We start from the raw sequence: 71509 nt of genomic DNA, 5'->3' as shown, positions 1-71509 counted from the left end.
TTCTAGTGTCTCTTTTTATAAAATTATTTTATTTATTTATTATCGCAGAAAAAATGTCTCGGATTATATAAATCTGAAACCGATATTTCTATTCAACAACAAATTAATAATAATTATATATATATATATATATATATACAGTAAAAAATATATATAATAATAAAATATATATAATAAATAAAATATATATACAGTAAAAAATGGAGGTTTCCATTTAAGATTTTAAAGTTGACCTTCGCATGACCTTCAAATGATTTTCCAAGGTCAAATAATTGTCACCATCTTATGGCCTCCTTGAAACCACCCAACTTTTGTTTGAAACTTTTTTATGTCAGATTATTGTAAGTGCCTTAAAAATCGTGGCGACAGTTACGAGGACCACCCTGTATATCGGCGTATATATTAAACTTTAAACATTCCCAAACTCGGTCAGTAGTTACTATTCCCGAATAGCGTTTACATGCTAATATGCGCTTCCGAGCGATCGATCGACGCACAGCTTCCTCAGCAGTTGCGGCGTCGCCGAAGCACATTCGTAATGACAAGTTAAATTAATAAGCCTCGCACACAGTCAGAGAGAGCTCAGGTATTATTCAGTCGAACGGCGAGGAGACGTCATAACGCGATCGTAGGATCTCCTCCCTCGTCTCTCGTTAGCGGTACAGTTAACAGCGCGCAAACGAGGCGAACCACAATTTCGAAGCGTTACGATTTCCCTCTTCGAATCGAGCGGGTAAAAGGGCTGACGAGGAAATAGCTTGTACATAGCAAGCGCGAGTCCTTTTAGAGACCCGCTGCCGCAGGATAATCAGCCTAGGAGAGCGCTCGTCTATTAATTATTCGTGCAAATACATCTATTAGAGCACCTTTTCTGTACTGATGGATTCTGTGACACTATAAACAGCGTTTAATTTAATAGACTAAAAATATATAACGGAAATTTTATATTGTATAATTCTAACCGACCTCGAGAATAATTTTTTATTTTAAGATAAACATATTAAATCTATAAGAGGGAAGTTGTAATCAAAAAGTTTGCGCAATTGTGATTAAAAATTATTAATGGAAAATTTAATCATAATCACATGAATTTCATACATTTGTTTTAAATATTTTATTATTATATTACTTTTAAAAAGTCCTCTCCCCTCTCTGAATCTTACAAATATACAATTTCATGGATTTAATAAAAAATATGAAAACTTCTCGATAAAGAATGCATCTGGAAGATAAAATCTGAAACGGAAAATATTTTCTCATGAAAAAAAAGACATAATTCTTCAAATATTACAAAATTAAAATTTTATTCTCAGATGGCAAATACTAATATATAAAATCATAGCATTCAGAGATTTTGGTGATTATTATAACATCATTTTAATTTCGATTATATATAAGGAGATATAAAAGCTTAAGAATCATAGAGAAATATCTACAATTTTAAGCTATTATATTATTTCTGGAAATCGCAGACAATTTAAATAATAAAATAAATATTAGTCAAGATTGCTACTATTCTTAAATTTGAAACTATCAATGATAATCAGTTAGCAATTAGCAAATAAATGTATGTACTACTACATAAATCTGTATAAATCATGGCTGTGTAATTCATACATCTTCTTCTGGCTAAAACTATTATCGTTTTCAAACATTATATTATGATACAGTGAAAAAATAAAACGTAATAAATAAAAATTATTTGTAGTCTTTAATGACTGATCATAAATTCCATGAGTTTAGCAAATTTCTGAAACATAAATAAACAATTCTGTTTGTTAATGAAGAATATTATTTATAAATATTGTTGAATTTAATAAAGTCAGAAGTAGCAAATTGTAAAATCATGGCATTCAGAGAGGTTGGTGATAATTATAACATCATTTTACTTTAATTTTCATATATAGAAAATGATATAGAAAAATTAAAAATATTAAAATACCTTTATACAATTTTAAAATGCCACTTCACTTGGAAATCATGAACAAGCACAATCTAAACAATAAAACAAATATATTAGTTAAGAATGCTACTTTCCTACCTAAATTTCAAATTGATATCGATAATCAGTTAGCAAATATATACAAATCATGGCACTCATAGATCTTGGTGGATAAAATTCTATCATCATTTTCAAACAATATACTATTATATAGTTAAAAAAAATGAAATGTAATCAATAAAAATTACCTGTAGTCTTTGATGATTGATTAGAAATTCCATGAGTTTAGCAAATCACTGGAACATAAATAAACAATTCTGTGTTTGTTAATGAAAAATATTATTTATAAATATTATTGGATTTCAAAAAGTCAGAAGTAGCAAATTGTAAAATCATGGCATTCAGAGAGGTTGGTGATAATTATAACATCATTTTACTTTAATTTTCATATATAGAAAATGATATAGAAAAATTAAAAATATTAAAATACCTTTATACAATTTTAAAATGCCACTTCACTTGGAAATCATGAACAAGCACAATCTAAACAATAAAACAAATATATTAGTTAAGAATGCTACTTTCCTACCTAAATTTCAAATTGATATCGATAATCAGTTAGCAAATATATACAAATCATGGCACTCATAGATCTTGGTGGATAAAATTCTATCATCATTTTCAAACAATATACTATTATATAGTTAAAAAAAATGAAATGTAATCAATAAAAATTACCTGTAGTCTTTGATGATTGATTAGAAATTCCATGAGTTTAGCAAATCACTGGAACATAAATAAACAATTCTGTGTTTGTTAATGAAAAATATTATTTATAAATATTATTGGATTTCAAAAAGTCAGAAGTAGCAAATTGTAAAATCATGGCATTCAGAGAGGTTGGTGATAATTATAACATCATTTTACTTTAATTTTCATATATAGAAAATGATATAGAAAAATTAAAAATATTAAAATACCTTTATACAATTTTAAAATGCCACTTCACTTGGAAATCATGAACAAGCACAATCTAAACAATAAAACAAATATATTAGTTAATAATGCTACTTTCCTACCTAAATTTCAAATTGATATCGATAATCAGTTAGCAAATATATACAAATCATGGCACTCATAGATCTTGGTGGATAAAATTCTATCATCATTTTCAAACAATATACTATTATATGGTTAAATAAAATGAAATGTAATCAATAAAAATTACCTGTAGTCTTTGATGATTGATTAGAAATTCCATGAGTTTAGCAAATCACTGAAACATAAATAAACAATTCTGTGTTTGTTAATGAAAAATATTATTTATAAATATTATTGGATTTCAAAAAGTCAGAAGTAGCAAATTATAAAATCATGGCATTCAGAGAGGTTGGTGATAATTATAACATCATTTTACTTTAATTTTCATATATAGAAAATGATATAGAAAAATTAAAAATATTAAAATACCTTTATACAATTTTAAAATGCCACTTCACTTGGAAATCATGAACCAGCACAATCTAAACAATAAAACAAATATATTTGTTAAGAATGCTACTTTCCTACCTAAATTTCAAATTGATATCGATAATCAATTAGCAAATATATACAAATCATGGCACTCATAGATCTTGGTGGATAAAATTCTATCATCATTTTCAAACAATATATTATTATATCGTTAAAAAAAATGAAATCTAATCAATAAAAATTACCTGTAGTCTTTGACGATTAATCATAAATTCCATGAGTTCAGCAAATCTCTGAAACATAAATAAACAATTCTGTGTTTGTTAATGAAGAATATTATTTATAAATATTGGATTTCAAAAAGTCAGAAGTAGCAAATTGTAAAATTATGGCATTCAGAGAGGTTGGTAATAATTATAACATCATTTTACTTTAATTTTCATATATAGAAAATGATATAGAAAAATTAAAAATATTAAAATACCTTTATACAATTTTAAAATGCCACTTTACTTGGAAATCATGAACCAGCACAACCTAAACAATAAAACAAATATTTTAGTTAAGAATGCTACTTTCCTACCTAAATTTTAAATTGATATCGATAATCAGTTAGCAAATACTATACAAATCATGGCACTCATAGATCTTGGTGGATAAAATTCTATCATCATTTTCAAACAATATATTATTATATGGTTAAAGAAAATGAAATCTAATCAATAAAAATTACCTGTAGTCTTTGATCATAAATTCCATGAGTTTGGCAAATCTCTGAAACATAAATAAAAAATTCTGTGTTTGTTAATAAAGAACATTATTTATAAATGTTATGAATTTTATTAAGATGATTTTATAAAGTCAGAAGTAACAAATTGTAAAATCATGGCATTCAGAGATCTTGGTGATAATCATTTTATTTTAATTCTTATGTATAGGAAATGATATGGAAAAATAAAAAGAATTAAAATACCTTCATACAATTTTAAAATGCCATTTGACTTGTGAAATCGTGTATAGGCACAACCTAAAACCTAAACAATAAAATAAATATATTAGTTAAGAATGCTATTTTTCTACTTAAATTTTAAATTGATATTAATAATAATCAGTTAGCAAATACTATACAAATCATGGCATTCATAAATCTTGGTAGGTAAAATAATCTTGTCATTTAAAATATATATATATATCTCAAATAAAAGTTACCTAATAACTAATTCTCTTGTAGGCTAATTTCAATTACCAGGAATATGTTTTTCTTAACTCCAGTTATCTAAAAATTTAAAAAAAAATTAAATTTTATATAGAAGATATATAAATGTATCATAATAAATGACAATAAAAATATGACATAAAAAAAATTATTATAATTTAGTATTTTCTCCATTACACAAAATATATATAAAAGCTCACCTATATACAATATTGTTATTATATGACCAAAAACATATATTGTGGAAATATTGATTAAAAAATAACACCAGACATATTTGCAAAGTAAAGGTGCGCAAGGCAATTCATCCAAGCAAATAATATAATATATCAAAACAAGTAATTTCAAAAAGCTAGAGCACATTTACTTCACAAAAAATATGTCGTTCATAATAAATTATGTTAAAACATATATTTAATAAAGTATACAAATTAATCGGCCTTCTTAGTAATTCGTGTCTTTTTAGCAGGAAGGGGTTTCTGAGATTGTAACACAGCGCTAGCTCGTCGCAGTGCAGCCTACAAAACATCGTATTGATAATATTAATAATAAAATAGAATTACTTTAATATAAGACAATTAATTCACATACCTTAGTAAGATCTACACGATACTTATTTTTCGTTAGCAATGTCTTTAATTTATAAAGGGAACGACGAGCTCCCGCTTTCATTGTACTCCTGACAGTAGCTTTAGCAGGCTTGTTGACTGCCTTGGCTTTCTTATAGACAACTGTGAATCCCTTTTTGTCAGGAGTATCTACAATTCCCACACTCTTACGATGAATCAAACCAGAGTAGCGATAGCTGCTCTGATTTGTCAAGTTGTTGGATTCCTAAACAGTAATTAATCTAAATAATAATTTTATTAACAATTATTTTTGAAAATTGAAATTAATAATGTTTCTAAAACTACCCTAACAACATGCCTTCTCTGGAGGACATCCGGAGAATATTCAGAGGACATCCAGAGGATATTAAACATTCTCTGGATAACCTCTGGATAGTCTTTGGATGTCCTCTGGACATGTGTGCTGTTAGGGTAATAATGTTTGTAATACTTTGCGAGTTACAAACCGTAGAAAACGGCTTCTTGATATTACGCTTCTTAAGAAGGAAAGCATTGTTGTCGCGGATTATCATCCAATTCAAATGCGAAGACATTTTGGATTCCCTGTAACAATCACGATTATTACATGCATTTTTTAATTATAATTAGAGACATATTCTTATTCTCTTTATTAAAATTAGTTCTACATAAATTTTGCTGATTGCATGTATGCACTAACTGTAAAAAAATAATTGAAATGTCTGATAATTTAGAACAATCACAATTGCAAAATAAATATTCCGATACAGCAGATTATTAAGTAGAAATTATACGAACCACGTGCACCAACAAGAGGAAACGATCAGAAAGAAATTTTCAAGATGGCAGACGGCACAGAAGGAAGGAAGTCACCGATTATCTCATATGTAGAAAAAACTTCTGGCTCAAAACTTTTCTTCGATTCTAACGCCACCTGGCGCTCATGATGCAATACTTATGTCTCTAACAACGCAAATTTTAAAAAGATACAATTTATTTTTTATATCTTACAATTCTTACAAACATAATAATCAATTTTGTAACACATGTTTTTTGTAAAATATACCTTATATATTTTTAATTATATTTAATGTCAAGGTAATTACAAGTTTGTGATGACGCTTTTTAATTCTTGGGCGATGGACCCAGATCATTAAACTGATGCTTCATTATCAAATGGTAACTTAGAAAAAATCCTCGCTAAATCGCTTTTATCGTATTCATCTAATTTTCCTTGTTTTCCTTCGGGACAAATGTTCTGAAAGTCCTGCGGGATGAAAATCTCTGTCTCCGATATATATCTTTTATCGTCCTCGGAAAAACGTTGCAACTCGCACCATCGCATGGCCACATTCTTGCACGCGCATTTCCTAAACGCCAGACAATGAATGTGACGTAGCTTTTCGTACTTGATCCTCATGAATCCTAATTTGCTCAGCGTGTATCTCCAAGACTTCATCAGCCTTGCGTTCGCGCCGACGTGCTTCGAATCCGGACTTACGATTATCAGCAAGCCGCCAATTTTCAATACGTCGTACGCATTCCTACAGCAAATATATCTTTGCTTCGGACACGGCAGATATTCCAGTAACAGGGAAAATACCACGGCGTCAAACGAGTTCACGGATAGCTGATGAATCTCACGCGCATCCAGCGAGAGAATTTTCTCCCTTCCGATCGCAACGTTTAAAAAATCGCAGCGAAAAACTTCTTCTATTGCGGGAATTAGATCTATCGCAGTAACGTCAAATGTATCCTCGACACTTAGAGGATTGTAACAACTTCCTACGTCCAGTATCGATATTCTCCGCTCGTAAGACTTTACTAATTGATCTTCTATACGGATGTCTTTGCCTTCGGACGTACGATTCTCATCGTCCAATTTTTTTAGAGTCATTTTTGCATTTATGTCCCATTCTCTCTTATCGTATTTCTCTTTGCCACCATTGAGAAAATACTCCTTGCATTGGGTTTTTATCCATTCCATCCTGCAATACGTTCCATTTTTCCGGTTATTGTCCGCCCAATACGTAGTGGCCAATTTCCGCATAGACGTAGCGTAATTCTGAAATTACAGTAAGATACTATGTAAAATTTACTTCTCATATCGATCCACAAAATTTACGATTATCTAATAAATATTATAAAATTTAATTTTATATGCAGCGCACAAACGAACCTGCAAAACGTCATTTCGCGCTATATGGTGCTCCCACGCAATTGCGGCGCCATATTGATGACATTCGATGCGCAATGTAGCGTGAGTTTTCTTCACTATATCAGCTAAGCGTTTATGCTCCTCCGTCGCCATTAGAGCACTCAGGACATGACTTTCTTTTTCAATATCGTCCACGTATTTTAATGGCCAATATTTCACAACTGTTTCATCTGTTCAATTACACTTAATCAGATCATTAACTAGCAACAGATTCACATGTATCCATTATTCGAACCTGAGTGTAAATGTAGAAATTATCAAATGTCACATTCAACACACACATACATACTAGACTGTCCATCCGGAAAAATTATGCATGCGCATTGCGACATGGCAACGTATATCGCGCAAATAATGTTCGATATTTCGCAATGGCATTAAATATTTTGGTTATATGTAAAGTACTTTCTAAAACCGTTTGATAAACTGCGTGCAGTTTGCGTAGTTTCTCAACTATACAACTATATATACAGGGTATCCTAGAGAGCCTCTAGGAGAGAGAGGCGCCAATCAGCCTTTTCATGATTGGCTGGCATAATATATAACGTGTGTGAAGTTGGCCCCGCATTTTTTGAATTTTATATTTTCTTAATTGTGCTGCATTGTGCTACTTTGTGCTAATTGTGCTAATTTGTGCCGCAAACCGCAGTAACATAAAGCATTCAATAACATAAAGCATTTTCCAGAAAAAATGAAAAAACCAAATTTCTGCTAGCCCCCCCTTTCAAATTTTGAATTTTTATTAACTGTGCTGTATTCTGCTATGTTTGTGCTGATTTGTGCCACAAAAAAAACTCGATAACTCAAACAACAATAGAAATAATAACAACAAACAAATGCTCATTGGCCTCGCACTTTTTCGCTATTAAGCTCAAGTTTTTTTTCTAAATTGGTACCAATTTCTACTAATGGCGTTCCGCTTGCTGATTGGCTGACCGCTACGGGCCCGTTCCACTTAACAACCGCACGCTCACGTATCATTTTATCTTTGTTGTTCACCGAAAGTTAAACAAAGACAGATAATACTCGCAAGTGTTGGTCGTTAAGTGAACGCGTCCTATGTTGGCGGTTAGTTTGTATGTAGAGAGAGAGAATGAATCCTACGTGCAAATTAATCGTAACCGGCGTATCCCCATACAGCACCGAAAGATTGCAGAAACGTTGCATAGACTTTGCATTGAAACATTGTAATATTGCATGGAAATTGCGAAATGTTTCTGTAATGTTACTGCAAGTCTGCGGCAACTTAGAAATATTACGATATAATATTACAGTAATGTTACGGTGCAATGTATTTGTAATATTGAAATGCGTTGCTACAAATATGCAGAACCCTTAAAATTTGATAGATAAACTTTGAAAATATATAAAGACATCCAAGAGAAATAAGAAAAAAAGATTGTGAATTTACGCAATTACGAGTTTTTTCTTTCTTGGATGTCTTTATATATTCTTGAAGTTTATTTATTAAAATCTGAAATATCGTGTATATTAAAAAATTATTATCAAATTTTTGATTTTATTTAGGAATGGAAACTATTTAACAATTTCCTATTATCTAGTTAACATCGCTATTTTATATATAATTTACAAGTTTAAGAAAATAGTAGTGATTAAATAATTTCATTCATAAAAGTTAAAATTTTACTTATATAGATATTAGACTCTATTTTACATCTTAAATAGACAATTAACAAATAATTTTGACTTTTTTGGATATTTATGTATCCGATTACTGAACAATCAGTTCAATATCTGAATTCCCTGTGTTGGGATTGTATCGGATAAATTAAACTGATAAAAATAGTTATATCTTTAATCTTATTAGCCGCTCTTTGTGAGCTTTATGTAATCATCGTGATTGAAACTTAAATGCGGGATAGATAACGTAACGCGCGCCGCGTAGCGGTAAACAAACGAACTAGCGATTACCGAAAACTGTTTTTTGTAATGTTTTTGAAATGTTGCTGTAACATTCTCATAAAATATTACAGTTATATGTTCCAATAATGTCTCAACAATATTACATTGCAACTTGCAAGATTGTAATATTACTGCAATGTAATTGCAATGTTCTATGCTGTATGGGTCGTAAGTGAGAAAAAAGTATATTTGTAATATTATTTTCTAAAAAAAAACCATTTTGAATATCTCCGAGACATTTTTAAGACATTTTAGATTACACATGGACAACTGCGGGACCTACATGGCGATCATGGGAAGCATGAGGTAACGATGTCGCTTCTCTGATTATATCCCATACAGCACTGAAGCTTGCAAGAACATTGCTGCAACATTGTAATATTGCATATTGCAGTTTAATGTTGCAGAAATATTGCAAAGACATTATTTTACAATATAACTTTAGCAATGTTACAGCAATATTCCGAAAATATTACAAAAAAAGTATCCAATAACCGCTAGTTCATTCGTTTACCACTATGCGGTGCATGTTGCGCTATCTATTCCGCATTTAATTTTTAATCATGATGATTATATAAAGTTTACAAAGAGCGGCTAGTAAGATTAAAAAGATATAATAACTATTTTTGTTAATTTAAGTCGTATGATATGACCCTAATACAGGGGCTCAGACATTGGATTAAGAATTCTTTTAATAGTTTCTATTCTTATATAAAATCAAAAATTTGATAATAATTTTCTAATATGCAAGATACTTCAGATTTTAATAAATAAATTTTGAGATTATATAAAGACAAGAGAGATGTGAAAAAACTCGTTGTATGCGTAAATTCACCACAATCTTTTTGCATCCGGATATCTGAATATTTCGGATACAAAGAAATTGTGAATTTACACAATTGCAAATTGAGTTTTTTCTTATTTCTCTTAGATATTCTCTGTCACTGAAGGAAGTCGAATGTGTACTGAAAAATTTACATTTTATAATTTCGTTATTATTATAATACAGAAAAACTATATACACGCTAGATCCTGACTCTTATAGGCCTAATTTCTTATTATTTTTTTCATATGTTAAGGATATTATGTCGATAAATATACATAAAGCATTATTGCATATATATTATATTGCTATATATGTTACTACAATATTATATTGCAATATTTCTGTAGGCGGACATTTTACTGTTGCTGCAATATCATAACAACGTTGCAGCAACATTTTGCAATGTTTCTGCAATATTGCAATCTTGCAGAAAAATGTTGCTGCAATGTTATTGCAATCTTGCGGTGCTGTATGGGATAAGATTCTAGAATACAGTAAACTAAACAGAAAAATCCTGTATCATTTTTTTAATGCATATTTGTAACGCTTAAAAAAGGAGTTATTATTGAGTAAAGTCTGGTCAATCAGCGCCGACTTTTAGCACGTCAGTGAGCCGCCCGTATGTTAGTGTGCATCGCCGTAGCGACGGAGCGCTCACACACACTCAGGCGCGCGGCTAAAGGTCGACGCTGATTGGCTAGACTTTTTCAATAATACTTCCTTTATTAAGTGTTATAGAAAAAAATGTTAAGGGCATTCTACAATGACAGTTAGCAGTACAGAATGAGTTACTCCTCATAGAGTTGGTTTTAAGAGCAAATAGGAATTGTGTAACAGGTCCGCTTTTGCGAGCGCGTATGTTCGAGAAAGTAAGAGTTTTATAAATTATCCCAGTCAGCCAGGTCTGTTCTAACAGATATTGCCAAGTGCTTGCTACAAATTATTGACAGCAAAAAGGCTACAAATTTGGTACAAGAGTTGTTATTACCGATTAAGCTGGCAGATTGCCGGCAAGAATCAAGCAAAGCTTGCTAACATAACTACACAGCAAATTGGCGGCAGAAACCGAGCAAAGCTTGCTGACATGACTGACATCAGATTGTCGGCAAAAACTGAGCAGGATCTAGAGTGCGCAATCTGATGACAAATTGGCAGCAAAAACCGAACAAAATCTACAGCTTATTACAAAGTATTATAAAATAGTTCAGTCGCTTATCGCTATGCGGCGCGTTATTCATTATCTATACCCGTATTCAAATTCTTGTCATGAGTGTATATAAAGCCTACTAAATGCTAATAATATTATCATATATATATTTCTATCAGTTCAATTTTTGACATAATTCTTATACAGGAAATTCAGATATTGAATTGATTTTTGGCAAATCGGACAGATAATTGTTCGATTTTTACTTATTCAAACATTTCTGTCCAAAAAGATCTTTAATTTTATAAATTAAGTTATTTGAATTTACTTATATGTTTTAACATATTAATATATGATTTTATATAATGTCTAATTATCTAATGGTCATTTTATGATCAAAACTTATCATCATTTTGTTACTTAGGATTAAGGCTTTAAATCTATTTAAATATATATTTTTATATGAATGGCCAAAAGCTGCAGAATTTGTTCGGTTTTTGCCGACAATCTGCTATCAGATTGTCTTGCGCAGATCTTGGTCGATTTTTGCCATCAATTTGACGTCAAATCATGTCAAGCTTTGCTCGGTTTTTGCCGTCAATTTGCTGTCAGGTTATGTCAACAAGCTTTGTCACCAAAACACAAGCTTAATGCGGACACAGATGGCACTGGATTTGTTACCAAGTTTTGAGCAAATTTGATGCCAATTTGGCAACAATTTGTAATCAAATTGCTTACTGGGATATTATTAATTTTGCTTCTCGAACGTTCTAAAGCGAGACGTTACGTTCGAGGCTTTGTTTTCATTCTGTTTTTGTGGTTTCTTTGTATCGTTCGATTCTGACAAACACCTCGTTGTCGATAGCCGATTGGCTCTCGGAATCGAACGATCGAAATTCCGTTTTTTGTAGTACACGTATCGACCGAGACTATTGTACGTGGATCGGAAAGAAGGGCTTTTCGTTAAGATACTTCGTCGCAAGCCTTCACCGGGAGCACACCGAAAGTCTAATGCTCATATAGTTATAGTTAAAACGATAATTAGCGTGTCCGATTATATCTTGCTGTCGCGTGCGATTACCTAAGACGGTCCGGGAGTTGGTGTCGAAAGGAATAAACACTTTTCAACAAACTAAACCCGCTCAAATCATTTATGTCCTATCTCTCCGATCGGCAAAACAAATAAATTCTGTTAATGTGGACGTGTAATTCGAAGGCGCGGCTACAGCGTGGATGAGCACAATCGGAATCAGGGCTCGAGAAAAGGGTAAGACACACGGTAAACGATAGGTGTGATTTAGTCTATTTCTTTTGTCTCCTCCGGCGGTGGTCACAGTACAATGCGAAGCGAGTTTGTGACGGCTTACAGAGCACGGGTAAAAGAGCGCGAGAGATATTTAGTGTGCTATAATTATCGCGTGATAAATCAATGCGGAAATATTAGGAGGGCGTGATAATGAAAGTACGCTAGTAATTCCGGCGTTATTTTCGATGTATCGAAATCGTCGGCGTACGGCAAGGCCGTGTTTATTTTGACAGCGCGCGGAATACGATATAGTGGTATGCGACAGGTATTTCGACGCGGTTATTAGTTTCGCGAGTATTATAAAACCGTGGCTGATCGTTGCCGCGTGGTTATTCGTGTATTCCCAGTTGTACGGGGGAGGCGATCGGAGATCGAGTACCCTCGATCGGGTGGAGAACTCTCCATCCCTGCTTCCGTACGCGGAGTCGAGAAAGCTCGACGGGGCAGCGAACTCGCAAACCCACAATCCGTCTGGCTGGAGCGGTCGGATAGTAGACAGTAATCTAGGAGAGCAACGAACACTCCGCTCTCGTCGAGTTGATCGGAATTGCGTGAGGATTTCGGAGACGGCACTGAAACCGAGAATGCTCGGCAGAGGCTGCGAACGCATCAACCCCACGTTCCGTCGTTGCTACGAATTTAGGATCGGATCTGGTATCACATCTCGGAGCGTACTGCTCGAGCGGATTCAGGTCTGGTGCCGAGATGTAATCCGGCGACCTTTTTATACCGCTTAACGATAACCGCGTCGCTTATTCAGGTGGGGGCAACGACGCATTGTTTTCGAGATCGGTAATTAACAATGCGCGCCGCTACCCCGCGACGGGAAAACGACGCGGCGTTTCGGTATCGGAGCGCTCGGTACTTTCGGAGGCGTTCGGCGGTATTCAGATTTTGGGCCGTAACGGCAGCCGTATAACGGCTGTACAGTATCTCCGTTCTTGTGTTCGGTTATGCAAAGGTATTAGGGCGCTAAGCGCCTCTGCCACTGCCCGGCTGGTGTTCGCCGGGCGGCAGACTTCCGACTGGTCTACGTGCCGGGTAACAATGGGGGGGGGGGGGGAGCATTGTTACAATTGCTCATTTCGTTACTCCCAGTCTTTACGTCACTAAAAACAGTATACTCTCCTACTCCTATAGCCTTGGTACTGCCATTGTAGATGGCCCTTAAGGCCCGTATCAGACTACGCATTGAAAATTGAGGATTGAAGATTTAAATTAGAATTTGACTAATCAGAACAAAAGGAACTAAAATTTTTTTGTCCTGATTGGTCAAATTTCAATCTTCAATCTTCAATCTCAATCTTCAATGCATAGTCTGATCCGGCTGAAAACCCGTGTGAATGAAAGATTGAAGATTAAAGATTGGAATTTGACTAATCAGAACAAAAAGGAGTAAAATTTCTTTGTTCTGATTGGTCAAATTTCAATCTTGAATCTTGAATCTCAATCTTTAATGCGTAGTCTGATACGGGCTTTATAGGATTTTTTTGTTCAGTTTACTGAACTCTAGTTGCTCACAAGCGTTGTCAAGAGTGCTTTGAAACACCCAATAATATGCAGGGTGGGCCCGAACGTTCCAGCCAGACTTTGAGATCTTATAGGAAATTTAATCCTGAACAAAAAATTTATAAACATGGGTCGAAAAATGCTTTCTTAAGAAGTTATCGCTCAAAAACCTCTGAAATCGTGATTATTTTAGGATAACACAGATCATAGACATAGTATATCTAGACCGAGCGTTCGTCTTTATTTAAGGAGTAAAGCTGGGAGCACACACTTTTGCATAAGCGCATAATCATAAGCATAAGGAATTTGATTGGTCAATTTTCATATTTTTTTTTTTTTAAACTTCTTTTAGGTCTTGCAAACTGTCCCTATTAGGACATTCAGCAGTAGCTAGGTTATTTGTGAGGTCCTGCACGAAATGCATCCAGTGACGCATTCGAAGTATTATTTAGCCATTACGTCAGTCAATGACTAGGTCCAGAGGAGTCTTCCTTTTCAATCTTCGAACTGAGTTTACTCTTGTCATGAAGTGTCTGGCTAGAAAATTTGGATGGTTCCTGATTTTGTCTCTGTGGGTTTTAGACTTGAATTCAATTTCTTCCTTAACGGTTGGTATGTTCAGATCGTGATGCAAGGTATTATTGGTCACATATCAGAGAGCATTTGTGATTATTCTCAGCATTTTTGATTGAAACCTCTGTAGGATTTCAATATTAGAGTGGGATGCTGTACCAACTGTACCCCACAGCTCGATCTCATAGGTCCAAATTGGTTTCAGTATAGTTTTGTAGAGAAGCAACTTATTTATAAGATTTAGCTGGGAGTTTCTTCCGAGCAGCCAATACAGTTTTCGTAGTTGTAGGCCTAATTGCTTTCTTTTGGAGAAGATGTGTTTCCTCCAGACCAATCTTCTGTCCAGGTGAATACCCAAGTATCTAACATGATCAGCTTGTGTAATCTCAGAGTTGTTTAAGCTGATTGGAGGGCAATTTTCTCGTCTAGTCGTGAAGGTTACATGGGCTGACTTTGTTTCGTTTATTTTAATTCTCCAGTTCTTTGTCCAGAAGGATATATCATCAAGACTGGTTTGTAGGATGGTAGAAGCGATCTCTGGGTTTTGATGTGAAGCCAAGATGGCAGTGTCATCAGCGAATGTACCAATTGTGACTAGATTATTTATAGGTAGATCTGCTGTAAATAACAGGTATAAAATTGGTCCAAGTACGCTGCCTTGGGGGATTCCTGCCCGAATTGGACAGAGATTAGTGAAGGCTTCACCAACATTGACCAGAAAATGCCGGTCGACAAGATAAGATTTTAGAACATTGAATAATCCATTTGGGAAGTTTGATTTGATTTTGTGTAAGAGTCCCTCATGCCACACCCGATCGAAGGCCTGAGAGATATCCAAAAAGACTGCCGAGCAGTATTCTTTTTTCTCAAATGATTGGAGAATTTTGTTAACTAGTCTGTGGACTTGGTCAATATTTCCGTGTTTTTGTCTGAAGCCGAACTGATGGGTCGGGATCAGATTTTTATCTTCAATTATTGGTAGCATTCTTGATAGTAGTAAGGTCTCAAACATTTTTGCCGTTATCGGAAGTAAGCTAATAGGTCTGTAGGATTTAGTTTCTTCAGGGCTTTTGTCTGGTTTAAGAATCATTTTGATTTGTGAAACCTTCCATTGAGGGGGGACAAAGCATAGTCTCAGGATCGCATTGTATAATTGTGTGAGGTATAGGATGCCTCTGTCAGGTAATTCTTTGAGTAAGCGTCCGGTTATTAAATCATATCTTGGAATTTTCTTGTGGTTTAGGTTCTTGATGGCAGTCGCTATCTCGGATTTGGTGAGTTTCTTAATAACCAGTGAGGAGCCTGGACTATTCAATGTATGCAGAACATTATTCAGATGGTCACTCGAGCCCTCGTACGGATGGGGTGAGAAGACTCTTTGCAGATGGTCAGCAAAGGCTTGAGCCTTTTCTGTTTCGCTTCTGGCCTAATTGCCATCTTCTTTACGCACCGGTGGAGATGCCATCTTTGGTTGCTTCAGTTTCCTGGTGGCCTTCCATAAGGAATAGTCACCGGCCGCTGAAGCGTTTAGCTGTTGGAGGTACTGTTGGACATTTAGGTTTCTTTCATTGTTTAGGAGTTGTTTAAGTTCCTTAGTCACGCGGTTTAGGCGCGTTTTAATTTGCCAGCGCTTCTGCAGGCGTCTTTTCTCCGAGACTTTTTCTAGTACATTGCTAGAGAAATTTAGTTTGCTCTCTGCTCTCTTACAGAAGGGAGTAGATTCCCACGCAGCGTTTTGCACCGTAGTATTAAAGTGCTCTGCAGATATTATATCCTCTTCAGTTTTAAGTCGCACGTCGTTGGAAAGGGTGGAGTTAACAAGTTCACGGAAATTGTTCAATCGGTCCTTCTGTTGTGCAGTGAACACTTTTCCTGTTTCTTCATAAGTTCACTCGCCACCGTAACGAGGATTGGAGTATGGTCCGAAGATAGCTCTAAGCAAGGAGTGCACTCGGTGAAGTTCTCAGCGATGCCTTTTGTAATACCAATGTCTAACAAGTCTGGTTTTTTGGTCCTGTCTGATGGCCAGTAGGTTGGATGGCCTGAGAAGACTACATTTAATTTTAATGTTTGGATCGTTTTGAATAATTCACGTCTCCTAGGAAGTGTGAATCTTGACCCCCAAAAAACATGCTTGGAGTTATAGTCTCCTCCAGCTATAAATCGGCAACCCAGGGAGCTAAAGTATCTTATAAAGTATTCATTTTTTATATTGAATTTCGGTGGGCAATATGCCGCTGAGATAGTTATCAGTCCTACCCAATCTTCCACGATTCACTGGTTGCTTGTAATTGCTCTTCTCTGAACGGGGTTGTTAGAAAATGTCTAATTTTGCTTCTTATGAGGATGTCTGTACCCCCATGAGCTGTGCCGTCGGGGTGGGTTGTGTGATAAACATTGAAATTTGGTATGTTAATATAGCTTTTTGCAGTAAGTGCATTTCAGACACTAGCAGTATGTCAATATTGTGAGAACTTAAGACTTTTAGCTCTTCTACGCGGTGTGACAGCCCGTTGACATTCCATATAGCTAGTTTTAATGTTTGGAATGTTGGTCAATTTTGGACAGGAGATCTGTCATCATGTTAGTGAAGGTCATCATTTGACTTATTATATTTTGAAGCAGGTCCTTTAACCCTGTAATGATATTTAAATAGGGAAGAATTTGAGCATCTTGAGAGTCGTGAAGGTTATCCTTCTTTTGGTTGTTGTTGTTTGAATTGGTTCCAGCTGCCTCAGCGTACGAAAAGGGTGGTTTGCCTATTTCATGAGAGGTTGAGGATTTCCTCTGTCTCAAAGGAGGGAATTTGGATCTTTGAATTTCTTTATAGACCACACAGCCCTTATAATTTGCCGGATAATTACCACTGCAAAGTACACATTTAACGTGTTCTGATCTCCCTTTTCTGGGACAGCTTGAGGTGGTATGATTCCCTGCGCATTTCACGCATCTAGCCTGTCGATAACAGTCCCAGACAGCACAAGGATGTCATTAGGACGTCCAAAGGGCATCCAGGACATATATGTAGAATATTCTCAGGATATCCCATTGTAATCCTCAGATCTCCTCTGGATGTCCCGAGGAAGAGTAAATGATAGCCGTATATTAACCTCTGGAGAATCCAGGGAGATCCTGTGGAACATCCTAAGGACTTTTATAGGATATGTTAGGAATATTTTTCGTATGTTTCAAGGAACAAATTTTAAAATTTCGATATAAATTAAAATTATGTTTTGTTATTTACTGCCAATATTAAAAATCTATTAAAAATAGTTCACCGTTCTTTAATATTTGAGGCTTTCGTATTGAGGCTTTAATATTTAAGGCTGTACATGAATATTTTAGGTTTGGCTCCCGGGTTTGAGTTGTGTAATATTTTCTAAACAATCCAATATCTGAATTCCCTATGTTGGGATTGCATCAGAAATTGAACTGATAGAAAATAATTACATTTGTAATTTCCTGTCAGTTGCTCTTTGCAAGCTTTATATAATTCTCATGACCAAATCTCAAATACGAGTTCGCGTGTCGCATAGCGGAAAACAAACGAACTAGCGGTTGAATACTATTGTTTGTAAAGTTTTTGGAATGTTGCGAACAGTAACATTTCTCATGAAATATTAAATAAATAATAATTTTGGATATAGAAAATGTGCGCATCAAATTTAATTATTAATATTAAACGAAATTAATGTTAACAATTAATTGCACATGTATATGTCTTCTGGAAATCCAAAAGACATCCAATATAATAGACAGGGCAGATATATCCTACGGATATCCAGGAGTTATCCACTGGACATTTATAGGACATTAATACTTATTATAATACTTAAGATTTCTAAATTATATTAAATAGCCGACACAACTAAAAATAATTATGTATGCATATTAAATTTTTATGAATATATTTATAATAATATCTTAAAATATCCTACAAATGTCCTGAACCGTCCTGGACATATTCAAGATGATCCTGAGAATGTTTTGTGCTGTCTGGGGTATCTTTTAGTGTGGCCATATCTGTGGCAGGAGGCGTATTGAGGGGTTTCCCTCCTGGGCCTGGGAGCCTCAAAAATGATACGACAGTTTAAGAGGGTTTTGACATTATGGATTTGCTTATTGTTGATGCTTGACTTGAGATTAACGAAGAACATAGGTAAGGGTTTTTTCGTTGATTTACTCCTAATATTCCATAAGTTTGTTACCTGGTGTCCTAAAAGATTTCAATCGCTGCTTTGAGTTGTGAGGCGTCAGTTGAGGGATGAATATTTTTTAGGACCACTCTAGAGTTCCTGTCTTGCTTCAATCTATATGTGTGGAATTCAGTGTCCTTATTTTGGAGTTCTTTAACGATGGTGGAGTAAGCCTGTGTTGTTCTAGGTTGAATTTTAACTTCTTCTGCCTTTAGTATTTTAATTTCAAATTCTCCATTAACAGTATCTTTCAAGAGATCAGTAAGGGGCTGGATGTTGCTGACGCGATCCACATATATAGGAGGTGGCTTTGGCATTTTCTCTTCGGGTGAGTCTAGTTCAGTTTGTTGGGTTTGTTGATCTTCCTTTTCCAATGCATCGAATCTGTTGGAAGTTTGCACTGGGGAGCTTAGCCAGTAAGTATCAATTTTTGGCTGCCTTTGGTTTCTCATCGGAAGATCAGGGCTTTCGCCTAGTCTTTTCCTTTTACAATTACTTACTTCCTTCCATTTTCCTTCGTGGGAATTTAGGCCATCCTTATGTTCGGAGTCCATTTTTGTTTCTTCCTTATTCTGATGTGCTGGAAGGATGCCGCTGCATGAGCTTGCATGTGGTCTATTTAGCAGGGATAGAGTAGTTATTTGGCTCGGATTTAATGTAAGCGAGTTGTTTGAAGTTGGGTGCGAGTCCAAGGTGATTTCCTTTGTTCCTTTAATAAGCAGTGGTTGGCCTCCCCCAGAATCCGTGAGGCCATTCTCCTTAGAGGGTGGATTTTCCAGGACAGAGCCTGGATTGTCACCTGGGGTAATAGTTTCCTTTAGTGTTTTATCCGTTGCTTATAATGCTAGTTTTGGTCCGCCCCGGATATTTTATTTTTCCGGTACTCTCCGGCAAGCTGGCGAGCATTCCCCAATCCGCCACCTGGGGAGGCGCCCGATGGGGGACCAGCAACCCCCACGGGAATTTCCATATACATAAGGAAATGGACCAATCAATTTCCTTATGCTTATGATTATCCGTTTATGCAAAAGTGTGTGCTCCCCGCTTAAGGGTAAAGATGTATAGCGTGTGCATACTCTTTCGCTATGCTACATGCGAGTGAGAGAGAGCACAAGGAGCACGAAACAGAGTATGTCTTTTTTTACGTGCACCTTGGCTCTCACTTCTCAATACCTGGTCTAGATATACTATGTCTATGGTCTAGTTTCCACCGAAGTATTAATTCGCATCTAATGCGGCGTAAAACCAAATTTAAGTCGATGAAAACACGATTGACTATGTTCATTTCACTCCCATTTCGATCTACAAGCTTTGTCGGAGTGGCAGCGAATTGACACGAAATTTAGTCGGTGGAAACGGTTGAGACTAAATGGTGCCAACTTTTATTTTTCATTATTTTATAACTATCAATATATAATCGATATACAATCTATATATCGATGTTCGTAACAGTTATCGTTTGTTCGTATTAATCATCGAAACGGAAAATTAACAAAAAGATTGTCAAGGATTATGTTTATTTACATTCACAAGCAAAAGTTAAGTTGGCTCTACTGAAATATCAATTTTTCCCACTTCTATTCTACTTTCAGTGGAAACAGTACATTAAATTCGATGCGCACCGAAACAGAATCGGATTGACGACTTCGGTGGAAACTAGACCTATGATACAGACTAAACTCTCGATTCGTACTTCGTAATTCGCGCAAGAAAAAAAACAGAAAAGAAAGGAAAGAAAACATCTCCATTGACACTTCTTTCTTTTGATACAAGTATGATATACGAGTGACATAGCGTAAGAAAGGGTCTTTACATCACGCGCCAACGTTATCAAAGCTCGTTAGCAATCATGCACGGTGCGGATAAAGCGTGTCTGTGCTATGCGCGTCGCCACCTTTCGCCAGCGCTGATGTCACGAGAGCGCGAGGAACACGCAAGGCGAGGATTATGAGCGTCGACGACCGTCCTCGACGATTTTCGTTGTTTTTTTCGCTGAGAATGACTTAGGCAAGCGTCAAAAGCGGATAACTCATCCCCGGTATACGCGATGCGGAACTTACATTGGGCATGCTGGCTGTTTTGGGTGGGTCTACCAATGCTCGCAGCCTACCCTGTACCCACGTCACTCGTCACAGGTACACCGTTCGTTTGCGAATTCTCCTCGTTCCGACGACCGTTGACGTAAAACCATTCCAAACTCGATTATTTTTCTATCTCTTTAAATTCTTCTTTATATATATATACATACATACACATATGTATGCTACTTTGTAGATAGGAAGCAGAGCATTTCTCTATTTCTTTTTTTTTTCTCCAAAAAACGAAAAACAGACGAGAATGATATTAGCTAACATTTATAGCAACAGTCTTAAATATTATTCAAACAGGCATTGAATGAGGCTTTATCATTATTCCAGGTTCACCGCATACTAGTGGTTCTTGGCAATGGGAACATTACTGGATGCGTTACGCGATTGCTTTATCAAGTGTCACTGCCACAGCATTAACTTTAGCCGGTTGCCTCTGTTGCCAGAGGCACAGAAGACCCAAGGGATTTAAGGTGATTTGAAGAGATCCTTATCACATTTTTTCAAATAATGTAGAAAAAGTTACATCATTGCTTTGCAGCTCTAATGTCAGTCTCTGCATTTTTTTTAATTATAGGACAAAGCAGAGAAATACAATCAGGTAACATTGATATTGCAGGTTTTTTATATCCTATTGTATAAACTGTCAGTTAAAATGGGAATGTAAACAAAGTTAGTGTTTAGCTATTCTGACAAAGACTCTGTCTATATAAACTATTTACACTACCGCTCAAAAATATTTGGCCACCATTGGTTTCGTGGATAATTTTTATGTAAAAGCCTTAATTGGCACTTTACCTATATTTACTCTTTATGTACACATCTATCGTCGTTATATAAGGCAATATTTTGAAATAATATTTTGATTATCACTAATATATAAATAAAAAACATCATAAAACACAAGCAACTCATTCCTTGGTATTCGCCTAGAGATAAAATTCGCTCGGACTTCTATTGTTTATATGGTCTGTGCCATGTCATGATAAGCATTTGTAATATTCTTCAGTTATCTGTTAACATTTCACTTTTCATTTTTGCTTTGTTAACATTATAATTAAAAACAAAGGTGGACACATAGATGAAGGAAAAATTTAATTTTAAGCATTACTGTGCACATCTTTTTGATAATTAGATACATAAACATAAATAAATACTTTTTACATAATTACTACATTGTTTTAATTGTTTCTAACATTTATAGAACGATTGTTTTAGATTGGCAAATACTTTTGAGTGGTAGTGTACACATATTTATATATAAATTAATATTAATATATAATTATATATATTTATTTAATAAGTTTTTATGGATAGAGCCCTATGCAATTAATATATTCTATACAAAATTACAGAACTAATTTTTTTATAATTTAACGTGTAGAAAAGATAACTATTTGAATTTTAAAAACATGGTTTGATTATTACAATTTGTAGTTTGTATAATATTAAGTATAAATTTTAAGTTTCTTAATAATTTTTTTAAATATGTTAATGAATATAGCATGTGTAGTCTGTTGTATGCGATAAATTTTCACTTTTATATCATAGTCAGCGATAGCGTAAAATGGTACTATTCTTATTATTATAGGAATTCAAGGATGGGAGCAGTATAGAACAGGAAAGCACATTTGGCCGATCTGAAGGATTAGAATTGGATGCTTCCAAGACGTTAGCTGCTTCTGAGAGAGTCCAGTTTGAACCTTTACCAGTGGACTCTATTGTATCTGGAACAAAAAGTACTCCAAAAACTAAAGCAATATCTTTATCAACATCACGTAACGAAGATCAAGATACAGATCGTTCTATCCTACAGGAGCCATATAGCGAATGGTTTAGCTCCAATGAGCTTTATGTACCAAGAGAAAAACTCAAGTATCTTAGAGAAATAGGTCATGGATGGTTCGGCAAGGTTGTAGAAGGTCGGGCAGATTTGGAACAGTCGAAAGGTATATCGAAATCAGGCGGTGTGGTCGTGAGAATTCTCACCGAAGAGGCTACCACTAGAGAAAAAGCCTGGTTTCTCGGTGAGGCCACGCCGTACTTAAAACTACGCCATCAGAATGTTTTAGCTCTACTCGGTTTCTGCTTGGAAACTGATCCGTATCTTTTATTATTTGAGTCGTGTCCGGCCGGCGATTTGAAAGGTTTCTTGTTATCGAATCGTGATACCACGTCGAGGGATGCGCTTACCAAGGAAAATGTTCCGATACGAATCGCTATAGAAATCGCGGCTGGTTTGAAACACATGCACAATCATGGCTTTGCGCATACGGATCTCTCTGCGAGGAACTGTCTGATTGCTCCAGATTTATCGGCCAAACTAGGAGATTACGGCACCGGTGTCGAGAAATATCCCGAGGACTATTACATAATAGGAGATCGGGCTTTACCCATCAGATGGTCCGCACCAGAAAGCTTGAACTGTACAGATACCACGATCGAAACGCAAGAAATCACATTAAAGGCCAATATGTGGAGTTACGCGGTTCTTTTGTGGGAGATCATCAGTTGGGGCGAAAGGCCTTACAATGACATGAACGACGAACAAGTTATTCAGATGATCTTATCTTTGAAGAATCAAATTTCGCCAAACGGTATGCGGCTGCTGCAAAGCTATCTCATTAATTGCCCATCGAATATATGTCAAGTGACTCACTTGTGTTTGAATGTTAACGCGAAGGACAGACCCTCCTTGGACGACGTGAAACAAATTCTTCTGAAAGAGCATTCAGCGCACGCGGATTTCGAGCAACGCTGGGAGAGTTTACGCGCGAACGCTTGCGACAAGCAGCACGTACGAAGTGCCAGTTTGCAAGATTTACGCGGAAGCATCGACTCCGACTGCTGGACTCACATCGTGGACGATGTATCGATAACAAACACGTTACAACAGTCCTCGTTTCGTCTCGGACCCGATGAACAGGTAAGAAACATTCCCGGGATGAAGATTGCTCCAGTATTTCAGGAATCCGGTTCGGAAACCGAGGAGGAGAGCTGGAAGGGTCGGATAGAAAAGGGCGTTTATACGGAAAAGGTGAAACAAAAGTCTAAGTCCGTGACAGACCTTATGGTGCTCGTACACATTGATCCCGATTCCGATGCAGAATGGTCAATGGGAGCACAAATCTCATCGTCAGAGAAAAACGTCAAGAAGAAGTTATCCACGACTGGTAGCGACAGTGACTTAAAACACACCGTTCCCGCGGACGAGTTCGACGAGGCGTTGAAGAAGCTACGGGATCCGTTGCCGAATAACAATAACGCCACCAATAAAGTTAGATCGCTGGAAAATTTAGAACGGCCGAAACTTTTGTACCTGACCATGGATCAGGGCCATACGCCGATTTTACGATTATCTTTAGACAGCGCGGAAACTCCTGAAAACAAAAACGACGCGTCATCCGAGACTAATGCGGATAACACGCAGCGCAATGAAAAGCACGTATTGAGACTCTTGTCAAAGGGAGATCCGGATCTCCCTCTTCTTCGCTATGTACCTGACCAAACGTCATCTGTCGAAGAAGTAAAAAGGAGAGATGAGACGAGCGATATATCGTTCGTTAATAAAGAAACGATTAACGACGATATTCTCGATTCTTTTATTACGAGTAACATTGAGACCGATCAACACAATGCGGTGGACGTTTTGCTCTGGAATCATGCATTAGATTCCGCTTTAGAACACAAAATACCCGGTTTCTCGGACGAAACAGAATTTAATGAGTACATAGAATCGGTATCGACTGAACAAAATAACGCACCAGAGCTGACCGTGACCGCCGTATCTACACCGGACACATCGCACTTTTGTAACATGTATTCGATTTATAGCGCCAATGATAACTTTTCTACAGCGGAGAACGTGCAGCAAAAACTGCTGCCAAACGACGACGATGAGCGAAAACAACTATCTACGCCGGATGACGAGCAGAGCTCCGATTCAGGTTTTCGGGACAAAGAGTCTTGCGAGGAAGAAGAAGCGGTTTGTCTACCGACGTCTGGTAATCCCTTGCCTTCAGTCAATAACGCTGCTACTTCTGGATCGTTCTACTCCGAAGAGGAGCCATTTCAGATTCTATTTGAGCTAGATACTATTCTCGACGCGGAATATTACGCTACTGCAGGTCCTGAAAGTACATCAGAAGATGCAATTTCTACACCCGGTGTCGAGAAAAATGGATCGCCTTTGAATCGAAATGTTTCAAATCATAACACTACGAACGTGGGTGAGCTAAACGCAGAAAAGGAACAAATCGACGAATTGACCCAAACAATCGATATGAAGGATAGGAAACATGAGAGGAACAATGAGAGAGGAAACACAGTAAAAAACATCGAGATGGAAAAGAAAAATGTAATCCCTGGATGTAAAACTCAAGGGTATAAAACTGCAGATAATATTTATCGATCGCATGATTCAGAAGCGGAAATCGTTTTAAAAACGGACGCAAATAATCCCAATACTCAACAAGATGAGCAGTGCTCGCAAGGGGATTATGAAAACGAGGATGAAGACAGTTCGACAGTGAGCTTGCGTAGCGACAATTCATACGTATCATTCAACATGGAGGAGGAATTTGTAACGGCAATTCGTAACGAACTCAGGGAAAAATTGCCACAGGCTCAAATGCAGATTGTAGAATCCTTGGAAGCTCACGATGACGAAAGCTCAACCATTTCCAGTGACATGTACGGTAAACGATGGGACGATGAGGATGGTGAAGATTCAAACGATCAAATTGGCGGAGGTGTAGACATTTCGATCAGGTACGATTTTTTCATTAAAAATAAATCGTCCATCTGGATTTTAAATAGCGACTTGTCAATGTAACACATAACATTTTCTGTTTCCAGGTATAACGTGTACGGAACGCCACTTAGTCCCATTTTAGAAGAGCGAGAAAGCACTGTCACTTCCGAGTCTTTAATATCAAATTCCAGAGAAGTGTCGATCATTTCGAGAGAATCGGTGCCGTCCGAGGATGTGTTGCTAGTCGACACACGTACCAACGAAATGATATTATTGGAAGGACTGGGAGAGCGATTGCAGGACGAAGATCGGGACACCACGAACGGCGATTTATCCGAAGAAGAAAATTTGGATTATACTTGTTCGATGATGCGTCCATTAGAGAATAAATCACATAGAATCATGAAAACGGGCGGAGGCGCGCCGCTACCGAGCCCCGAGGAAGAATCTAAATGGCAACAACTGCCTTCGTCCTTCCCGTTACCTCTACCCTTACAAGATGATCTAATGTCGACGAGTTTTGCCACCGAGCATGAATGTTGCAGTCAAGATGAAGACGAAGAAGAAGAAGAGGGTGAGGAAGAAGATGAAGAGGGAGAGGAGGAAGACGAGGACAACAGTTCTAGCTCTGGTGAATTTGTGTGGAAGGTAAATCGTTTCTTTTCTAAAAAATACTAAAAAATACTACGTTAAAAATTTTTATACAACCGTTTTTCTAAATCTAAATTTGCGCCTGCAGAGATACAACGAACCGCATATCGAACAGATACGGATCAAAAGTACCACGAACAAAGACGACGAAGCGACGAGTACGGCGGCGAATACCGAATTGGAAGAGGAGTTGGGTGTCGAGGAAGATGAAGAAGAGGAGGAAGAGTTTACGCCTTCGGCCTGGAATGCCGCATTAGCACCTCATCGATCGGCATTGAGGTCTCCGGACAAAACATTAAAATCTGGGGTAAGCTGCGTTGTGGAGAGATAAATAATACGATATATGATTTACCTAAAAATCTATTATCTTATCTATCAAAATTGTTCGTATATATGCACTATATATATTATACTTCATATATATATGAATGAGTATTAACAGCATCTTCTTTCGTTTCTCTCTCGATTGCTGCTTAGGATGAGTTGGTAGGTGTGTCGATTACTTAAGTACACAGAGCAATGCATGTAATTTTAACATACTTCTTGCGTGACTCTTTCCCTTGCAGAGATTTAAATTTGAGGTATTTAGCGCAAGTACTTTTTTTACAAAAAATACAAATGTTAGACATATGCTGTGAATATAGATGTAGTTTAGAGTGCGTATATTTCCCTATAATCAGACCAACAGTCCATGCCATTTGTCCAGGATCAGAAGAAAAGCGTATGGTTCAAGAAGCAACGATACCACTGTGTGTATGAATACCCGAAAGAAACACCACCTGTGGACAGTCAAGCGGATGCTACCACCAATTCAGAACCAACGTCTTACTCTGGTATAGATTGTACATTTTGTGCATACAATAACGAATATTTCGTAAATATTTTCTAAATTGAACATCAGACGAATATCTAAATTTGAATAAAAGTAACGATTTTTCTTCTATATTTTAGATTGGGAAGAAATGATCAATGAGCCGCGATTAGACATATATCCTTTAAATTACGACGATGTCAATCATACTGGTACGTGTGAGTTTAATACAAGATGAGATTTTTGTATGAGATATTACATGTGTATCTTAAAAATGTTTATATGTAATGTATTATATATATCTATCTTCGTTTTTAGGAAATGATGAGTTTTTCGTCACCAGTTCGAATCGGCCCTTTCAATTCCAAACTGGCGAGAGTAGGTGCGTCAGCCAATTTTTTCCCGGCGCGAACGCGCCTTTATTGTCCGATGAACGGGATGAAACGGATGGCTGTCGACAGGAGCCGCACCAGAACAACATTGATTTCGCCAACGAATACGAGCAGTGTCAGCAGCATCAATTAGGAGAGTTAAGACATACCAGGGATCGTTTGAAATTAAATCTAGTATCATCGAATAGTATACCGTCCGTCCCGTTCGTTCCTGCAAAACAGTTGCACGCGGAACAATTAGACGTTAAAGAGAATCACGAATTGGAACTTGAGAACGTCATCGCGCAAGACCAATGTATTCTATCGAGTGACGATAACACGTTACCAAAGGTGCCTCACGAAGATGTCCAAGCTGATTCATCTTCTACAAGAAATTTTCAGCGCGATAGTCGGGAAACGCTGGAGTCCACCGAAAAGTGAAGTGTTTTAATTTGTGATCCACAATGAAACTAAAGTCTCTAATGGTGTTTTAAAGGAAAAACAGTTCAGTCCGTCCGAAACAATCTCGTCGATTTTCCTCTTAACGCATCCGATAAAGTTATTAGATGTACAACTTTGCTTCCGCCGTTTTCCTATAGATGGCTTTAGTGGTAAGTAGTGGTCGAAATAAATAGATCATAGACGTCATGCAATAAACTTGGGCATCTGTCAACATAACCCCATAGAAACATTAGTCGATTTGTGTCTGCATCATAAAGTTATTCTCGATTGAAAATGTCAGTTTACGAGCCAAATTCTCGTCATTTGCGGGAGGCTTTAATTTTCTGCTTCAGTATGAAGAAATCTGCGGCTGAGGCTCATCAAATGCTCTCAAATACTTATGGTGAAGCCGCTATTAGTGAAAGAACGTGTCGTGAGTGGTTTCAACGCTTCAAAAACGGTGATTTTCACGTCGAAGACCGGCATAGCGTTAAAAGAGAGAAGGTTTTCGAAGATGCAGAATTGGAGGCATTACTTAATGAAGACTCGAGTCAAAGTCAAAAAGAATTGGCACGATCATTGGGAGTGACTCAACAAGCAATTTCAAAAGGAATCATAAATGTATAACCAGTTTTTTACAATAAAGCCTCGAATTTCGGAAAAAAACGGCGGAAGCAAAGTTGTACATCTAATATCACCGATGATATTACTACCATGTGTGACACGAATCTTGAACAAATGTATATAATCCGACGATGTAGCGACTATTACTCCGAAGCTACAAGTCAATCGGTTGTCTAGTGGATTTTATTAGCGCGGAGTTGTTATAGTTATTCTCTATGTATAGTAAATACGGAAAAGGCGTATCAACATATAGATAATTGCAGCTTTATTGATAAAGCTTCCTATTCGCATGTAATGATTTAATAATCATGATAGAACAAACAAGTAATGACAGAGGAGGACTGTGTATAAAAAATGGACACAAGTATTAAGTCTAGACAATCGATTCGTAGAGAAGCTACATCGAAAAATTGCGATAAATAATTTGTTGCACGTGTAAATAGTTATTGTTTATACCGTAATCGTTAAACGAACAGTAGTGCCTATGTAGAACGACACGATTATTTTTGCGACTGTCTGTAAGAGACATATAACTGTCTTTCGCGTTATCTTTTTTTTTGTTCTTTACCGATACTCGTTATCACACGATATTTCTCGATATTAATTAAACATTATTAACAAATCCGCTCTCTATTATCAAAGTATTGTATAGCTGGATATACAGGACATACCATCCCATTTATAAAAATGTTTGTGACAAAGGATAAATCATGGGAAAAAATATACTTGCACGATTAAGTTTCTACAGGATGTATCGATAGATTTTTACTTTTATGAAATCTGTGATGAAAGAAAATACGATGCTTAGATCGGTCCAATTTTATATTAAATTTGAGAAAAAAGAACCGAAAGTACGCGAATTATGTTTGAATTGAAAAATCGCGTATATCGTATTAAAAAGAATCTGTCAATCACATTAATTTTTTCTCGAATCTACACCGAGATTATGTTACAGAAACATTGCCTTTTCTATGGTAGCATATGACAGAAGTATTTTGAATATTATTTTTACTTTTATGCTAATAAAAATAACTTTATACCAGACTATTTTTCGGTATATTTTTCGCTTCGGTATATATACCGCGTGCGAAAGTATACAAGCATTAATACATCCATAATATGTGGTACATCGTAAAAGATATTTCTATAGATCTCTAAAATATATTCGAGGACACGCGATAAATATACATATACGATCCTATAAATACTATTTTAGAGAGATTTTTACAAGTATTTATTTGCGATAATATATATCTCATTGTACAGTTATTCATACTGAATACACAGATAGATCACTGGAATCAGAATGAATCAGAATATTGAAATGTAAGCGTAGTTGAACGTCGTGGAAATCGCGGTGTTTGTGCCACTATTGTTTCACGAGCGTGATATTGAAAGTTATACGAACAAATCACTATTATAATAGCACCGCGAATACTCCGTCATGTCTCTCGCTATCATCACACTATATTACTATTAATACTGCTTTGTGCTCACTAAAATGAAATAGAGAACAATTAATATATTGTTATACAGAAAGAAGCACTATTTATTCAATCGATCCCAAGTGGTTTATAAATGTCCTAAAAGTTTGGGCTTATTACGAAAGTTTTATAATATGATACTTTCATAACTTTCCTTAGAACTTGAACAAATTATTTTTTCTTTCAGTCTGCTGAAAGCTCTGAAGACAAAAGAATGAAAAATTTATAAATGACGTTGATGATTGCGCCACAAAATAATCTGTCCGTCGTGATCTGCGGATGCAAGTAGAGATTCATCATAATTAAAGGATAAAGCTAACGCAGGTGTCGCGTGACCGAGTAGTCGATTGATTCTGGCGGCCTTTCCCTCCCTCGCTGAATCTAGCAAGTGAACGGCCCCGTCCTCTGATCCAGTAGCTATTAAACATGCACCCATTTGTGGACAGAAGGTGGACCTCAACAGATAATGCCTATAAAAATACATGCTAATATATCGTATCGTGTAAAAATATGATACTCGCTTGGATTTCCGCTAGAAAGATATAATTAAGGAAATGAAGAAAATTATATATATTGCTTTAAAATAAATTTAAAATAATTTTAAAATAAATGTTGCTCGATATACACCAATGTGTTCAAATATTGATCCATAGGAAAGAATAAAGATAAACATGTAATATTTTTACATTGTGATATAAGTAACAATATAATTAAAATAGAAAACGAAGAGTATGTTTTGTACAATAAAATATTACCTATGCTTGATAGGATACTTTCTCCAGAAATATAGAGAACCGTGATTGTCTGCAACACGATACAATAACACGGCGTTGCATGCGCTGCTCACTAACAACGCTGCCCAAGGAGCGTCTTTTGACAGCCAGGAACGCCAAGAAAGGCTGGTTATCATTCCGCCAGTCTCTTGTACCCGTTGCAACTTTGTCAACCGCCCTACACCAGGTTCCAATCGAAAAGACACTACGACACCTCTATCATTGCCGGCCCAAATTACGGAACCACCGCTACCCTCGCAGGCGAGGGAAAGAATCTAGAAAATATATTACGTGGTAATTTGTACAAATCTTTTTTTTATAATACTTTTTTCTTGTGAAATAAAAAACCGACCTTTCCACCTATTTTGCAGGATCCACCACGCATATATATACCAGTAGATACATTCAAGATTTGGATCAGTCCTTGAGAATTACCGGCTATGATGAGATTATTATTGGCGGGTATAAAGTTACAGCATAAGACTTCTGCTCGTTGTTGATCGTTCACCACTCGCAAACAAATAGGCTCTATATCCGTGCATACTCTCCAGAGCCGTATTGTTGTGTCCAAAGAGGAAGAGACTATTAGATCGTTGCTGATGCTCCAATCGAGCGCGGTCACGCCGCCAGAATGACCTTCTAACAAAGCGATGATTTTCGGAGGCGCGCCGATGACTTCGCATATGGACAGCGTACCGTCTAACGATGCGCAACACAATTTGGATCTGTCATTGTTGGCGAATTTCAGCATCGTTACGGCCGTTTTATGCTGATCAAAAATGTGATGGACACCGGCAAACGCGAAATTCTCCGCTGTTGATTTTCGTTGCACAAAGTGATGCTTCAGTCTGCCTTCTGATAAATCTTCACTAATCGTATGACTTCCCACACTATTTTGCTCCTGCTGTCTCTCTCCATAACGCCGTCGTAGTAATTCCGACCGCAATTTCAAATATCGTGTACTGATTTCAGGATCTCTGGAAGGTTTCTCCCGAAGTAGCTGATTTCTTCGACGAATATATAGCATACCTGTAACAGAATATCAAAGGTATTAAATTTAATCAATCATTTCTTAATATATACATGCATGCAAATAAAACATTACATACCCAGACTGGGGAGCTTGTTAGCTCGTAACGTATTATACTTTGCATCAAGTGCAAAGACTTGTTGATGCCAAGTAGTGGCCATTTTTCGCGATGTGCTAACTTTGTTGATACTGACTTGTGTTTCTATCATCGATGTACGTTACGTTTCATGATATATGCTTGATAAAAGAGGATCTTTTTTTTTAGAAACGAATATTTTTATCAACTATAAAATTCATTTTATGCATATAATAAAATTCTTCTTCGTTCCCATTTTCATCTGATTAATAAATATTGCTTATAAATGTTCTCTTCTTCCATAAAAAACGGCATTTTATTTTTAAGCGTGTATATAACTTCTTTGTTTTAATATCGAACATTAGAGAAAGTATTGTGATTTTTCTCAACAGACATCATTACAACATTCGATTAATTATTTCTTCTCAATTTCTTTCAAGTTCTACATCAGGTGGTTATGTCCTCTATCGCTCCAATTCTCCAATATTTACTTGAATACCATAGACATAGTATATCTAGACCAAGTGTTGAGAAATGGGAGCCGAGGTGCACATAGAAAAGGTTATACCACCGACTAGATACTCGTCGGTGGTTTGATGGTTATACTCTGTTTCGTGCACGTAACATGACGAAAGAGAGCGCTACGCTCTGTGCGAGCGAGAGACAACGCAAGGAGCACGAAATAGAGTATGTCCTTTTCTACGTGCATCTTTATCTCCATTCCTTAAATCAGTGCTCGGATTTAGGCTGCGGTCGAGAAGATGCTAGAGATGCTTCGAAGCATTGCATTAACCAATTAGAATAAAGAAATTTTTACTCTTTTTGTCCTGATTGGTCAATCAAACGCTTCGAAGCATTTCTAGCATCTTCCCGATCGCAGCCTTAGTTGCACATTTCGGCCCGATTCCGTGGTTGACGCTTATTGCCCTCCACTCACCGCTCGTACGTTAGCGACAATACTTCTCTATAATTAAAAGTTTTTTTTCAATATTTTATATCAATGAAATATAAAATATTGAAGAAAAACTTTTAGAATTTTGATAATTTTCGTGGTGGATTTAAAAAAATATTGTCTTATTTATTATATTATATATTCTTATATATGAACGCTCCTGAGACAAAGGGTCGCGCTCCTTAGTTACGCGTATCTGGCGACTCTCGCTAACGCACGAGCGGTGAGTGGGGGGCAATAGGCGTGAGCCACGGAATCGAGCCGAAATGTGCAACTAAATCCGAGCATTGCCTTAAATAAAGGCAAACGCTCGGTCTAGATATACTATGTCTATGGACTTTTCATATTTCACATACATACACAACATATGAAATATATAAAAATCATACGCAGTATAGCAAATTTGATAGACAAATCTCGCGCATGCGTAATAACATTAGCGCTGGCAAACACCAAAACTTGCGGCAAAGGAATAAAAATATTAAATATATATATGTAATATTAAAATACATATATCCCAGACAGCACAAGGATGTTCTTAGGACGTCCAAAAGGCATCCAGGACATACATGTAGGATATCCTCAGGATATCCCATTGTGATCCTCAGATCTCCTCTGGATGTTCTGAGGAAGAGTAAATGATAGCCGTATATTAACCCCTGGAGAATCCAGGGAGATCCTGTGGTACATCCTAAGGATTTTTATAGGATATATTAGGGATATTTTTCGTATGTTTCAAGGAGCAAATTTTAAAATTTAAATATAAATTAAAATTATGTTTTGTTATTTACTGCCAATATTAAAAATCTAATATTAAAAATAGTTCACCGTTCTTTAATATTTGAGGCTTTCGTGCTATACATGAATATTTTAGGTTTGGCTGCCGGGTTTGAGTAGTGTAATATTTTCTAAACAATCCAATATCTGAATTCCCTATGTTGGGATTGCATCAAAAATTGAACTGATAGAAAATAATTACATTTGTAATTTCCTGTCAGTTGCTCTTTGCAAGCTTTATATAATTCTCATGACCAAATCTCAAATACGAGTTCGCGTGTCGCATAGCGGTAAACAAACGAAGTAGCGGTTGAATACTATTGTTTGTAAAGTTTTTGGAATGTTGCGAACAGTAACATTTCTCATGAAATATTAAATAAATAATAATTTTGGATATATGAAAATGTGCGCATCAAATTCAATTATTAATATTAAACGAAATTAACGTTAACAATTAATTGCACATATATATGTCCTCTGGAAATCCAAAAGACATCCAATATAATAGACAGGGCAGATATATCCTACAGACATCCAGGAATTATCCAGTGGACATTTATAGGACATTAATACTTATTATAATACTTAAGATTTCTAAATCATATTAAATAGCCGACACAACTAAAAATAATTATGTATGCATATTAAATTTTTATAAATATATTTATAATAATATCTTAAAACATCCTACAAATGTCCTAAACCGTCCTGGACATATTCAGGATGATCCTGAGGATGTTTTGTGCTGTCTGGGATATTTAATATATATTTAAGCAGAGTTGCGATAGTTACTTTATAAAAGTAACTCGTTACCGTTACCGTTCTTTTTTCTAAAAAGTAACTCGTTACCGTTACTCGTAACCAATTTTAAAAAGTAACTCGTTACCGTTACCATTACTCAAAAGATAACGAGTCGTTACAATTTCCGTTAGTTTTTTTATGTATAACACTAATTTTACATACAATTTTTTTAAATACAAGATCAAATTAAATACTAAAAATTTTTGAACATTGTCTTACAAAGACACAAGATACCAAAATGGGCTTCCAGTAGTTTTCACCCAGACAGCACAAAACATCCTCAGGATCATCCTGAATATGTCCAGGACGGTTCAGGACATTTGTAGGATATTTTAAGATATTATTATAAATATATTTATAAAAATTTAATATGCATACATAATTATTTTTAGTTGTGTCGGCTATTTAATATAATTTAGAAATCTTAAGTATTATAATAAGTATTAATGTCCTATAAATGTCCAGTGGATATATTTGCCCTGTCTATTATATTGGATGTCTTTTGGATTTCCTTGAGGACATATACATGTACAATTAATTGTTAACGTTAATTTCGTTTAATATTAATAATTGAATTGATGCGCACATTTTCAGATATCCAAAATTATTATTTATTTAATATTTCATGAGAAATGTTACTGTTCGCAACATTCTAAAAACTTTACAAACAATAGTATTTAACCGCTAGTTCGTTTGTTTACCGCTATGCGACACGCGAACTCGTATTTGAGATTTGGTCATGAGAATTATATAAAGCTTGCAAAGAGCAACTGACAGGAAATTACAAATGTAATTATTTTCTATCAGTTCAATTTCTGATGCAATCCCAACATAGGGAATTCAGATATTGGATTGTTTAGAAAATATTACACAACTCAAACCCGGGAGCCAAACCTAAAATATTCATGTACAGCACGAAAGCCTCAAATATTAAAGAACGGTGAACTATTTTTAATATTAGATTTTTAATATTGGCAGTAAATAACAAAACATAATTTTAATTTATATTTAAATTTTAAAATTTGCTCCTTGAAACATACGAAAAATATCCCTAACATATCCTATAAAAATCCTTTGGATGTTCCACAGGATCTCCCTGGATTCTCCAGAGGTTAATATATGGCTATCATTTACTCTTCCTCAGGACATCCAGAGGAGATCTGAGGATTACAATGGGATATCCTGAGGATATTCTATATGTATGTCCTGGATGCCCTTTGGACGTTCTAAGGACATCCTTGCGCTGTCTGGGCATGTAATGCTGCGTTCCAACATTCTTATCAATATATTCTTTTGTATGAAAATTATATCAAATAAATTCGAAAAAAATAACGATAAAAGTAACTGTTAAATTTGTTACTAAAAAATTACCAAAAAATGTAACGAAGTTACATTTTCCGTTATTATAAATAAAATTTGTAACGCCGTTACCGTTACAGTTACCGAAAAAAGTAACTATAACGGTAACGGCGTTACAAATAACGCGTTACTTCCCAACCCTGTATTTAAGTTAATATATGTTTCATATTGTTAGCATAAATCATAAAAAAATATTTATAATTTATATGGGCTCCAACGAAAGAATGATTTGCATAGCAAATTGATGACATATAGCGAAAGTCTTGTTCAAAATTTGTCTCTCTGTTTATGCGAGATATAATTAATGCACAGTCGATTCGGGCAAAATATATTATTTAATCAAAATAAATAAACAGCTATTTTGAGCACTACGCGACCTTTAATGCTTTACAAAAGGATCTTGTAATCGTGTGTTGGAAAAGAAATTGAATTTGGAAGAATCTTGGGAATAGTTGTTTGAATGCAGGATCGAAAAATACAAGTTTGCACCACGGGTATGTAAATCACCAGACTTCTTTAATACATTTATTCTTATATATCCATATTTATACACAGTAGTAGCTATTATTATTATTATTATTATTATTATTATTATTAATTATATAATAGCGATAGTGGCGTAATGCATTTTGCATCCGCATTCAATCGGTTAATATTTGACAAAAATACAAAAATTATTAATGTATAATAATTATATATCAGAACAAACGTGCTTACTCTGAATCTCATCTTTCCTTTTTTTTCTTTAACTTCTTTGCCTCATATTTTGCATCTTTTCTCTCTTCCTTTACTTTCCATTATACATTACACTTAATATACTGTTTTTTTCTTTTTTTTTCTATTATTCTAGATTGATTCGAGTATACACGAAAAGTGCGATTCGACTAAAACATACACTAAGACAAAACGAAAACGTTACTTGTGATTCTCCTTCAACTTGGTTTCATCAACTCGTTTTTTTATTGTGACACCCGGCTATGTTCGAACGCGTATATTAAAATCAGTTATTAGTAGTTCACATGATCGCGAAGACAATGTAGTCCAATATTTTTTCTTTTTTTTTCGAGAGTTAACTAGTATACAGATTTATACTTTTTCTTCTCCGAAAAAAACAAGGAAGCTAAACTACATTTGGTCTTCAAAGTTCTTCAAAACGCATCCTATATACTCATACCGTATTTATACGAGTTTATATGTGTGTATGTGTGTGTGTGTGTGTGTGTATTTATATATTTATATATTTATATATATGCAGTCGCTATAACGAGAGTTTACTTACAACTATTTACTTCTCGCTTACATTAGCGGTATCTCGTAAAACTTTGACGACCGTCTCACAATCAACCGGTCCATTCGTGCTAGAAGAAACATTATTACTCCTCACGTTTATATTGTACACGCGCAAAACGTAACAATTCTCTCTCACAGCACCTTCGTGAAAACGCTTCACGTACATTTTTCCTTTCGTTCGTGCATTACACATGACTCTTGCTCTTTTACTTTTCTCTCTTCTTTTTTTTCACGCAGAAATATCTGCGATCATTCATTATTCACAATGCAAAAATGTAAAGTATGTCTTCAAAATATGTGTATGTGTATTCCGTTGGTCAATGTATTATATTTTGTTCCGATTAATATGTATACAGGATATTTCCACAATAACTGCACAATACTTTAATAGAGTATTCCGGAAGTAAAATAAAGTCGAAAATAATATCGAAAGTCACAATAGTTTTTGAATTAGCAAACAAAATGGGTTATATGATATTGCATAGATGATTACACTTATTATCAATTGGTTATCCATAATCATCAGAACTGATATTGATTATGCACAGCTAAGTCGGTTTCATCACTTCTCACGTATGAGTACTATGTATACTATGATAAACAGTTAATATATATTGACGAATTGATTAATAAATTTCTAATAATTTTTAATATTGGATTTAACACAATCTTTTTTATATAATTAATTTTTTAAAAATTATTTTTTTTTAAATATTGAATAATTTATATAATGCAGGTAACAGTTAAAATTTAATTTAATTAGTCAAATTTTAATAATTTATCAGTATTAATTATCATAACACATGAACTATCCATACATAAGAAAAACAACAGAACTAAATAAAATTATGCAAAAATCAATATCACACACTATAAATATCCATAACAAACTGTCACAGATGAATGTTATTCTATCATAATATCATACAATCAACTTTGACCACTTATAATTCGAAAATAATTGCGACATTTTCGTAGAAAGATTTTCAATACTATTTTACTTTCAAAATACGTTATTAAAGTATTGTACACTGATTGTAAGATATACCTTGTATAGTTACACAGTTTTCTAATTAATATGAATAATGCAATATTAACGAATGTGTATACCAGACGGAATCGATTCCTTTCTTTTTATTATTATAATCTCTATTATTATAAATGAAAAAGATACAAATGTCGCTATTACTTGCCGTTACTGCACAATCATTATTTTATTCTCATTTGTCTCAATAATTTTTATATCGTGTCTTTATCTTGATCATCCTTGTCGACTTCTCCGACAAAGATTTGTATAACTCATATCTATCATGTATTAGAATATACGATTCTGTTTATTGTTGTAATAGAAATCATTACATCATTTCTCTGCACACACCATGCTTTGAGCGAATGCCTATTTTTCGAGTAAACTGTAAAAAAGCTGCAACACATTTAATTTAATAACGTCATTAATATTTTTCCAAAAGCTTTGTGTATAATAAAGATTAAGATTCGTTAATCTAATGGAGTCTTAATCGTTTTGAAACAAGTTTTATCCATTTTCTTTTTAATATATTTGAAAATGCACTAATATGCCAAATGATGATCCGTAACATCTTTAAATGTCTTTTCAACAAACTTCAAGATAATAATCTTATAAAAAAAACTATAAAGCCTTCAAATATATAATTTTTATAAACTAAATTATTTAATCATTAATTGTGGCATCCAATTGCCAATATAAATTAGTAAACAAATGAAAAACAAAAAATACAATTCATTAATTTGAGAAATATGATATTCTCGTAAATCATAATTCGAGATTTTGATAATAAAACATAAATCTCAATTGTTGTCAATTTTACGAAAAATAAGAAGAGGTTTGTATCGCTTTACGAGAATCTAGTCAAATGTGCGAATACAGAGAGAAATAAAAGTAATATGCAGATACAAAAATAAAAAAAGAGCAGAAGTATTTAGTTACTATGTTTCATATTGTGGCACACTCGATTTTTTGTAATGATACTGAAAAATAATGTGAATTACATATATGATTCTCTATTGGAAATCAAGATTATATAATTTCAATATAATACATATATGACACACATGTAAAATGCATATATGTTTTTTTAAATCAGGAATAATAGAAATCAATTCCAGTCAAAAAGCTGTGTTCAAATCAAATGTATGCAAGTGCAACAGTTACAATTCTCATCCAAGATTGTTGTGAATATACCGAAAATAAGAACGCTATAAATTTGTATATAAAAATTTCCGTTTTCACACTTATATCTTTATTCTCGTATTTTTAAGCGACACGCTATCACAAGGATGCGTTTTTTTCCATATTAATTAAATCAAGATACTTATATCATACTTGAGAGAAAAAGAAAAGAGAATATAAAGATACACTATGTATCACCTTTTTTAGCAGTCGATATAATATATTCGAAATTGCACTGTAATATACAGACAGGAGATCTAATGCAAACTCAACGGATGTTACCGCTCTCTTTTTCGGTGTATCATACGACAAAATCACGATACTAGTTTCATCGCGTTGTGCGACGTGCCCGAAATTTATCAAATTTTACGACATGGTTATGTCATAGGATTTATCATGATTGCGCGATGTAAACGATGATTAGTCTCCCATAATCATCGTGTTATAAACGCTACAATTTCATTTGGCACGAGTGCAATTCGCCATTGGAAAGAATATGCAAATTATTATATTAAATTTGCATGTATCATTGCGTAAAATGTAATTATTTTATTGTAGTATCGTACTTTTACTCTGATATCTCCGTATTGAACAAGTTTACGAGAATGTGCTGAATTGAAGAAATAAAAATCACAATTGATTATTTCATTATCGCTACAAACCATTGAAGGAAGCATCCGGTTAATAATTGCATATACCTTTCAATTTTCAAAAATATTCACTCTTTATTCCATTCTCATTGACGTCGCCAATTGTTGAAAATAACAAAGAAAAACAATAGTATCTTTTCAAAGTCAAAATATCTTTCTTTCTGATGTAAACACGTGTCAATGCGGAATGAAGAGTCAAAGTCTCGTACCATCTGTATTTCACACAATCGTGGCAAACGCCTTAATTTTTCCATTAATAAGGTGTTATAGTTCGCCATGCGTGTATGTCAAGTCCGAAGCTTTATTTTAATTGCTGCCAGTCCAATAACTCGGACTGTATCCAGGCTTTGCTTGAGCTTTATTTTGCGAACTTGTGTTGGATCTCTGGCCCGTGCTATTGCCACCGTCCTGGTGAAGCGGTTGATGCAGCTGATGCGGTATAGTCGGGATGAACAAGTGCGGCGTGCCGTAACCACCGGGCAAGCCAGCGTTTTGGCTACCCGTAAGACCGAACGGTGGCGGTGTGGCCGAGTGGAAAGCCTGCTTTTCGTAAGACTAAAAAGAGAAAACCAATTGATCAATCATCGCATGATATATAAAGGACAGGATTTCCAATGACAATTATATTCGTACGAGATTACTCACGTTTACTTTTCCGAGAGCCACGTGACTCTTAGCGTACATCGTGGCGCTGATATCCGTCGCGGAAGAGCCAGCGGTATTAGTATTTCCCGTGGAAGTGCCAGTTTTACCGGTCTGAGTGCCGGTATAACTGCTGCCAGTGCCTTTGTATTCTCCGGAAGGACCGGCGGAAGCTAACGCATCGTAGCTCGCGCCGGCACCATAACCGGATCCGTAACTACCTGGCTTGGCACTGTACGCGCCGCTATTTGTACCAGCATTTCCGGCCGTCGCTATTTGCTATACGACGTAATAAATCGACTTGATATTAGTATTAAATATTAGTACCTCCCAGCTTATATATTAGCTTAGATATTAATATCAGATATTATTAAATTTAGTACTATTAGTATTATTTTTTAGCAACTCTTTTAATATTACTGGAATTATTTTTAATATTATTAGAATAATCAACTAGTTATATCAATATTAATATTATTTTAATCACTCCGAATCAATCGTAAAATTGATGCAATTCAAATGTATGTAACTTTGCGAAAAATGATCACAGAACAATATTAGAAGTATTTTAAAGCTTTAAGTCTCAGTTTTCGAACGCTGTTAAGTTTTTTCTCGACAATGATTTTTGTATAGATGACATTATTTCCAAATCAACCACGAAAGAAAAATTTTAACTTTGAGATCATGCACGCCAAAGAGGAAATTTTTTTGCGTTTTGAAATAATGTATGCTCTAATTTTATTGAAAAGTGTATAATACCAATAAAATTGATACCTAATATTAATGTTTAATCTATAATATTTTACTAATGTTTTACTTACCGGATAAATAGCGGGGGTTCCATACTGAAAACCTCCCGGCATAATTCCGCTGCTATAAGTAAACGCATACGCATATCCTGGAGGAAGAGTGGGATTCATCATCGGTTGTTGCGTGGCAGTCTGCAAATTTCCATAAAAATTTTGCACAGTTTTCATAATATATCGTATGTTTTCGCAATTTCATTTTAAGAATAATCGACGACTCACCTGTTGCGACATAGTAGAAGGTACCGGGGATGCGTTACTGTCGTTTCTGGCGAACCTGGCGTCACTAATACTGGTATAGGCTCCCTGCACTCCTTGCACACCTTGAACGCCTTGCACGCCGGAGAGCGCGTCACCTCTACCACCACCGAGACTCGTTGCCGGACCGGTTGTCTGATAGCCCAGGGCCGCGTCATAGTAACCAGTAGTTGGCTGCACGTTAGTCAGGGAAACCAAACACAAAACTACATGCATACACTGTGTACTCCAAATACAAGAAGGCTAACTAAGGTCTATAATTTCTACGCGTACTTAGGGACAAATAACATGCGGTTGGTTGGATATATATATATATATATATATATATATATATATATATATATATATATATATATTGCGAATAAGTATAACTTAAACATCTCTACTTTATATATATATATATAGATAATTATACTTATTCGCGATTGAAACTATCACTCGCGATATATGAAACTGTAAATCGCATGTGTGTGTGTGTGTGTGTGTATGTGTGTGCGCGCGCATATATATGTCTATACAAATAAACTTGATATCATCATTTTACTCTTTCCATATTTGTATAGTTTGAAAAATATCTTAATAAAATGATAAGAAAGAAGGAGAGGAAGAGAGAACTACAAAGTGTAATACAATTTTTATCGATCACTTTTACTTATCACCACGCAAGAATATGCGTACTTTCATACAATTTCAGACACATGACATTACTCATACACATCAGCCTACAATGAACTCAAGACAAGAAAGTAAGAGAAATATAAGCCAAGATAGATCGGAGATCGAAACAATCATCTCAATATGGCCAATATCTGAATGTTAAATGCAAAAGTCCTACAGTTCCAAAAATATTTCTTCCATCTCCTTTTACCATCGATAAAATATGTTTGCATGGAATAGCGTATCGAAAACCCGATCTGTCTTTAGTATAATCGTTCATTTCATAACGACTACAAACTTACTACAAAGAAAAACAGGTTTACGTTGTCGTTGTGAAGGCATCCATTCGAGATTGAAAAAATTTTGGTGAAAATATCGGAATTACGAGCAGCTACCAAGCAATAAAGAAACGATTACTTTGAGAAAATTTTCGTACTAAATAATAATATAACATAAGACGGAGTAAGCGCGCTTCTCGGAAAGTACATATTCATAATTTTTTTTTTCTTAGATATAACGTTAAAAATCGCATTTACGTGAGATCGATCAATGACCAATTGACCAATAAATTATTTTGTTTCAATGTACGTTTCTCCAAAGAAGCTAGTTACTCACGAACAATGCATTTGTACTAAAATAAATCATAAAGAAATGAATGGATTGATTGTTCGAGAAGCGACTGACCATATGAGGTAACCGTTGCTGCACCAACTGCAGGTCTTCATAGCTGTACACAGGTTGCTGAAAAGCTGCATACGCCGGTACACCCGCCTGGCCCATGATGTACTGGTGACTCAACATCGGGGTCATACTTCCGGCCGCGCCGCCGCCCGTCATATTACCGCTGTTGCCCGTCACTATTCCGCTCGACGTGCTTTTCGGTACAGCTGATTGAGAATACACGTTCGTTAATTGAATTACCAAAGAGATTTCAATTGTGATTTTTTCGATTGTTTACTAACCATTAGAATTCGTTACTTTGGTCTGCGAACTGTTGACGGAGGCTGAAGTGAGACCCAACGTCGGTGCGCTAGTCGTCGCGAGAGAACTGTTCGATGTTGTCACACTGTTATCGTATTGCGAATCCTTTGTCGCGGTGCTGTTTAGTTTGTGATTCGCGTGGGACGTCGCTTGCGGTTGGCTAGCATAACTACCGTACGGACTCGCGTAAACCTACCAAGAATTAATTCAACATTTATACGTAAATTTGTGTTGTAATTTGAAAAAAGTACTAAGATATAACAGGCAGTTGTACTTACAGATTGCGCGGCGCTCTGATAAGCACCGGAACTCTGCGTTATCGGCGATGTAAACGTTGTAACAGAAGATTGATAAGCTGGTTGATAAGCCTGATATCCAGCGTTACTGTTTGATACTGTGTTGGTAGCTACGCTTTGCGCATATTGCGACGTTGTTGCCGCTACGTATCCGCTCGTGGGTTGGTAGACCTGCCAAGGGAAATGAACAGTTTTAAAAAGTATTTGTACAATCAAATCGCCAGAATTCGAGATCAGATAATTATTACCTGGCTACTAGTGGTGGGTTGATTGTAACCGGAAGTTACGGATGCTGATGCGGAAGGAGACGCTTGATTGAAAGTCGATGCGTTAGATTGCGGGAACGACGTCGAGTTGTAACTCGCCTGCGAAACAGTAGCTGTCGCGGAATAACTATTTGTACTAGCGGCTGACGCATTTTGGAAGGTGGACTGCGAGGACTGGTTATTCGAGTACGCGTTGTAAGTACTCGGCGTAGCGCTCGACGGCTGGAACGACGATTTCTGCGACGATTGATAGGTCGTCGTACTGCCATACGTCGCCGCATTTCCAGGCGAGACTTGCGACGTAAAGTCCTGTTTAGTTATGTCCAAGCTTTGGCCAGTGCTACTACCACGAGTGAAACTTTGAGAACTAATCGAATGCTCGCTCGATACTGGCAGATTGTCGGTACTCGATAACTGAAAATTCCATATATTTGTAAATTACACTGGTCGACAAAATAAGAACTTTTTTTTGCCTTAAGTTCTACCAAGTCATTTCTGGTAGTTTTGTAGCGCTGATTACGAATCTGGCTGTAAAAATGGCGTATCACGTTAAGTTTTTGAGAAAACCTCAGTCAAATTTGCCAAAATAGACGTTTTTGATACTTTGACGAGAGTTATATCTTTCAATGGAGATGTGCTACAGACAGCAGGAACAGGTCAAAATAAAGCTCAAGACCTAGACTTTATGATAAAAATGCCAGAAGTCCCAGGCAGGAAAGGCTTCCCTGAAGAAGAAGAAGAAGAAGAAGAAGAAAAGAAAGAAGAAAGAAAAAAAGGTTGAGACATAAGAAACACATATGCAGTGTCCCCCAGTCATACGTCTCCAATTGTCCATTACTAAAATTTTTTAAAATCATTCTAATTATGAAAGTCGGTATGTATACATTTGCCTAATCACTCATCACGAGTTAAAATTTTTAAATTAGAAATGGAAGAGCCAGAATGGCGGATCAAATTTTTGAAAAATCATTCATATCATGAGTATGTGTAGATTTTTGTGGTCGCTATTAGTTAAAAACAAAATTAGAGTAGTTTTTTGTTACTAAAAAAAATTTAGTAACGGACAATTAAAGATGTATAAGTGGAAAACATTGCAATAGATATTTCTTATATTTCGACCACTTTTTTCAGGAAAATCTTTCATGCCTGGGATTTCTGGCATTTTTATCATAAAATACGAGTCTTGAGCTTTATTTTGAGCTGTCGCGGTCGTCTGTAGCACGTCCCCATCGCAAGATACAATTTAAAGTATAAAAAACGCTTATTTTAGCAACTTTGACTGAAGTTTTTTGAAAATCTTGACGTGATACGCCATTTTTACAGCCAGATTCGTAATCAGCGCTAAAAAATCTATCAAAACTGACTTGATAGAACTTAAGGCAAATTTGGTGTTAAAAAGTGTTATCGAAAGTTGTCATATGTACATATACTTGTAAATAGTAATCCGAGAACTGACTTGACAAGAGTGAAACCTACCATCTGAGAGCTGGCATTGAACGGTGCAGTGGAAGTCTGGGTCGTTTCAATATCGAGCGAATTACTCGTATTGGCAGTGTTTACGGTATTCGCACCGGAAGTCATGTCCACGCCGGGAATTGTACTATTTGTAGAATTATATTTCTCGTTTGCCGAACCGTCAATAGAGCTCGAATCGCTACCGAATTCAAGCGCACCGAATTGTACATCGAGAAATCCAATTCCACTATTCACCGCGTCACCTGGCATTTCTACAGCGCTCGATGGTATCTTTGATGGTGGAGGAACTCTTGGACGTTGTTTCGTTTGTCTTTGGGGCTATAAATGTAAGCGTATATATATCAATCAATCATTTAAGGCATATAATATAAATCATCTAAGGTTTTGTGATAAAATGTTAAGCGTGAAAAAATTAATTTTATACATATTGCGAAAATTCATTAAACAGTAGAACCTCTATAATTTTTTGTTCTCTTCGTACTTTCACGGACATTACAGTTTATATGTTTCTTTTATAGTATGCCGATTATAAAAGAAACAAATAATGTGCAGCTGCATATAATTTCTTATGTTGGAATGTAATGCAAATAAAGCCCCTTCATAAATGAAAGTTAGCTACTCTTTAATTTTTCATTTCTAGGAATTTTCCGCTCTTTTAGACTTTCCAAACCATTAAAAATTATCGAAGTTCTATTGTATATTACAATACCTGACTAGACATAGATGATGAAAACGACGTTTGTCCAGCCGCTTTTAAATTTTCGCTTGTCTGTTGAGTAAGTTGCGTCAAATATTGTGTTTGCGCTGCTGTTAGTACACCACTGCTAATAGCACTGGGTTGTTGCGACAATTGCATTGTTGGTAAACCTAATACAGCTTGCTGCTGCTGTTGCGGTTGCTGTTGAGATTGTTGCTGTATCAAACTCTGCTGCTGCAACGCGGATATTTCCGACAATTTTGGTAATTCCTAATGCATTGAAAAGTATCATTAGAATATGAAATAAATAGATATACAGTGTGACACACAATCACTATACAATATTCTCTTCTTTTGAAGGTAAAAACGTTCAAGCACGGTCATTCTGCACTAAAAATGTGCAGTAAAAATTAATATCAGATGATTATAACTTACTTACTAAAACTAATAATAGACTGTGATAAGTATAGTTACAGATCTGAACCAATGAGTTTCATGTAAACTTTGATCTTTTGTAGTTCAAAATTTGATGGAATAATTTTATAAAATATTGTATGGTTGTGAGACAATCTTATTTCTAAATATGTTGTAAAATCTTACTTCTTGCTGGAGCAATGATAGATTAACGCCTTGGCCCGATTGCGTTGGTGGTATTTCCTGAGGCTTTGGTTCTTCTAAAGCAGGAGGAGGTTCAAGGATATTCGCACTCGGTGTAAAAACCTTAGTATCTGCCAAAGATCCTGTATATTCCTCGTTGTCCCAGTCTTCTGTAGAATCCAAGTTATTCCAAGCATCTATATACAGATTATTTACGTTAATATATATATATATGTAATTTCTATTTATATCATTGCTGAGTCCATTATAGATCTATTTAGATGTCATCAAATAATATCTTAAATTTATAATATATTTTCTAATTTTGTAATGATTCTGCTAATGGTGTCCTTCTTGATAAATTTTTATTTTTCTGATTTAATCTTCTGTACTTGTGATAAATCTATAGGAGGATCTCTAGCAGAATCAATTCCATAATTTTTTATTGCTGATACATAAATATCATATTATTTTTTTTGTATCCTATATGATTTTTTATTATTTATTTATTTACTGAAGAAGATTGAAACTGATGCATGTATTTATATGTTAATTTCATTACACGACAATTAAATGTACTGAAACTGTATTTGCTTTGTTCTAAGCCCATATTAAGTTTATAAATTTATTTTTAATTACACACACACACACACACGCGCGCGCGCATATATATATATAATCGTTTAACATATAGTTATAATTAGCGTGCGAGACAATTTTGATCAATGGTGATTAAGACTCACCCATTTTTGGTTCCTGAATACTCTGCTGCTGCTCCTCACCTGTCCAGGTGTCAATCGGTCGATTAAAACTATGAGCGGCCGAGCCAGACGCCGGGTCGTTGCGGTTCGCAAATGTCCTTGGACCAAGACCTCTACCGCCGCCACGACCTCCACGACCTGATCTTCCAGGTCCACCCCTGCCTCTTCTGCTATAGCTGCCGTCGCGAACACCGTCCTCCATGTTCCTCTCATTCTCCTTGTTTTCTCGCCCGCGCCCTATATTTCCCAATAAAATATTTTACAAAAATTATTATTTGTAAAATAACAGCGTAAAAATTTCTCCGTACTGCTGTTAACTTAAAATCTCACTATAAACATCTAAGAAAGAAGATAGCATACATGCATGTGTGTTTTATTCCTAAATAATTAAATAATAATAGAATCAAAAGAGAAATCAACCAACATCCACGATTGTCGTGATTAGCACGACCTCGCATACGTGGAGCACCGCCACCCCGTTGATTACGTCGTTCCTCCCAATCACCACTGTCGTCCTGACCACCCGACTGATCCGCATTCTGTTTTGAACCGCTAGGCTGGCGCGGCTTCTTCTTTTTAACTTCCCATTCTGTTTTCACTCCTTCCAGAAGATCGTTAACAGCACGATCCAAATCTCCGTCGCTATCATGCAAAGCCATGATCACTTCGTCTTCCGAACGTCGAGTCATATCCATGACCTGCTTGATACGTTCCTTCAAGACAGGATCTTCACCTCCCGCCATTCTGGTGTCAATGATTTGTGCGTGCCGGATCTGATTAGTGTTTTGCTATATAACAATCATTAGAAATATAATTTTCCTTAAAATATTAATTTGATAATTTTATGAATGTTATAATACATATTCAATCCATCCTCTTAATATCTTATCTAACAGTCATTTAATCAAATAGATAAAACCAAATAAATAAAATATTTTATTACAAAGCAGAAAGTTATTTTTTTATCAAAGGTATCAATCAGGTATCTACAGTGCATAGCTCAGACATTTCTTATCAGAAACTATTATAAATTCTAATCGTTAAACATGTATATATATTTTTATAGACATTAGATAACGCAAGGTAGATGAAAGAGTTTGTACCAACCTGAGCCTTGTCATGTTTTGTCAAATCTGATTTAGCTTGATGATGATCTGATTTGCTATGTTGTGATTTGTTTTTATTGGCGCCTCTTCCACCAGAGGACACCATAGATTTGTTGTTTGAACTCATTGCCAACTGAAACCTCACGCACTCACGGTATCACACTATGTACACTCTCTATTTACAGTCTGAAACAGAATATGTTTGCTATTACATACCTACAATCTATATTCTTGAAAATTAATTATTAGATTTCTGATAATGCAAAAGTTATATATATTGTTTCTATAAGCATTGTAACAAGAAAAATTGCGGCCAAGTGATATATTAATTAGAATCTGAATATATAGCAAGCATCTTGTCCTGTACAAAACAAACTAGAACTTTTGAAATATAAATGATATTGTAAACCAATTGAATGGTATTTGCAAATATTCTACAAATATCTTTCTAAAACTCCTAACAATATTAGTTATTTATTTTTACATTCGTTTTAATAGTATTTTACAATTTGAATTAATTTCGTTTTCATATAAGTTATATACATATATATTTATATATATATATATATATATATATATATATATATATATATATATATAATATATATTTTACTAAAAATGGATTTCTTTTTAAGAGCTTGTAAAATGTATATTGTGAGATAAAGAGTTGTCATGAAAAATACTTTATTACTGATACTAGATGCGAGGTAAATTAGTGAAAATCTGAACATCTGTGTATTAAATAAAAAAAATATTGCTATTAATATTGCTATCAAAAATTTTCCGATTTATAATTATGTATAAAATGGATCCTTTTGTGCCCATAGATAAATAGAAAAATACACACGGAGGCTCATGAGAAACTAAGGCACTACTAAAGGTTAGGATCATTTAATAACGATAAACGGAAGATATAAAAAACCCATTTAGGGAAAGAATGACGAAAGTTAAATGGAATGTATTATTATCGCCACGACGATTTACTGCGATAGAGAACGACTCCGCCTCGCTTTCTTTTGTCGATACGTGGAAGGATGCGCAAATATAGGTTTCCACGAAGTGTTTCGTAAGTCCCCCCAGGACAATCGTATCGAGGGATTCACGCGGGAAACCCGCGTCCGTCGATCTTCGAGAGGAATTTCCGCAAGAAAATTTCAACGTGGGATCTGATCGTAGCAAAAGAGAGAGAAAGAAAAAAAAGGAACACTTTGTCGGGCGCGTCATCGGCCGCTCGCACGCCGTTTATCGCACGGATACGAGAAGGTCCGAATGTGCGAAGAGAAGAGAAGACAAGAGCGAGTAGACAAGAGAGAAACCAGGCTCTCTCGCGCTCGAATTCTTGACGCGAGCGTGAGCGCGCGCGCGATTTCCTTGAGCGAGAAGACTTTTTCACAGGGCCATGTGCACGGTAGACGCCATTTCTGGTTGGCGAGAGGAAGGCTTGTCAACCATCGTCGCGACGGTGCATCGATGGATTCCCGAAACGGGGGTCTCGGAATGGCCGAGCCGAGAAAGAACGATCGCTTTGCTTGGGTAAACTCACACGGTTATTACTCGTGGACGTGGTGTGCGCGTACTTCGCTCGGTGGGCGCGACGGGGTGCAGAAGCGTTTACGGGACTCACGGCACCTCGGCGCTTGGGGCCGTGGCGCGCGTAAAACTACGAGAAAAAACAATGAATTCGCCTCGTACCTGCGTTAGTGCGCTCAAAACGCAGCTCGGTCACGTGACCGCGGATTCCCCCCTTCCCTGATGCACCAGGCACCTAACCAGCGCCTAAACAGCGCACCGCTTCCTCGCTCTTTATCGGAGGCTCTATATGCGCAACCTAATGTTCACCAGGCCTGGTAACCTGAAGCGAACTGAACGCGCCACGTTTCACGTTTCACTGCCTGCCCTGTCGCGGGTCGCGGGCAACGTCCGGAAATGCCCCGGAAGTTGCATAGAAATATCCATAGACATAGTATATCTAGACCGAGTGTTGACGAGTGGGAGCCGAGGTGCACGTAGAAAAGGACATACTCTGTTTCGTGCTCCTTGCGTTCTCTCTCGCTTGCACGTAGCATGACGAAAGAGAGCGCTGTGCTCTGTACGAGCGAGAAAGAACGTAAGGGGCACGAAACAGAATGTCCTTTTCTACGTGCATCTTTACCCCCACTCCTTAAATAACGGCAAACGGTTAGTCTAGATATACTATGTCTATGGAAATACTATAGAAATATCATAGAAATTGAATCTATATAGGTTGTGTTCCAAAATTCAGTACTAAAATTATTATTAAGTTTACGTTACGTATATTATATAGATTTCCAGTACTCTCTTCCTGGCAGAAAATTTTGGAACACAGTCATAATTACATACATAGTAAAATTCTTTGATTATATATATATAAAGGTATGGAGTTGTTGTACTCTTTTTCTTTCTTTTACGTCCGTTGTCTAAAATAAAAATGACATATTGATTAATAATTGAAAGTATAAGGTGTTTACACTTAGTAATCAGATTTGCAGTTCCGTAAAGTTAGCCGGATCACTTTAACTTTTTAATAATTAAAATTATCTAATCGTTTGGTGGTCGTTTGGTAATGATTGGTAGCCTAATTAAAACGTTTGGTGATCAATCGTTTTTTTTAAATTAAATAATTAAAATATTGGTGTAAAATTAGCCGGATATTTTTAATTTTTAGTCTAATCGATTAAATCAGGGCTTAATGCAGAATCGTTAGATGGTCATAAATCCTTTATTTACAACGTTTGGTGGTCCATAATGTATCCAAAAAGTAAAAAGAACTATTTGTAGTTAGGTAGTAGGGATGGCTAACTGGAAGCTGTAAAGTTAGCTGAATAAATATATTATTTACCAACCAATTTTGTTCAAATTGGTCTTAATTGAAAGACAATCGCTTGGTGGTGATTGGTAGTTTAATTACAATGTTTGGTAGTTAATTATTAGGCTACTACGATTATAAAACCATATGCGCTAATCTTGCGCCTGCGCGTGCCTTCGTCGTGTAATAGCTCTCGCAGCCAGCGCGATGACGCGACGCGCGATATCCAATGAGAGCTTTATTTTTTCCGAAAAACAGAGTTCTCATTGGATATCGCGCTGGCTGCGAGAGCCATTACACAACGAAAGCACGCGCAGGCGCAAGATTAGCGCATATGGTTTTATAATCGTAGTAGCCTAATAATTAACTACCAAACATTGTAATTAAACTACCAATCACCACCAAGCGATTGTCTTTCAATTAAGACCAATTTGAACAAAATTGGTTGGTAAATATTATATTTATTCAGCTAACTTTACAGCTTCCAGTTAGCCATCCCTACTACCTAACTACAAATAGTTTTTTTTACTTTTTGGATACATTATGGACCACCAAACGTTTTAAATAAAGGATTTATGACCATCTAACGATTCTGCATCGAATAAGCCCTGATTTAATCGATTAGACTAAAAATTAAAAATATCCGGCTAATTTTACACCAATATTTTAATTATTTAATTTAAAAAAAACGATTGACCACCAAACGTTTTAATTAGGCTACCAATCATCACTAAACGACCACCAAACGATTAGCGATTAGATAATTTTAATTATTAAAAAGTTAAAGTGATCCGACTAACTTTACAAAGCTCGGATTTGCAATCGGATTAATCGCAGTCATATCAACCGACTAGGAAAAAAGTTCTCTAGACTAATTGGATTTGTAAATGTGTCCATGGAGCGATCGGATTAGCTCATTAATAAGGGACTTTAGAAAAGCATGAAAATTTCACTCGTATCCCACAATTTTAAGAAGAAATAGAAAAGTAGGTATGTATATGTACTTTTTGTTATTCTCATATAATAATTAACTTTTATGCGCCTTGAAATGTATATTGAGCCTATCGCTCAATTAGTTTAGCTAGAACAACTAAAATAAAAACTGTTTTACTATATATATATATCGAACTGTTCCTGCTCAAACACGTTTTTCTCGTAATATTTTTTTCAGTGATAATTGCAAATGGATACAAACGAGAAAAACGTGTTTGAGCAGGAACAGTTCGATATGTATATTTATATAGTAAAACAGTTTTTATTTTAGTTGTTCTAGCTAAACTACCCAGACAGCACAAGGATGTCCTTAGGACGTCCAAAGGGCATCCAGGACATACATGTAGGATATCCTCAGGATATCCCATTGTAATCCTCAGATCTCCTCTGGATGTCCTGAGGAAGAGTAAATGATAGCCGTATATTAACCTCTGGAGAATCCAGGGAGATCCTGTGGAACATCCTAAGGATTTTTATAGGATATGTTAGGGATATTTTTCGTATGTTTCAAGGAGCAAATTTTAAAATTTAAATATAAATTAAAATTATGTTTTGTTATTTACTGCCAATATTAAAAATCTAATATTAAAAATAGTTCACCGTTCTTTAATATTTGAGGCTTTCGTGCTGTACATGAATATTTTAAGTTTGGCTCCCGGGTTTGAGTTGTGTAATATTTTCTAAACAATCCAATATCTGAATTCCCTATGTTGGGATTGAATCAGAAATTGAACTGATAGAAAATAATTACATTTGTAATTTCCTGTCAGTTGCTCTTTGCAAGCTTTATATAATTCTCATGACCAAATCTCAAATACGAGTTCGCATGTCGCATAGCGGTAAACAAACGAACTAGCGGTTGAATACTATTGTTTGTAAAGTTTTTGGAATGTTGCAAACAGTAACATTTCTCATGAAATATTAAATAAATAATAATTTTGGATATATGAAAATGTGCGCATCAAATTCAATTATTAATATTAAACGAAATTAATGTTAACAATTAATTGCACATGTATATATTCTCTGGAAATCCAAAAGACATCCAATATAATAGACAGGGCAGATATATCCTACGGACATCCAGGGGTTATCCAGTGGACATTTATAGGACATTAATACTTATTATAATACTTAAGATTTCTAAATTATATTAAATAGCCAACACAACTAAAAATAATTATGTATGCATATTAAATTTTTATAAATATATTTATAATAATATCTTAAAACATCCTACAAATGTCCTGAACCGTCCTGGACATATTCAGGATGATCTTGAGGATGTTTTGTGCTGTCTGGGTATACTCCCACTCTAGGCTTCCGATTCCCCACCCGGATGCACCCAATATTATAATATACGTGACATATACTATAATATCGGGTATCTGATGCACCCGGGTAGGGAATCGGAACACAACATAATTAATGAAATTTCAACTAGGTTGACGTTGTCGAACGCACCCTAGTATACATATTTTTGTGTACATCATATATGTGACTAATATATATAACCTTATTTCTCATTGGGCCAAACCGGCCACGCCATGCATGCGCACTTTTTAGCAGTAAAGCGGAGAGCACATACTTTTGCATAAGCGCATAATCACAAACATAAGGAATTTGATTATACGCTTATGCAAAAGTGTGTGCTCCCCGCTTGACTCACAAGAGAGAGGCAACTATGATTTTCTTTCTTATTTCCTCCGGACATGTTTTTCTTTCGAGAACAATAGGCATCTCCCTTCCATTTATATATGTTCTAAGAATTGGGTACATCGCCAGGAGATCTGTCAGCAATCCAGATATATAAATCAGTGAGTTTAATCATCCGTAGTTCTAAAACTGGCTAATCATTCCATTTTTCAAAGGAACAGCTGTGATTGGCCAGTATTTTATTATTTCCATGGAATCAATAGTCATGATGCATGAATATCTAGATACGATGCATTCGACTCCAAAACATCTAAACCGGAAGTAAAGACTTTCTTCTGCCTCCTTCGAAGTTTAGGGCCTATCCAGACGAATAGTTGATTGGCTAGTGACCAAGGGTGCGTTCCAGGAGCATACTTTTAGCGCTATGAGCATGCTTTGTCCTTGTTCAACTTTCCAAAATAACAAAGATAGAACGACGCTTTTAGCATATAAGCGTGCTTTCGGAACGCAGCCCAAGTGCGACGTTGATGATGATGACGCATCCTGTGTGCAAGGTGCAAGAGCCCTATGCCCTGTGTCCTATAACGAATTATGAATAGATTTTGTTCAAAATAGTTGGGATTTGGGATAGTTTTGAGTATATCAGATCGGTTATGTGTGATCGGTAAATATATTCTTTAATCTTATTATAATTATAAAGTTTGTATTATCTTTTTATAATCTCATAATTTTTTGAACGATTAATTTTATTTTTAGAGAAGTATAAAGAGGAGACAAAATACTGACGATTTTTATGAAATATCCCAGGCAGCATGTCTGTAAAAGATGACTAAAAGACAACTTAAAGAGTCTTATTGTTTTTTAGACATCTTTAAAATGTCTTTTTACTTTTCTGTGCTGTCTGAGATTTAACTGATTCTTATAAGTTATATTTGACTTATTAATTAAAATTTTGTGTGATTACAGATATATACAATTGAAAAGATGAGCAGTGAGACGCAGATTGCAAGTATAGTAAATGATATTTTGGTAAGTGTTGAAAAATATTGTTTTTAGGCATGATATATGATATATGTTTATTTTCTTTTGTTTATAATTTTGTTATGAAATTTTGGATATAATCTTAATTCTAAAGATTAAGATATAAAAAGATATTAATAGAATACAAATAGAATAAGAAACATGGCAGTTTTTTTTTCATATATTCATTTTTTTTTTCATACATTTTATATATTTCAGAAAGTAGAAGCGATAGAGGAAGCATTTAGTTGCGTTCTTGTTCATCAGCCTAACAATGAAAGTGAAAAAATAACAACATGGCAAAACGAACTAAAAGGAGTTATGACTGGATTAACAAAGGAACAGCAGGAAGCTGCTGTTCGTCAGTTCCTTTCAATGGCAGCAGCTATGACTAACCATAGACGATTACAGTTATTATTATCACTGTTACAAAACTTAGTGCAATCAAATTTTTTACCTGCTAGGTATATTTTCAGATAAATAGAAGTTTTTGTCTTTGTCTCTTTATTTTCATTTTAGCATATTAAATTGTTTTTTGTGAATCTTTTCAGATTAGTATGTGAATGTATATTGAGTTGTGATAAATTACAATATCAGTTGGAAGACTTTTGGGTTGAGTGCTTTGTTCTTATACGACATATCATTGGCGGAGTTGATTATAAAGGAGTTAGAGAGATCATGAAAGTAAGTTCTTATTAATAAATGGTTTATAATTGGTTATATTTTCAATGTGCATGCAGAACATAATACTTTTTACGATCTAAATTAAATATTGAATATTTAAATTACTTATAAAAATATATTTATTTTTAATATTTTGTTTTATACTAGGGATGTAAAGAAAAAGCACAAACTATACCAGCTCGGTTAAATGCATCAGTTCAACCACAATTAAAAGCTTTAGAGAACGTTATTGAATATATTTTCGATAGAAATGCGTGCTTACTGCCAGGTTATTTTATTGTCAATGAGATACAGAAAGCTTATCCCGATAGCAAAAACTGGCCTCATTGGGTAAGTAATAAAAGTAATCAAATTCAATAATATTTAAAATATGAAAATATTACATTCCTAAATTATATAAGATTTGTGCCAAAGATTGGTTGTACATTAAAATATCCCTCAAACAAATACTCTAACAAGATTGGCATAGAATCAAAATATATATATATATGTATATATAATCTGAATTTTATGGAATCATATGTACAATTTTAAACATTTTCATTAAGCTGTTAAATAATAAGCTACTTAACTGACAAATCAAAATATTTTATGAATATTATTGAATAAAGACATAGAAAAGAGTTTATGAGAAATGTTTCAAATACGTCATAAAATTTGCAAAGTAAACGTTACTTTTTCACTGCTTAGTTTTGCAAATATATATACATTTGTTCCAGAAGCTGGCAAAATTGCTCTCTAATTTTGTTGAAAGTTTTCGAAACACTGCACAAATGGTATCTATAGTAGGGCATTCAAAGATGTTACCAGTAGTTGAACATACAGGATATGCAGATCACTTAATTAATCCCTGGTTGTTGGATCCTACTACATTGAAATTTTCTTTGAAAGGAAACCTACCTTACGATCCAGATTTACTTAAGCCACAAACAGAATTGCTACGATATGTTCTAGAGCAGCCATATAGCAGAGATATGGTCTGTTCAATGCTTGGTTTACAAAAACAGGTAAGATTTTTGAAGTCAAAATATATATGAGATATAAACATAAATGTTGATAATATGCAAAAATTATTGAAAGAGAAAACAAAAATGAGAAAAAAGAATTAGATATGTTTATGTGAGATTTTAGTTTTATATACTGAATCCATTTCTCAAATTATATGTATTGTATAATGACCTTAGAAAGCATTGTATAATAACTTAAATATATTTTTATTCATATAATAGCATAAGCAACGATGCATTGTCTTGGAGGAACAGTTGGTGGAACTAGTCATACTCGCGATGGAACGGGCTGAGAACGAATCTTTACCGGCGGAAGGAACGGATGGGACCGTTGCTAATCATTGGGTGTGGTTGCATCTATCTTCGCAGCTTATCTACTTCATCCTCTTCCAATTCGCGTGTTTCCCAAGTATTGTTATGGCAATACACGATAAATTGGCAGGTAGAGACTTGAGAAAGGGTAGGGATCATCTCATGTGGGTTCTATTGCAATTTATTTCCGGTAGCATCCAACGAAATCCATTGTCGAATTTCTTGCCCGTACTGAAACTGTACGACCTTCTTTATCCGGAGAAGGAGCCCTTACCTGTCCCGGATTATACGCAGGCACTGTGCACTCATCAAATGGCCATTACATGCATATGGATACACTTGTTAAAGAAAGCTCAATCTGAACCGGTCTCTAACATTCATAGACCTATACCGCACACGCTGAAGGTCCATCATGAGTTCCTGCAACATCTAGTTATGCCAAACACATCTCTCTGTATGGGTTCGGACTATCGAATCGCGCTCTTATGCAACGCTTATTCGACGAATCAAGAATACTTTAGTAGACCAATGGCGGCTCTAGTTGATACTATTCTAGGTACACAAAAGAATCAGCAACAGCAACCTTTGCAAACTTTGCAAAATACCGCGGCGCTGGCAAACGGTCCAACGACACCGCTCTCGATGTCTATCTTGGACTCATTGACTGTACATTCCAAGATGAGCTTAATTCACAGCATCGTTACGCACGTGATTAAATTGGCGCAATCCAAGAGCAATATGGCGCTGGCGCCGGCACTCGTTGAAACTTATAGCAGACTATTGGTGTACACAGAGATTGAAAGTCTCGGCATCAAGGGATTTATTAGTCAATTGCTACCGACAGTCTTCAAATCACACGCCTGGGGTACGCTATACACCTTGCTGGAGATGTTCAGCTACAGAATGCATCACATCCAGCCACATTACAGAGTCCAGTTATTGTCGCATCTTCATAGCCTCGCCGCGGTGCCGCAGACCAACCAAACTCAGCTTCATCTGTGTGTCGAGAGCACGGCTCTACGACTGATCACTGGTCTGGGTTCGGCGGAAGTGCAGCCGCAACTATCCAGGTTCTTGTCGGAGCCGAAGACCCTCGTGTCCGCAGAATCGGAGGAGCTTAATCGGGCGTTGGTATTAACGCTAGCGCGTTCCATGCACGTGACTGGTACAGGTGCCGACAGTCTTAGTGGCACATGGTGCAAGGAATTACTGAATACTATCATGCAAAACACGCCGCATTCCTGGGCAAATCACACCCTGCAGTGCTTCCCGCCGGTACTGAGTGAATTCTTCCAACAGAACAGCATAGCGAAGGAGAACAAGCAGCAGATTAACAAGGCGGTTGAGGAAGAGTACAGAAATTGGTCATCCATGAGCAATGAGAATGACATTATCGCGCATTTTTCCGTGCCCGGCACGCCGCCGTTATTCCTATGCGTTTTATGGAAGATGATATTAAAGACCGATTGTATCAGTCCTATCGCGTATAAGATTCTCGAGAGAATCGGTGCCAGAGCATTGTCAGCCCATCTTAGAAAATTCTGCGATTACTTAGTGTTTGAATTCGCGAACAGTGTTGCAGGTCAGCATGTTAACAAGTGCGTCGACAGTATCAATGATATGATCTGGAAGTATAACATAGTGACCATTGATAGATTGATACTTTGTTTGGCGTTAAGAACTCAAGAAGGTAACGAGGCGCAAGTGTGTTTCTTCATTATACAACTGCTGCTGTTGAAAGCGGCAGAGTTTAGAAATCGATTGCAAGAATTCGTCAAGGAGAACTCACCGGAACATTGGAAGCAATCGAATTGGCATGAGAAGCATCTCGCCTTTCACAGGAAATTTCCGGAGAAATTCGCGCCTGAGGGCATTATGGAGCAAACTAGCGGTGGGCCTAGTCAATATCAAAGTCTACCTGTATACTTCGGGAATGTGTGTCTTCGTTTCTTGCCGGTTTTCGACATAGTAGTGCATCGATATTTGGAGATTCCACCTGTTATTAAAAGTTTGGAGATACTGTTAGAACATTTGGGCTGTTTGTACAAATTTCACGGTATGTCAAATCATCTTTGCAAAACGAGAACTATCAAAAATTTTCTATTGTTTTGCGTGATAATTAATAAATTGTTCGAATCTCTTCAAGTGTATCTTTTTTTCTGTTTTACAATTAGAAGAAATAGATTTTTTTCGATAATGTGCAGATTGCATAGCAAATCAAAATTTATTTTTATCAGAAATAATTACGATTTATTAATATTTTTAGACCGGCCTGTCACATACCTTTACAATACATTGCATTATTATGAAAGGAAATTGCGAGATCGACCGTTGCTGAAACGTCGATTAGTGTCTGCTGTTTTGGGATCATTGCGGGAAATCAGAGCACCAGGATGGGCGCTTTCCGAAGCTTATCAAAAATATATGACGCTTTTTAATGATGAAGCAGTGCAATGGATACCAGAATTGGATTATTACATTCGTCTTGTACAAAGGATCGTAGAAAGTAAAGCAACAAAAATTTTTGTTACATATGATAAGTTATATCTTTATTTTATTATTATTGATTTTTATTATTGATTTTCAAATTGAAAGATATGTAGCTTCTTTACAATCATAAAGTTTCTAAAAAAATTTCCAAAGATTAAAAATGAATCAAAAGTTTATTTATTTTCCAAAGATTAAAAATAAATCAAAAGTTTATTTATTTTTGTATTAATGTGAACTCCGAAAAATTAAAAAATTTTTTTTAACGAAGATGAAATTATAAAAGAGATGACAGACAAAGTAAGTGGTTCATTTTAACCAAACATGTATGTTAAAGCAATGTCTGGCACGGCTTATTTCCCTGCTACCGATTGGAGGTTTAACGAATTTCCAAATCCAGCAGCACATGCGTTATATGTAACTTGTGTGGAACTTATGGCTCTTCCAGTCGCTGCAAATTTAGTAGCTAATTCTCTATTGGACGTTGTCGCTAAAGGGTACTGTTCTTTTATTTTCAAACTTGCTTACAATTTAGTGATGGTAATCATCGAATTATTTCATGTATAACTTTATTTACACAGATATACTGTTGTACCATCAGACGAAATACATTTGTGGATAAATTGCGTCGGTTTGCTGCTAGCGGCGCTGCCGGAATGTTATTGGTCAGCATTACATGAGCGTTTAGTGGAGACCATCAGCAGTCCTGGTCTGGCTAATTGGCAATACAATAACTTGACGCCATTTCAGATGTTCAATTTCAACACTACACATAACAGCTTATTAGAAAATAAGTACAGTTACATGCTCGCACTGGCACATTCAGTATGGCATCATGCAGGTGTAGGACAAATTACAACAATGCCTCAGTAAGTACTGATCCCATGTATGAAATGAACAGATTTAATATTTTCGTAGTTTTTAGAAATAGAAATTCTATTATAGCATTATTATACTCGTTATTTTATATCGCGTATTCGTATTGTATTATAAATTAATGAAAAAATATTTTTTTACAGGTTTATCAAAGAGAAACTGCAGCCAGTTGTGAGCAGCGAAGAACAATTGATATATGCTTGCCATTTAATCGGCCCTACATTAGCAAGATTTAATGCGGAACGGCCACATTGCGTAGTTGAACTCGCCGTCTCTTTGTATGAGATGTTGGAACGAGTTGACCACACTCAAGCACATTTGAATTATATGGATCCCATTTGTGATTTATTGTATCCTTTATATATATAATCTTTGACCTGTACTGGTTCTTAATGGCCCGCGAAAATTCAGATTTGTGTTTTTTACATTAGAGCTTTATTAACACTTTTAATAAGTTTTGCCAAATATCTTTATTATTTATTTTTCATTTGATATATCCAGCCAAAAGATTGTAAAAAGTACATGTAAAATAGCAACGAGTTATATAAAATTAAGAATAATACGTTTCTATAAAATTTCACTCGAAAGATATCGCGCATCTAATATTTTTATTATCGGATCAAGCATTTTTACGATCAGATCAATACATACATGTATCTTTTTCATTTACAATATTTACATATATCTTCCTTAATGGCTACAACAGATATCACATCAAGTACATGTTTGTTGGTGATATGATGAAGAATGAAGTGGAATGTATTATACGAAGACTGAGGCCTGCATTGCAAATGAGGCTCCGCTTCATCGCTCACATAAATATAGAGAAAATTCATACGTCCTGAGATACAATTATTCCTACTACTACGGGAATAACGCCGTAACATGTATAATTCGGCTTTCCGGATTAAATATTAATCCGGTCATTCCAAAGTAGAATTATTAACACGAAATATAAACAAATATAAGAAATGTATATTTCTTTAATTCTACGAAACATTTATCTCATACTTGATATAATCAATTATATACATAAATAAATAAAATGTGTGTTTGACTATTGCTTTTTTTTCTTTCATTGTATTTCCTACAGATTTATAAGTTTGTTCTTTTTAGTTAAACTTGCACTTTTCAAATAATTCTTTGTGTATATTAAATATTTAAAAAATTCTTTATTTAAGGCTCCTGAGTAGTCACCGTGAAACTCCGAGTTGACGGTTGCGACATAGGAATAAAGATGCTGCGGTAGGAATAAGAACCCTGTTCAACGACTTATCATATAAGTCAGTGCTAGGATTTACTTGCACATTTTGGCCCAATTTCGTGACTCACATCTATTGTTCCCCACTCACCGCTCGTGCGTTAGCAACGAGTCGCCAGATATGCGTAATTGTAAGGAGCGCGACGCTTTGTCTCAGGAACGTCCGTATATAAGAATGCCCAAATATAATAATAAGACAATACTTCTCTATAATTAAAAGTTTTTCTTCAATATTTTATATCAATGAAATATAAAATATTGAAGAAAAACTTTTAGAATTTTGATAATTTCGCGGTGCATTAAAAAAAATATTGTCTTATTTATTATATTTGGGCATTCTTACATACGAACGCTCCTGAGACAAAGCGTCGCGCTCCTTAGTTACGCGTATCTGGCGACTGGCGACTCGTCGCTCGTCGCTAACGTACGAGCGGTAAGTGAGGGGCAATAGGCGTGAGCCACGGAATCGGGCCGAAATGTGCAACTAAATCCGAGCACTGATCTACATGATTTGTTTTTAAAAAATCATACATTTGCTACAATTGAAAATTTTATCTTACAAACAGCATTGGCCTGCTTCTGAGCAATGGACTGAAAGTGCTCTCTTGATGAATATAGTTGTTCAGACAATTTAACTCGATTAATTACAATAAATAATTAAGATGTCAAATATGTTTCTAAATATTATGTAAAGCTATTGCTGTGAAAAATTATCATAAATATGCAAAAACATTTTTAAAAATTATAATTTACAGAGTAAGATTTTAGTTTTACCTCTTCTCGATGAAGTGGGCGCATGAAAATTTTGTGAAGAATCACTTGTTTCTGCCGATTTTAATGATGAATACGGGGTATTTCTATTTGTCCTACAAGATGCGATAGCTTTTGGAGCCTTTCTTGATTCGCAATTAGCGAGATTAACATTAGTTTGAGTAGCATCTTTCTCAGAATGTTCTAATAAAAAGTTATCTAGTGAACGATCCAGGGTTGGGAAAGTTACTTTATAAAAGTAACTCGTTACCGTTACCGTTATTTTTTCTAAAAAGTAACTCGTTACCGTTACTCGTTACTAATCTTAAAAAGTAACTCGTTACCGTTACAGTTACTAAAAAGTAACGAGTCGTTACAATTTCCGTTACTTTTTTACAATACAAAGTAATAAATTATTTTGCATAAGAAAAACTTTTAAAAAATTGTAAGCAAGATTTCATTCAAGGTTTATTACAAAATAAATGATTAAATTTTATCGAAATTCTTTATTAATTTTTAATAAAATTTGTTGCTCCATAGTATCATCATTTAAATGCCCTCTTTGTGATGTTAATACAGAGCCACCGATGCTAAACATTCTTTCTACAGATGCACTGCTTGGTAGAGCTGTATTATATTTAATAAAAAGTTTTTTAAGTTTTGGATAGTCGTTTAACATTTCTATATTACAATTATTTGATTTTAAAAACCGTTGCAATTCTTCTTGTTCAGATTCATTTTGCACCGTTTTTTGCTCAAAAATGAAAAAATCATCGTGATCGTCAGATTTTCCAGCTTTTGAAGAATTTTCAGTTGATCGGATTCCCAATAAATCCTCCAAGTAATTTTCAGCACGTTTTCTTTTTTCTCCGGTTAACCAGTTTAACTTAAATTTTGGATGTAAACATGCTGCTATTATTATTTCTTCTGTTTCAAATATTGTACGAAATCTAAAATCAAATATAGTAAATTAAGCGACATTGTTTGTTTTATTGAAATTAATACTTTTGAATCAATAGTTTAAAATAAAATAATATTTTTCAATTAAATCCTTATTTAAAATTAAATAACATATGTATTAATCAAATTAATAAGTTACCTTTTATTTAAACCTTGCTGAATAGCTTCAACTAATGAATGGCAATCCATAAGGTCAGATTTATTGAGATTTTCTAATTTTCGTTGCAAGATACTTAGAACTGGTAGTAAATGAGAGCTCTGCTTTTCCGAAAAGATAAAGCTCTCATTGGATATCGCGCGTCGCGTCATCGCACTGGTCTGCAAGAGCCATAGGTTGATCAATCACATTCAAGCATTTTTACAACATAATAAGAATGCTAATTGGTCGATTTGCTTACGGCTTTACGGTTAAGATAAAAATTTTATCACGCACAATAGCAAGAATAATATCTTAAATAAATCAAAAAATTTGAAAAAAGTAACGATAAAAGTAACTGTTAAATTCGTTACTCGTTACCGAAAAATGTAACAAAGTTACTTTTTCCGTTACAAATAAAATTTGTAACGCCATTACCGTTACAGTTACCGAAAAAAGTAACTGTAACGGTAACGGCGTTACAAGTAACGCGTTACTTCCCAACCCTGTATATATGTTACGTGTTAGCTACTAGTTACCAGCGTGTTACCCATGTCAGAATTTTTATGCAGCGCCTCACGTTGCAAATCGATGAACTATGAGGCGTGAAAAGTGACGTTTTGGCAGCCCAAATTATTTTTGCGTGCCATTTCGTAATTATTCACTTTATGCTAATGCTGTGATGTGTAACGTATTTGTGAAACTTATAAAAATGTCCGAAAACTAAGCTTAGCAAGTTAAGTATTATGTAAAAAGAACATTTTCCACTTCTTTCGACAGCTGTCAAACTACATGTTTTCCCGTATGACTAGACTTACTTTGACACTCATTTTACAGTTATTTATTAATTGTCAAAGAAAAAGCTTAGTTTTCGGACAATTTTACGAGTATACTAAAGCGATCTGTAGTCTTGTTTCTTTAAAATATCTTTTTATTTAAAAATGGCACGCAAGAATTCTCAGCGTGTCATTTCTCGCTTCTGACGTCATCATTCCAATATGGCCGCGGCGACTACTCAGGAGCCTTTCTCGGTATATAAATTAAATGATGTAAATATTAAACAAAATTCAGGTAAGGAAAAGTAAATGAGTACAAATTTTGTTTAAGAATATTTATATATATATATTTTATAGATAAAAAATTTTTATTTAAATATGCTACACATAGCCATAGATTAATTATCATATTTTTTGTTAGTATAATTTCTTTTATTAAAAATTCTTCATCGAAATACAGCATATTTTCTTTTAATTTTGATATATAAATCATAAGCAAAATATAATCTGCTTTAATTTCCTTAAATTTTTTTATTAAAAATGATTTTAGATTGACATCTTTTACACCATTAAAATAGTTTGAATAATAACGAAACATTTTTTCTACCATTTTCATAAATATTTTTAATGTTTTAACTCTCCACCTCACAATATATTTCACCTACATGAGTGGTGTCGCAATTCACAATATATCTCAGATACAGTAATTTTCTTATTATTTTCCTCTGCTTCTTGAAATAATTTGTGATTGGATGAATTAAAGAAATAAACAAAGTTGAAACATACGTACCCAGACAGCACAAAGATGTCCTTAGGACGTCCAAAGGGCATCCAGGACATATATGTAGGATATCCTCAGGATATCCCATTGTAATCCTCAGATCTCCTCTGGATGTCCTGAGGAAGAGTAAACGATAGCCGTATATTAACCTCTGGAGAATCCAGGGAGATCCTGTGGAACATCCTAACGATTTTTATAAGATATGTTAGGGATATTTTTCGTATGTTTCAAGGAGCAAATTTTAAAATTTAAATATAAATTAAAATTATGTTTTGTTATTTACTGCCAATATTAAAAATAGTTCACCGTTCTTTAATATTTGAGGCCTTTGTGCTGTACATGATTATTTTAGGTTTGGCTCCCGGGTTTGAGTTGTGTAATATTTTCTAAACAATCCAATATCTGAATTCCCTATGTTGGGATTGCATCAGAAATTGAACTGATAGAAAATAATTACATTTGTAATTTCCTATCAGTTGCTCTTTGCAAGCTTTATATAATTCTCATGACCAAATCTTAAATACGAGTTCGCGTGTCGCATAGCGGTAAACAAACGAACTAGCGGTTGAATATAAATACTATTGTTTGTAAAGTTTTTGGAATGTTGCGAACAGTAACATTTCTCATGAAATATTAAATAAATAATAATTTTGGATATATGAAAATGTGCGCATCAAATTCAATTATTAATATTAAACGAAATTAATGTTAACAATTAATTGCACATGTATATATCCTCTGGAAATCCAAAAGACATCCAACATAATAGACAGGGCAGATATATCCTACGGACATCCAGGGGTTATCCACTGGACATTTATAGGACATTAATACTTATTATAATACATAAGATTTCTAAATTATATTAAATAGCCGACACAATTAAAAATAATTATGTATGCATATTAAATTTTTATAAATATATTTATAATAATATCTTAAAACATCCTACAAATGTCCTGAACCATCCTAGACATATTCAGGATGATCCTGAGGATGTTTTGTGCTGTTTGGGTATAAGAGTATTTTATTTTTTGGTTAATTTTAATTAAATTTTATTTAATATAGAAGTATTTATTTTATAACAAATTCTTAGAATAAAGAAGAAATATAATCAACTAACAATAAGTGCTCGTAGAGATAGAATTATTTCGGTGATAAGTGGATGAGTGATATCGTTTTATTTAATTCATAAATTTACATACATGTTCGACACTATACAAACATATATTATAATAATTCGATAAGAGATGATGCAGAATTAAAACTAGTATGAAATTTTATAATATATTTCTTTTTTATATTGTTACTAAGTCGAGCAGTTTTAATCTTGTAAAATCAAGCAAATTCTTTATTGTCAATTTCCTCTTTAAATTCATTCATTCATTCATGATGTAATCTCCTCACATTTTAAAACAAAGTATACATCCAACACAAATTTTAACGCATATGCATATCAACTGCATCTATATAGTCCGCCATGAGCTATACTAGCAGAGCTGTGCTGTACTTCTTCTTCTTGTGAATGGCACCAGACCTGAGACACTGGCCCACACGGCCAATTCGATGAATATGGATATTTCTAATGTTGTAGATTGTAGAGATTAATCAATGGATTAGTATAGATTCCCAGATAGCCAAGTCTGTCAAAAGCAGATCATGCTAAGTGTCTGCTATCAATTATAGCAAAAAGAATACAAATTTGGTACAGAAGTTGTTATTACAGATTAAATCGATAGATTAATGCTAGAAACAAAGCAGAGTATGCTTACAGAATCTGACAGCAAAAAAGGAGCAGGATTTGCTAACATAATTTGATGTTAGATTAGCGGCAAAAACCGAGCAAGATCTGCGCGCGCGTAATTTGATGGCAGATTGATAGCAAAAACCAAGCAGGATCTGCACGCATGCAATTTGACGGCAGATTGGTAGCAAAAATCGAGCAGGATCTGCTAACTTGATTTGACGTCAGATTGTCGGCAGAAATCGAACAAGATCTGAGCACGCGCAATCTGACGACAAATCGGCAGCAGAAATCAAGCAGAATTTGCAGCTTTTAGCCATTTATGTAATTTATTGAAATAGTATAGTTTATTCGTTTACCGCTATGCGGTGCACTATTTACTTTCTATATCCGTATTCAAGTTCTTGTCATGAACGTATATAAAGCTTGCAAAATGCAATTAATGACATGTAATTATTTCTATCAATTTAGTTTCTGATAAGATTCCCATAAAGGGGAATTCAGATATTAAACTGATTTTTGGAAAATCAGATAGATAAATGTCCAATTTTCACTTATTCAGACAGAAATTGCCCGAATAAATAAAAATCGTTATTATCTACTTAGATATAAAATAGAAATTTATTTTTTTTGATATAAAAAATAAAATACCTCGTAAAATATTTAGTTTTCGATAATCTTACCATAATACTTTTATGTACAAAATAATGACACAAATCAATTAGTATAAAAAAATAATTGCTTTTAAGAAAAAGTATGTAATTATTTACAATGTATTTTTTAAAACAATTATTTGTTTTTTTTTACACTAATTGATTTGTCTCATTATTCTGTACATAAAAGTATTACGGTAAAATTATCGAAAACTAAATATTTTACGAGATATTTTATTTTTTATATCAAAATATATCAAATTAAGATATAAAATAACTCAAAAAATACTTAATAAAAAAATACTTTATTATAGTGTTTTGAAAAGTTCTCGAGATAAGCTACAAGAGTATGTAATAAAAAATGGGGGTTCCCATTTAAAAAATTCAAAGTGATTTTTATGTGACCTTGACGGTGCTATTCAAGGTCATACTAATATTATCATATAATGTGCCACTTAGAGCTCTACAACTTTTGCATGAAACATTTTTCACAAAAATGCGTTGTTTCCTCAAAAAACGCCTGATACGGCCGCTCCGTTATACCTATTGTCCGTTACTCTGTTACCCTGTATATATACAGGGTGCTTCAGAACAACCTTCCATCCTTAAAATGGCGTATTCCTGATACGATTCTAAGACGATTTTTCCTTTACCAAAATTTTGAATTGAAGCATAATTTTTGAGTTATAAGCAAAAATAGTTAGCAAATCACGCGTCGAGTACAGAAGGCAGGCAGGAGCGGCGCAACGCGCCGCAGCTGACCGTCCGACGTGTGACTACCACGCATGAGTCGCTAACTATTTTATTTTATAACATAAAATCATGTTTTAAATAAAATTTTGGTAAAGAAGAAAATGTCTTAAAATTACGTCAGGAATACGTATTTAAAATAACGTCACTTTAGCGAAAGTTGTTCCGGATCGCCGCTCGTCGGATGCTGTGATCAGCTAATTGCTACATGCGATGTGTGTATGGTGGAATGTATGCGTAAAAGGAAGGGAGACACAGATAGAGAGAGAGAGAGAGAGAGAGAGAGAGAGAGAGAGAGAGAGAGGATGAGGAAGGGAAGAAGGGAATGAGGGAGAGACGTTTATACACACGCACGCACGTACGCATACACTTTTTTTCTCGCCCTCTTTCTCTCTTTTACACAACACTTATACTATCTCTTATTCGGTCACTCATTCACACACTCACTCATTCACCTGCTCACTCACAGCGTAGCGAATCTTCATACTACGTATTATCGTTAACTGCTGCACGATTATTATTTAGCGACGGATCGCAGAGACTGCGCGATCACGTTTCCGCATTAGCGATTTCCACGTTTCAAAAGGCAATATTATTTGATTGCTCCGATTATCGCCGAGAACCAATTCCACGCAAGATACAGCTCCAACGTTTATTCCAATGTCCAAATATTTGTATGACGTCGGGGTTAAGGCGTATCGTCTTCCGAGTTACGAACCGCGCGACGAGGCTCGGATGAAATGCTAGAGAGTAAAAACAATATTATTTATATAAATATTTAAAAGGTGTAAAAAAAGTATTTAAAAAGTACAAAAATTCTTTAAGTTAATTAAAACTTACTTGTTATATTTCTTCTTCTTACACGGTGAAGTTTCATCAGCATCTTAAATCGGAACGTAATAATTCATGCGGCTTCCTTCAGTGGGATACATTTTTTACATGAACCTTTCACACAAGTGGCCGATGCAATACTGAACGTATTAAACATATTTAACATATGTATTAGCGTTGCAAAATTGCAATGTGGTGGGGATTATTACCGACGCAATATTTTTTTCAATTTTTCTATTCAAGCGCCGATGTATGGCTGCTTCGTGATGACATCACCCCCAGGTGTGAAATTTAGCCAAATGCACAAAAAATGCAACATAATATAAAATTTTCAAGCGCCGATGTGCGGCTGCTTCGCGATGACATCATCCTCAGATATCCAAACGCGCGTGTCAAAACATGACAAAATCGTGAAATATAAGGATAATCCTCATGATTAAACCGCGCGCCATGAAGTGTGTGCCGCCGCATACTAGCAGGCGCGTGGCTCACAGATGTGCGCCCGGCTAAAGGTTGGTGTTGATTGGCCAGACTTTACTTAATAATAACTTTTTTATTAAAGCGGGGAGCACACACTTTTGCATAAGCGCATAATCACAAGCATAAGGAAATTGATTGGTCCATTTCCTTATGCATAACGAAATTAACCAATCAATTTCCTTATGCTTATGATTATGTGCTTATGCAAAAGTGTGTGCTCCCCGCTTTAAGCGTTATAAAAAAAAATGGCTCAGGACTTTTCGTCTCAGTTTTTGGTAAGGAATAACGCTATGTACTTAGTGGGCGGTCATTACGGGTCATACCTGTATATCAAGATATACAAATAAAGATATGAAATACATATGGATATATATATATGAAGATGCGAATATAATGATATAAATAGATATAAATATATTACCAAAACAATTATATTATGATAGCATTTTTAATAACAATATGTTCAACTTTTTTAGCAGTGCGGTATAAATACGGTAACCGCGCGGAGCTATCAAATATGCGTAAATATATATCGCTATGTAGAAGCGGCGAAAAAAAACCATTCGAAAAATTACATTCATAGAAATCGCAAAGTAATGAAAGCTTAAATATCTATGTTTAAATATCAGTATTTAAACGTATATGTAAAAAAGGTACAAAAAATCGAAAATAAAACTAATACTTTTATAAAATCGAAAATAAAACTAATATTTTGTAAAGGTAATAAAAAGGGGGAAAATAATTTTTAATACAGATATATGTTATAGATTACGTAGAAGGAAAAATATTTTTTATTGTACGTAACATTTAACGAAGATAACGAAAATATTATACAAAATAAGTTATTTTATACGTATAAGAATTATCTTAAAAAAATTATTTTGTTTTCTAGAATTGTTTTATCGTGATTTACTTTAATAATACATTTATATGCGGGACGTATTAGTGAATTTACAATTATGGACGTAGCACGGACTCACACCAAACGGTGGTTTACCATGCCATCGAAAGTGGACGTGGCTTGGCTATGTAATTCCAAGCGGCTGTAAAATGGACGTAGAGGCGCTGCTGTACGGGACCGAAAAGGTATCGTACGGAAAACGCCGGGATGACCGCTCTCAGGCTTCTCTCTGGTAATAGTAACGGTAACGTCGTTACATTTATACAGTAACGGTAACGAATTAGCCGTTACTTTTATCGTTATTTTTTGGTTCTTTATTATCTTATATTTATTCAATAGATGTATTTTTCAAAAAATATTTTGTAGCCTTCTATCATAGGCTGCATTCTGATAGTCACTGCCAGTACTGAAAATCTATAGTAACGTAAATTATAGATTTTACAATACTGACAGTGAATATTGGAATACACTCTTAATAATACCAATATTTCTCTTATCAATATTTAAAAACAATCTTTGATAAAAATTGTTGACAAAATTAAAATTTGTAAATTACAATTTAAATTCCTATAAAGATAAGTGTATTAAAAAGTAAAGATATTAACATAAAAAATTAGAATCATTAAATAAGATTAATATAAAAAACGCTTCTTATATAAAATAATTTAGAGTTTTTAATTGTAACATAGATTATTACATTTAATATTGATTATTAAATAATTTTATAATCTAATAGCTTATTTTAGCATTACAAAAAATAAAAACATAACGAAAAAGTAAGGAATCGTTACTTTTCAAGCAACGGTAACGGTAACGCGTTACTTTTTAAAATCAGTAACGAGTTACTTTTTACAAAAAATAACGGTAACAATAACGCGTTACTTTTATAGAGTAACGTTCCTAACTATAGTTTATATCCAAACAACTATAGTTTATATCCGTTATACAATATGTATAATATATGAGGGTGGTGGTTAAAAAGAAATTATCGCTGCCACCCCCTAAAAGAATAGTAATTGATAAAAA

The 71509-nt window shown here is 35.0% G+C and overlaps 6 protein-coding genes and 1 long non-coding RNA gene across 15 annotated transcripts; 2 read left to right on the top strand and 5 right to left on the bottom strand.

Moving 5' to 3' along the window:
- Positions 1-1483: 1483 nt before the first annotated feature.
- On the bottom strand, positions 1484-4823 carry LOC138941232 (uncharacterized). The gene is made up of 13 exons (XR_011448141.1): positions 4625-4823; positions 4389-4449; positions 4149-4189; positions 3900-3952; positions 3661-3708; positions 3413-3465; positions 3171-3218; positions 2923-2975; positions 2681-2728; positions 2433-2485; positions 2191-2238; positions 1943-1995; positions 1484-1750 (listed from the first exon to the last, which is right to left on the bottom strand). It is a non-coding gene; the product is annotated as an uncharacterized lncRNA (long non-coding RNA).
- A 204-nt stretch (positions 4824-5027) lies between these two features.
- On the bottom strand, positions 5028-6087 carry Rpl28 (ribosomal protein L28). The gene is made up of 4 exons (XM_070310282.1): positions 6017-6087; positions 5707-5803; positions 5223-5465; positions 5028-5149 (listed from the first exon to the last, which is right to left on the bottom strand). Exons 2-4 carry the CDS (start codon positions 5791-5793, stop codon positions 5063-5065), a joined length of 417 nt encoding a protein of 138 aa, XP_070166383.1. The 5' UTR covers positions 5794-5803; positions 6017-6087; the 3' UTR covers positions 5028-5062.
- A 3-nt stretch (positions 6088-6090) lies between these two features.
- Positions 6091-7907, bottom strand: Samtor (S-adenosylmethionine sensor upstream of TORC1). Of its 2 annotated transcripts, XM_070310281.1 has the most exons (3): positions 7398-7907; positions 6325-7283; positions 6091-6181 (listed from the first exon to the last, which is right to left on the bottom strand). In XM_070310281.1, the coding sequence occupies exons 1-2, from the start codon at positions 7527-7529 to the stop codon at positions 6372-6374; spliced, it is 1044 nt and encodes a 347-aa protein (XP_070166382.1). In that variant the 5' UTR covers positions 7530-7907; the 3' UTR covers positions 6091-6181; positions 6325-6371. The 2 variants fall into 2 exon arrangements, with proteins under 2 accessions (XP_070166382.1, XP_070166381.1); XM_070310280.1 differs by lacking the exon at positions 6091-6181 and having other exon boundaries at positions 6264-7283.
- A 12637-nt stretch (positions 7908-20544) lies between these two features.
- On the top strand, positions 20545-30754 carry LOC138941417 (uncharacterized). Of its 4 annotated transcripts, none has more exons than XR_011448163.1 (9): positions 20545-21051; positions 21334-21476; positions 21581-21604; positions 22595-25773; positions 25861-26404; positions 26496-26714; positions 27088-27240; positions 27359-27430; positions 27537-27627. XR_011448163.1 is itself a non-coding variant. In XM_070311069.1 (9 exons), exons 1-9 carry the CDS (start codon positions 20964-20966, stop codon positions 28028-28030), a joined length of 4890 nt encoding a protein of 1629 aa, XP_070167170.1. In that variant the 5' UTR covers positions 20546-20963; the 3' UTR covers positions 28031-30754. The 4 variants fall into 4 exon arrangements, 2 of the variants coding, with proteins under 2 accessions (XP_070167170.1, XP_070167171.1); XM_070311069.1 differs by having other exon boundaries at positions 20546-21051; positions 27114-27240; positions 27537-30754; XR_011448164.1 differs by lacking the exons at positions 27359-27430; positions 27537-27627 and adding an exon at positions 26885-26988 and having other exon boundaries at positions 27114-27199.
- Positions 29787-32571, bottom strand: LOC138941418 (WD repeat-containing protein 13). The gene is made up of 4 exons (XM_070311071.1): positions 32021-32571; positions 31264-31940; positions 30894-31186; positions 29787-30608 (listed from the first exon to the last, which is right to left on the bottom strand). Exons 1-4 carry the CDS (start codon positions 32148-32150, stop codon positions 30362-30364), a joined length of 1347 nt encoding a protein of 448 aa, XP_070167172.1. The 5' UTR covers positions 32151-32571; the 3' UTR covers positions 29787-30361.
- A 4533-nt stretch (positions 32572-37104) lies between these two features.
- Positions 37105-50462, bottom strand: Lig (ubiquitin-associated protein-like lingerer). Of its 4 annotated transcripts, none has more exons than XM_070310339.1 (15): positions 50291-50462; positions 48600-48784; positions 47917-48280; positions 47475-47729; positions 46735-46901; positions 46147-46404; positions 45438-45755; positions 43944-44375; positions 43678-43866; positions 43381-43591; positions 43103-43305; positions 41726-41935; positions 41519-41638; positions 40701-40976; positions 37105-40610 (listed from the first exon to the last, which is right to left on the bottom strand). In XM_070310339.1, exons 2-15 carry the CDS (start codon positions 48723-48725, stop codon positions 40362-40364), a joined length of 3378 nt encoding a protein of 1125 aa, XP_070166440.1. In that variant the 5' UTR covers positions 48726-48784; positions 50291-50462; the 3' UTR covers positions 37105-40361. The 4 variants fall into 4 exon arrangements, with proteins under 4 accessions (XP_070166440.1, XP_070166437.1, XP_070166438.1 ...); XM_070310336.1 differs by having other exon boundaries at positions 46735-46928; positions 50291-50461; XM_070310337.1 differs by lacking the exon at positions 50291-50462 and adding an exon at positions 50144-50280 and having other exon boundaries at positions 46735-46928.
- A 4020-nt stretch (positions 50463-54482) lies between these two features.
- Med23 (mediator complex subunit 23) lies at positions 54483-61502 on the top strand. Of its 2 annotated transcripts, none has more exons than XM_070310516.1 (12): positions 54483-54738; positions 55041-55103; positions 55314-55558; positions 55646-55778; positions 55926-56108; positions 56501-56785; positions 57008-59153; positions 59364-59603; positions 59922-60081; positions 60166-60453; positions 60604-60810; positions 61167-61502. In XM_070310516.1, exons 2-12 carry the CDS (start codon positions 55059-55061, stop codon positions 61303-61305), a joined length of 4071 nt encoding a protein of 1356 aa, XP_070166617.1. In that variant the 5' UTR covers positions 54483-54738; positions 55041-55058; the 3' UTR covers positions 61306-61502. The 2 variants fall into 2 exon arrangements, with proteins under 2 accessions (XP_070166617.1, XP_070166616.1); XM_070310515.1 differs by having other exon boundaries at positions 56498-56785.
- Positions 61503-71509: the final 10007 nt, after the last annotated feature.

The sequence above is a fragment of the Polyergus mexicanus genome, unplaced genomic scaffold (genome assembly GCF_030449975.1).
Source record: "Polyergus mexicanus isolate NDT 795.1 unplaced genomic scaffold, iyPolMexi1.0 SCAF_18, whole genome shotgun sequence".
NCBI classification, from domain to species: domain Eukaryota; kingdom Metazoa; phylum Arthropoda; class Insecta; order Hymenoptera; family Formicidae; genus Polyergus; species Polyergus mexicanus.
Note: the sequence above shows the minus strand (reverse complement) of the source record. Positions and strands in the feature narration are given on the sequence as shown.

Coding starts and splice junctions, on each gene's coding strand:
- Rpl28 (XM_070310282.1), bottom strand. CDS start 5,793: ATGTCTTCGCATTTGAATTGGATGATAATCCGCGACAACAATGCTTTC. Junction 5,466..5,706: donor TCAAGAAGCCGTTTTCTACG/GTTTGTAACTCG, acceptor ATTACTGTTTAG/GAATCCAACAACTTGACAAA. Junction 5,150..5,222: donor ATCGTGTAGATCTTACTAAG/GTATGTGAATTA, acceptor GATGTTTTGTAG/GCTGCACTGCGACGAGCTAG.
- Samtor (XM_070310281.1), bottom strand. CDS start 7,529: ATGGCGACGGAGGAGCATAAACGCTTAGCTGATATAGTGAAGAAAACT. Junction 7,284..7,397: donor CGCGAAATGACGTTTTGCAG/GTTCGTTTGTGC, acceptor CTGTAATTTCAG/AATTACGCTACGTCTATGCG.
- LOC138941417 (XM_070311069.1), top strand. CDS start 20,964: ATGCGGAACTTACATTGGGCATGCTGGCTGTTTTGGGTGGGTCTACCA. Junction 21,605..22,594: donor AAGCAGAGAAATACAATCAG/GTAACATTGATA, acceptor TTATTATTATAG/GAATTCAAGGATGGGAGCAG. Junction 27,431..27,536: donor CGACGATGTCAATCATACTG/GTACGTGTGAGT, acceptor CTTCGTTTTTAG/GAAATGATGAGTTTTTCGTC.
- LOC138941418 (XM_070311071.1), bottom strand. CDS start 32,150: ATGATAGAAACACAAGTCAGTATCAACAAAGTTAGCACATCGCGAAAA. Junction 31,941..32,020: donor TAACAAGCTCCCCAGTCTGG/GTATGTAATGTT, acceptor ATTCTGTTACAG/GTATGCTATATATTCGTCGA. Junction 30,609..30,893: donor AAGTATCCTATCAAGCATAG/GTAATATTTTAT, acceptor GTATTTTTATAG/GCATTATCTGTTGAGGTCCA.
- Lig (XM_070310336.1), bottom strand. CDS start 48,725: ATGAGTTCAAACAACAAATCTATGGTGTCCTCTGGTGGAAGAGGCGCC. Junction 46,929..47,474: donor TATTCAGGAACCAAAAATGG/GTGAGTCTTAAT, acceptor ATCTGTATATAG/ATGCTTGGAATAACTTGGAT. Junction 43,592..43,677: donor ATCAGAGCGCCGCGCAATCT/GTAAGTACAACT, acceptor AATTCTTGGTAG/GTTTACGCGAGTCCGTACGG.
- Med23 (XM_070310515.1), top strand. CDS start 55,059: ATGAGCAGTGAGACGCAGATTGCAAGTATAGTAAATGATATTTTG. Junction 55,559..55,645: donor TCAAATTTTTTACCTGCTAG/GTATATTTTCAG, acceptor GAATCTTTTCAG/ATTAGTATGTGAATGTATAT. Junction 56,109..56,497: donor GCAAAAACTGGCCTCATTGG/GTAAGTAATAAA, acceptor CATTTGTTCCAG/AAGCTGGCAAAATTGCTCTC.